Raw genomic sequence first — 72,089 nt, 5'->3', positions numbered from 1 at the left:
AATGACTCAGAGTCAGATTTAATAAACATAAGGGTATGTATGAGACATTTTTAGATAATTCACATGAGCTGGTTCAATCTGTCTCACTTCAACCCTTTCAAAGAGAGATTATATTTGTTACTCATTTTATCCTTGAGAAATTCAGTGATAGTCCCACAGTCATGTAAATAATGCCCTGACTCTAAGTCCAGTGCTCACCATGCCACTTGCTTGTTCCTTCAACTTCTATGTAGACCATGGCTGTTTTCATGGACTCTTCCATTCACAGACTGAAATGGACTTCAGATTTGCAGGGGCCTCCTGAGTACTAACCAATAGCCTGGCTTCACTCCTAACCAGTGTGCCCTTTGCTTTTCTGATTCTGAACAACTGATTGAGGGTCAGAATGTCCAATGACCCGTGACAGCATTTGTCATTGTGCCTTCAATCATGGGAGCAGTTTCTCAAGTTCTCCCAAGGCACATGGAGGGAGGTAGGGCTAGTATTAATATTCCAGAAATGGAGCCTAGAATAAAACCTGGGTATTTTGACTCCTGGTGAAATTTCTCTACAGTTTCCTGTCAAAGCATGGGAGGATGTTTTACCCCCATAATGAAAAGTAAAATTGATTGAGCACCTATATGTATCATGAGTTATGCTAGGCTTCTTCTGCACATTATCTGATTTGTTTTTCCTCCCAGCAGTCCTGTAAGGTAACTACTATTGTTAACCTCATTTTGCAGATAAGGCTCACAGAGTGGAAGGGTATATATAACTCAGCATAAGGCACAGAGTTAACAAGTGGCAAAGCAGGGACTGGAACCTAGACTGTCTGACTCCTAACCTGAATCTGTAATCTAGACTGCTTGCTTTGAAGAAAACAAGTAATTACCGCAAGACACAAAAATGAAACAAATGTGCAAATTTGTGTGATATAGGGTAGAGATGGCAAGCTATATATTAAAATTATTTACTGATAATTAAAAATTGGGATATTTCAGATAAAAATGCCTAGATTTTCAGGATAGATGGACAGAGTCAGCAGTGGATTCTTGGTCTAGCCCTGAGTCTATGCATTTCCATCTGCCAGTTGCCTACCAGTCTCTTTCCTTGTAGGTACGAGGAAATATATAATTCTTTTGTCAATTACTTCTTTAATAAAGTTGTAAAAAAATATTCCCAGCTGAGTTCAGTATTTCAGCTATCCCTGCCAAGGCACCTGACAGGAGGGAAGCCACCTTTGATTTTTTCCTCAGCTCTGCAGGCTCGTAAGGTATTTGTGACTCACTCCTTAAGCAGTGAATCAATGATTGGGATTTGGAGTCAGAGATGTGGGTTTAGATTGCAGTTTCAGTATTTTCTGTGAGTCTATGGCAGTGTTGAAACGTCTTTGTATGTCTTTTAACATGTCCTCCCAATTAGAGTTGGAGTTTTTGCTTTCTCCCTATAAGTTTATCTGAGCTTTAATTGTTTTGGCCAATAGAATCTGGGAGAATTAGCTATGTGACTTTCAAAGTTAGATTATAAATGTCATGTAGTTTCTGCCTTGTTCACTGGATCACTCTCTTTTGGAACTAACCTGAAACTTTCATGCTAGAGAGGTCATAGGTGGGCATTGTGGTCAAAAGTTCTCTTGATCTTGGTAATCATTCCACAATGTATAAGTATATAAAATCATCACATTGCACACTTTCAATATATAATTTTTTTGTCAATTACTTCTTTAATAAAGTTGTAAAAAAATATTCCCAGCTGAGTTCAGTATTTCAGCTATCCCTGCCAAGGCACCTGACAGGAGGGAAGCCATCTTTGATTTTTCAAACCAGCCATCTTCCAGGTGAATACCAGTGAGAGATCTCAGTGCTCTGTGGGAAGAAGCAAATTATACTACTGAGACCTGCTCAAAGACTTAAAACTGCAGAATTGTGAGATATAAGAAAATTGTTTCTGTTTTAAAATTTGGCAGTGGGGTTTTTCAGTGATAAATTAGACAAAGTACTTAAAGCTCTGTGCCCCAGTTTGATCGTGTATAAAATAGAATTCACGGTAGTCTCTCTATACAGATAAAAGTTGGAAAGGCAAATAAAACAATGGTTTTAACAATATGTTGTAAACTACCAAGTACTATATAAAAGGCTGATGGCTTTATGAAAATCTCCAAGCCTTCTTTCAAGGAAGATACAAAGACTGTAGCACACAAAGAGAGAGTGAACAGGTTAAATTCTTTATAAATGCTTGTGTAGGATTTTAATTAGTCACATGTCTTAGTAATATGCTCCTATAGTACCATGGCCTTTTCAGTATGCAGTATCCCCACCAAATGGCCTTTTTATGTCAGCAGTAATGGAGAACATAGTGACAGGACTCGAATGAAACTTCGCAAATTCCAGTTATGTTGAAATATTAAAATAACCAGAATAAGGGCCTTACGGAAAGTCAGCCAAGCAGATGGTACTAGACGATGAACTAGTGTTGGGAAGAGAAATCAAGTCACTTTGTAAGACTGTTTAGAAAACACTGGGCAGAAGGCTTTTAACCAATCAGCTGACCAAATGTTGAGACAATTGTTTTCTTTCCATTTTTATGCAACAAATTTCTAGAGAGCACTTTTGGCTGTGATAGGCAGCTCTAATATAGTGACAAGGTCTTGTTCAGGCATTTCCCATTGCTTCATTCTACCACTGGTGGCTTTTCCATAGGGTGCTATTTTGTTTAAGATATTCCTTAACTTTGCTGTCCAGTTAATTCTTTTTTTATGTTAATTTAAAAATTATTGAGTGACGTCACGGAAATGGCGCCGTGAGAAGCGCGTCCGACAGCTCTCCCCTAAATCACAACAAATTTATCAACTAGAAACAGAAAAATTTATCCTCGGAGCATTCCGGAGTTCCACACAAACTGAAAGCAAAAGGACTGTTATCACTTGAATCTGAGAGACGAGGGTGTGGAGGAAGCTACCGCAGCGATGCTCATTCAAGCCGCGAGGGAGTGCGCCTGCGGTGAGTCAGCCCATATACTTGGGAACCGCGAGCCGCCGCGAGCCCCCGCGAGCCGCCACCGCGAACCGCCACCGCGAGCGGCCGCCACGAGCCGCCGCCGCGAGCCGCCGCGCGCACACCGGGTCCGGTTGAGCACCGCTAACGTTCCCAGCGGCCCGCACACTGCGAGTGGGGGTCGCCGGCCACCGGTGCCCGGAGCGCCCCATTCGCGCGCGTGCCTTGGGCATTCCACGCGCCCAGGGCGCCCTGCTGGCCCGCACACCCAGGGGGCTCCATTATCCTGCGCCTGGTGCGGTCCAGCCGCCAGCGGCGGGGCGAGCGGGAGAGGCTTGGGAGATTCTCTCCATGGGCGGGGCACCTCACCCAGCCATTCAAGCTAACAATCAAGCGTTGGGGGAGGGGCGCACGCAGGCAGCCTAAAATACCTTCAGAAGCACAGCTGCGACACAATCACTGAAATTAGCTTAACCCATAAAATCTGCGCACCCTCGGTTCTAATTGATAAGATCTCTCTCAGTTCAGGATCCAAGACAAGAGGCGTGATATTTTTTAGTGCCTCTCGCTAAAGGGGTGGGGGCAACTTCTGATTGATAGAGCCTCCATATTCAGGGATAAACGCTAACAAGAAGGACTTGGCAGATAATAAGGTCTATACTACACTAGTCGTAAGCAGAGACTAGTGCCTCTTCTTCCCTGCAAAAACAGGCTACAAAGTGTGGAAAGCCTGGGTTGAGAGGTCCAACTAAATGATAGGCGCTGAACAGTCACCTTGACAACAATTGACTCCCACCCCCACCTGATTACACTGGAGGCCCTGACTGTCAGAGCCTTTCCCAAAGCCTTGCACTGAGTGGGGATAGAGTGGGGATTTCCCAGCTCTTTGAGCCTCTTACTCCCCAGGCAGAAGCAGTTGCAGCCTTATAGCTGGATCACCAGGCTGCTAATTCAGAAAGGGGGGACTAGGAGAGAGAATCCAGGAAAGCAAACTCTCTCATCGTTGGACCCTGCAAACGCCAACAAGCCTTTACTTCCAGCAAGACTAAAGCCAATTATATGACATTGCCATAGAATCCCATCAACTGCAAATCCCTAACTAAGAGTGACACAGGGGCAGAGCCTGGGGTACAGAGTCACTGACTAGGAAGAGGGAGAGAAAAGAAAAAGGAAGAAGTTAACCTCTCAAAATCAAGAAAAACCCACAGACTTTACAACTTGATCCACTAATTTTTTTTTTTTTGTTGTTGTTGTTGTTTCTTCTATCTTTTTGCCTTTATTTCCTCCACCTCGGTCCTTCTATTCGCTGCCCATCTTATGCTTCCCCTTTCTTGAACTACACTACCCATGAGTGTTGCATTTTATTTTTCTTCTTCATCCTCACCCTCCTTTAAGGTTATACTCCAAAACACTTAACTCTCACTCTCTCCTCTTTTGTTTTTTTTTTTTGTCTTGCTTTATTTTGTTTTTTTCTCCTCCTATTTTATTTCTTCCTTCGTTTTTCTCTTTTTCTTATTTTTTCCTTTCTATTCATTTTTTCTTTTCTCATTTTACTTTCCTCCCATATAATCCTCAATCACGAACAAATTAGTTAATTTGGGACTCAAGGCTTTTTTTTGGCTTTATTTCTCTTTTTTGCTTTTGTTTTTATTTTTTTTTCTCTTGTTTGTTTATTTTTTTGTGGCATTTTGGGTCCTCCCAACCCAAGGTCTCCATTGTATTTAGTCTTTGCTCCACTTAATACAACAGATTTTTACTTATTATTTTTATTTTTTCTTCTTTATTATTCTTTTTTGGTCCTTTTTTCTGATTCCCTCTTATCCCTCTCATTATATCTCTTAGTTGACCATCACTTACAAGCAAATCATCTTATGCTTGTCTAAGATTTTCTTCCTTTTTTTTTTTTTTTTTTGCATTTAGTAGGTCCCTACTCCCTTTTTTTTGCCCCTTGAACTCTTCACCCCAAATCAGGCCCTCCATTATAGGCATGATATTTCCCTGAGGAGGGGAGAGGAGGGAAAGAGAAGAGAGAAAAAAAGGGGGAAATAATAAATTATTACTGTTTTTTTTTTGTGGGGTGTTTTACCCTTTTTTTTTTTCTTTTTACTCTTTATTAATTCTAATTAGTGCTATCAATAAGACCACCCTCAGATGCCGATAAGAAAGAGGAAATCGAATATTATGGATACAAAAGAAAGAGAGGTAACACAAATAGATGTGGAAAAATCTATGGAGAAAAGACTTAACATATTGGAAGCCTTGGAGCTAAATGACAGAGAATTTAAAATAGAAATCTTAAAAATACTCAGAGATATACAAGAAAACACAGAAAGGCAATATAGGGAGATCAGAAAACAACTCAATGGACACAAAGAATATATTACCAAGGAAATTGAAACTATAAAAACAAATCAAACAGAAATGAAAAACTCAATTCACGAGCTGAAAAATGAGGTAACAAGCTTAGCTAACAGAACAGCCCAGATTGAAGATAGGATTAGTGAAATAGAAGACAAACAACTTGAGGCACAACAGAGAGAAGAAGAAAGAGACTCAAAAATAATAAAAAATGAGAAAGCCCTACAGGAATTGTCTGACTCCATCAGAAAGAATAACATAAGAATAATAGGTATATCAGAGGGAGAAGAGAAAGAAAATGGAATGGAGAATATACTCAAACAAATAATAGACGAGAACTTCCCAAGCCTGTGGAAGGAACTAAAGCCTCAAATTCAAGAAGCAAACAGAACACCAAGTTTTCTTAACCCCAACAAACCCACTCCAAGGCACATCATAATAAAGATGACACAAACCAATGACAAAGAAAAAATTCTCAAGGCAGCCAGGGAAAAGAAGAGTACAACATATAAAGGAAGGCCTATTAGATTATCATCAGATTTCTCAGCAGAAACTCTACAAGCTAGAAGAGAGTGGACCCCAATATTTAAAGCCCTGAAAGAGGAACTTTAAGCCAAGAATACTATACCCATCAAAGCTATCCTTCAAGTATGAAGGAGATATAAAAACATTCACAAATACAGAAAAGATGAGAGAATTTATCAACAGAAAGCCCCCACTCCAGGAAATACTAAGGGGGGTTTTCCAACCAGATTCAAAGAACAAAAGAAAACAACACCACAAGTAACAGCTCCACCAAGAACACAATAAAACCAAACTTAAACTGTGACAACAAAGGAAAAAAAGGGGGGAGAGGATGGAGATTAACAGTAGCAAAGGATGATGAAGTGCAGAAATACTTATAAGATAGGGTACTACAATGAATATGATAGGTACCCTTTTCATTACTTAATGGTAACCACCCTTAAAAAAAACACCACAAAAACACTTGACTTAAAAAAGGTAGCAACAGAGGAAAGAAGTATGGAACACAAACAAACAAAAACAAATGATAGAAAAACAAAAGAGAAGAATCAAACTAGATACAAAACTAACAGAAAGCAATTTATAAAATGACAGTAGGGAACCCACAAGTGTCAATAATTACACTAAATGTAAATGGATTAAACTTACCAATAAAAAGACACAGAGTAGCAGAATGGATTAAAAAAGAAAATCCAACTATATGCTGCCTACAAGAAACACATCTAAGCAACAAGGATAAAAACAAATTCAAAGTGAAAGGCTGGAAAACAATACTCCAAGCAAACAACACCCCAAAAAAAGCAGGTGTAGCAATACTCATATCTAATAATGCTGACTACAAGACAGAAAAAGTACTCAGAGACAAAAATGGTCATTTCATAATGATTAAGGGGAAGTTGAATCAAGAAGACATAACAATCCTTAATATATGTGCACCAAACCAAGGAGCACCAAAATATATAAGACAGCTACTTATTGACCTTAAAACAAAAACTAACAAAAATACAATCATACTTGGAGACCTCAATACACCGCTGACGGCTCTAGATCGGTCATCCAAACAGAGAATCAATAAAGATATAGTGGCCTTAAACGAAATACTAGAACACCTGGATATGATAGACATCTACAGGACACTTCATCCCAAAGCGACAGAGTATACATTTTTCTCTAGTGTACATGGAACATTCTCAAGAATTGACCATATGTTGGGCCACAAAGACAATATCAGCAAATTTAGAAAAATTGAAATTGTACCAAGCATATTTTCTGATCATAAAGCCTTGAAACTAGAATTCAACTGCAAAAAAGAGGGGGAAAAACCCACAAAAATGTGGAAACTAAACAACATACTTCTAAAAAATGAATGGGTCAAAGAAGAAATAAGCGCAGAAATCAAAAGATATATACAGACAAATGAAAATGAAAATACGACATATCAGAATCTCTGGGATGCAGCAAAAGCAGTAATAAGAGGAAAGTTCATATCACTTCAGGCCTATATGAACAAACAAGAGAGAGCCGAAGTAAACCACTTAACTTCACACCTTAAGGAACTAGAAAAAGAAGAACAAAGACAACCCAAAACCAGCCGAAGAAAGGAGATAATAAAAATCAGAGCAGAAATAAATGAAATAGAGAACAGAAAAAACTATAGAAAAAATCAACAAAACAAGGAGCTGGTTCTTTGAAAAGATCAACAAAATTGACAAACCCTTGGCAAGACTCACCAAGGAAAAAAGACACAGGACTCAAATAAATAAAATCCAAAATGAAAGAGGAGAGATCACCACAGACATCATAGAAATACAAAGAATTATTGTAGAATACTATGAAAAATTATATGCCACCAAATACAACAATCTAGAAGAAATGGATAAATTCCTAGAACAATACAACCTTCCTAGACTGAGTCATGAATAAGCAGAAAGCCTAAACAGACCAATCAGCAGGGAGGAAATAGAAAAAACTATTAAAAATCTCCCCAAAAATAAAAGTCCAGGCCCAGACGGTTATACTAGTGAATTCTATCAAACATTCAAAGAAGACTTGGTTCCTATTCTACTCAGTCTTCCAAAAAATTGAGGAAGAAGCAATACTTCCAAACACATTTTATGAGGCCAACATAACCCTCATACCAAAACCTGGCAAGGATGGCACAAAGAAAGAAAACTACAGACCAATATCTCTAATGAATACAGATGCTAAAATACTAAACAAAATACTGGCAAACCGAATACAACAACATATTAAAAAAATAATACATCATGATCAAGTGGGATTCATCCCAGAATCTCAAGGATGGTTCAACATACGCAAAACGGTTAATGTAATACACCATATCAACAAAACAAAGAACAAAAACCACATGATCTTATCAATAGATGCAGAAAAGGCTTTTGATAAAATACAACACAATTTTATGTTTAAGACTCTCAACAAAATGGGTATAGAAGGAAAATATCTCAACATGATAAAGGCCATATATGATAAACCATCAGCCAAAATCCTATTAAATGGCATAAAACTGAGGACTTTCTACCTTAAATCAGGAACAAGACAGGGTTGTCCACTCTCTCCACTCTTATTCAACGTGGTGCTAGAAGTTCTGGCCAGAGCAATCAGACAAGACAAAGAAATAAAAGGCATCCATATCGGAAAAGAAGAAGTAAAGCTATCACTTTTTGCTGATGATATGATCCTATACATCGAAAACCCGAAGGACTCCACAAAAAGATTATTAGAAACAATAAACCAATACAGTAAGGTCACAGGATACAAAATTAACATACAAAAGTCCATAGCCTTTCTATATGACAACAATGAAATATTAGAAAACGAACTCAAAAAAATAATCCCCTTCACGATTGCAACAAAAAAAATAAAATACCTAGGAATAAACATAACAAAGAACGTAAAGGACCTATATAATGAAAATTACAAAGCATTGTTAAGGGAAATCGAAAAAGATACAATGAGATGGAAAAATATTCCTTGTTCTTGGATAGGAAAAATAAATATAATCAAAATGGCCATATTACCCAAAGCAATATACAAATTTAATGCAATTCCCATCAAAATCCCTATGAGATTTTTTAAAGAAATGGAACAAAAAATCATCAGATTTATATGGAACTATAAAAAACCCCGAATAGCCAAAACAATCCTAAGGAAAAAGAATGAAGCTGGGGGCATTACAATACCTGACTTTAAACTATATTATAGGGCCACGATAATCAAAACAGCATGGTATTGGCAAAAAAATAGACACTCAGACCAATGGAACAGAATAGAAAGCCCAGAAATAAAACCACATATATATGGTCAAATAATCTTTGATAAAGGGGCCAACAACACACAATGGAGAAAAGAAAGCCTCTTCAACAAATGGTGTTGGGAAAACTGGAAAGCCACATGCAAAAGAATGAAACTCGACTACAGCCTGTCCCCGTGTACTAAAATTAATTCAAAATGGATCAAAGACCTAAATATAAGACCTGAAACAATAAAGTACATAGAAGAAGACATAGGTACTAAAATCATGGACCTGGGTTTTAAAGAACATTTTATGAACTTGACTCCAATGGCAAGAGAAGTGAAGGCAAAGATAAATGAATGGGACTACATCAGAATTAAAAGTTTTTGCTCAGCAAGAGAAACTGATATCAAAATAAACAGACAGCCAACTATATGGGAACTGATATTTTCAAACGACAGCTCAGATAAGGGCCTAATATCCAAAATTTACAAAGAACTCATAAAACTCAACAACAAACAAACAAACAATCCAATAAAAAAATGGGAAGAGGACATGAATAGACACTTCTCCCAGGAAGAGATACAAATGGCCAACAGATATATGAAAAGATGCTCAGCTTCATTAGTTATTAGAGAAATGCAAATCAAAACTACAATGAGATACCACCTCACTCCTGTTAGATTAGCTATTATCAACAAGACGGGTAATAGCAAATGTTGGAGAGGCTGTGGAGAAAAAGGAACCCTCATTCACTGTTGGTGGGACTGTAAAGTAGTACAACTATTATGGAGGAAAGTATGGTGGTTCCTCAAAAAACTGCAAATAGAACTACCTTATGACCCAGCAATCCCTCTACTGGGTATATACCCCAAAACCTCAGAAACATTGATACGTGAAGACACATGTAGCCCCATGTTCATTGCAGCACTGTTCACAGTGGCCAAGACATGGAAACAACCAAAAAGCCCTTCAATAGAAGACTGGATAAAGAAGATGTGGCACATATACACTATGGAATACTACTCAGCCATAAGAAATGATGACATCAGATCATTTACAGCAAAATGGTGGGATCTTGATAACATTATAAGGAGTGAAATAAGTAAATCAGAAAAAAACAAGAACTACATGATTCCATACATTGGTGGAACATAAAAATGAGACTAAGAGACATGGACAAGAGTGTGGTGGTTACCAAGGGTGGGGGGGAGGGAGGACATGGGAGGGAGGGAGGGAGGGAGAGAGTTAGGGGGAGGGGGAGGGGCACAGAGAACTAGATAGAGGGTGACGGAGGACAATCTGACTTTGGGCGAGGGGTTTGCAACATAATTTGATGACAAAATAACCTAGACATGTTTTCTTTGAATATATGTACCCTGATTTATTAATGTCATCCCATTACCATTAATAAAAATTTATTAAAAAAAAAAAACAAAAAAAAAATTATTGGGTTGACATTGCTCAATAAAATTATATAGGATTCAGGTGTACAATTCTATAATACACCATCTGTATATTGTATTGTGTGTTCACCACCCCAAGTCAAGTCTCATTCTGTCACTATTTATCCCCCTTAACCTCTTCTACCTCCTCCAAACCTCTTTTCCTCTCGTAATCACCATACTGTTTGTGCCCATGAGTTGTTTGTTTGTTTGTTGCTTAATCCCTTCACCTTTTTCACTGAACTCCCCATTCCCCTCCCCCCGACAGCTGTTATTCTGTTCTCTGTATCTATGGGTCTGTTTCTATTTTGTTAGTTTGTTCTGTTTATTAGATTCCACACATAAATTAAATCATATGGTATTTGTCTTTCTCTGACTGGCTTACTTCACTTAGCATAATACTCTGTAGGTCCATCCATGCTGTCACTAAAGGTATGATTTTCTTCTTTTTTATGGCCAAGTAGTATTCCACTGTGTAAATGTGCCAGAGCTTTTCATTCACTCATCTACTGATGGGCACTTGGGCTGCTTCCAAATCTTGGCTATTGTAAATGACGCTACAGTGAACATAGGGCGGCATATATTCATTTCAATTAGTGTTTCAGGTTTCTTGTGCACTGTCGGTGGGAGTGCCAATTGGTGTAGCCACTGTGGAAAGCAGAATGGAGTTACCTCAAAAAAAATAAAAAATGGAACTACCTTATTATGTCCCAGAGATTCCGCTTCTGGAAACATATCCCAGGTAACTCTGACTTTTTCTAATTTCAGTGCAAACACCACCTCCACAGCTTTACCTGATCCTACAAATTAGATGAGGTTTTTTTTGTCATAGATTACACAGCTGCCTATGTGTTTACCGTATTATATTTATTACAGTCACATCTGTATTCAGTGAGGGGGGGACATAGTTACTTCATTTTATATAATGGATCTGATCCTTCCAAGAAGTGGCAACTCTGTTAGCTTAGCAGAAATACCCTTTTGACTGATCACAATGTATTTGTTGCTACCAGTGTGAAGTATCTGGCCTTATTTAGCCACTACTGCTTTAAATGCTCAGTTGTTCCAAATGCCTCTGCCACTCCACATTCACAATGGTGTCCGAATGGTTGGAGGAGCAAGTTAGAGTAACTTTGTCACTTTGGGAAGAAGCGTGGTCTCTGGCTAAGAGCTTAGTCTTGGCTGGTCTATGTATATTGTGTCTTGCACACTGTGTGTTCTGTAAACTGTAAAGTATATTGTATAAACAATTAGGTTACATGTATACTTTTTTTTAGAATAGAAGAGTGGTCAAGAGCATTTGCTTTGGAATCAGATTTATTTTAATTCCAATCCCTACTCTGCCTATTACTAATAGTACTCTTTGACCAGGCGCTTCACAACCCAAAGTTTCAGTTTCCTTTTATTTATAATAGAGATAGCAATGGCTTTCATTGGCTTTGATTAAGTACTTTGCACAGTGCCAGGCACATAGTTTTCTTTCCTTTGCTTCTTTTTAATCTCTTTCTAGTGACAGTTTCTTCTTTTTCTGTCCTTGCATATTCTTAGACATGCTCTTAATCCCACCCTTTTCCCATTAAAATGTTACAATCCTGGGTTTCGTTTACTCAAGGTCCTTCTAAAAGGCATGCCTGAGTTGTGGAGAATGGCATGCTCATTCTTTCAAAAGCAACAAATTGCTATGAAATGAGCACAAGTCTTGAAACCAAGAATTTGGTACTTGTAGATTTTCATTAATGCCTCTTATATCCAGGCAACTTCAAATCAAGTCAGCATATTAGAACACTCTTCAAGAAAGGAGATGCAGTAGGATGGCAGTGGGAATGAGACAGTTTGCTGTCTGTGACTCTAAACCAAAGTAACTTGTTTAGCTGAGGAAAAGGATACTTCACTGATCATTTAATACACAGCTTCTGATGTGTATTCCAAAGTATCTGATGCTTGATGTTTTGGATTTTCTGGTTGTGCTGTGATTATTTGTTACCTTATCTAAGGTGCTCAGCCTTAGAGGCACAGAATTTGTTTCATTTCCTCTGAAAATAGTTCAGAAAAAATAACATTCAGTATTCATCTCCATATCTAACATGCCAAAGGGGCTTGTAATTTCTCTGCTTTCTATAGACAAAGAAGGGAGAGGCCTTTGAATGAAGATAATGTTGTGGTAAACACAAACTTGGTGAGAAACTTCTCTTCAGAGGGAAAACCACTTTTTCCAAGATTAGATTACTGATGGTCTGGTCCTTCAGTACTTACTTTCCTAGAGCCTGGGCAAGATCAAGGACACAAAGACCACAGAGAATGGTCGGGCCCTGTTAAATGGACCGTGGAGTTTTCTGGGGAGATTGCTGTGTAGTAACAATACTTGCTGTAGATTTCTCTGCAGTTGTTCTCAGTGTGTGTGGATTAAAAAGTACATTATGAAGTATAAGCTACAAAAAACACTTTGTTAGTGATACCTGTGAATGTACTGTATAGGTTGTTTTTTTGTTTTGGTTTTTGGTGTTTTTTTTTTTTTGTTTGTTTGTTTTTAGTTTGAAATGCTTTTCCCTTCACATTTAAAACCATATAAACCTCGATAACTCTCTTCCATCTTTAAAGGCCTAATTTTGCTCCCTCTGTGAAAAATTTTGCCTGAGCCATTTAAGAAAAAACAGTTATTCTACCTGTTGTTGTTCTTCTCTCTGTGGTAACTACGTTGATTGTAGGATGGCTGTATAGCATTTGTTTATACATTGGTCATCCCTCCCACATTGTGAGCTCTTTCTAGATAAATATCATGCTTGATTTGTCTATGATTTGGAGAAAGTACTTGATAGATAGTTGAATACATAATGATTTGCAAGGCTTTGGAGGAAAAAAGTTAAAGCACAGAAGGCTTAAAAGACTTTGGAGAAAAGAAGGGAAACCTAACTAGTGTTTATTGAATGCCTAATACATCTGTCACCTAATAGAATAATTTGTATTCCTCACAGCACCCTTTGAAAAAAGGTATTATTGTGCTCATTTGATGGCACAGGGACTGAAGCTCAGAAAGCCTAATAAATGTATCAAAATCACACAACTGGCCCTGGCTGGTTGGCTCAGGTAGAGCGTCAGCCTGGCGTGCGGGGGACCCGGGTTCGATTCCTGGCCAGGGCACATAGGAGAAGCGCCCATTTGCTTCTCCACCCCCCCCCACTCCTTCCTCTCTGTCTCTCTCTTCCCCTCCCGCAGCCAAGGCTCCATTGGAACAAAGATGGCCCGGGCGCTGGGGATGGCTCCTTGGCCTCTGCCCCAGGCGCTAGAGTGGCTCTGGTCGCGGCAGAGCAACGCCCCGCAGGGGCAGAGCATCGCCCCCTGGTGGGCAGAGCGTCGACCCTGGTGGGCGTGCCGGGTGGATCCCGGTCGGGCGCATATGGGAGTCTGTCTGACCGACTCTCCCCGTTTCCAGCTTCAGAGAAAAAAAAAAAAATCACACAACCAACAATTGGTGAATTCAGAGTTTGATTCAAAATCTGTATGATTACAAGACCATACTCTTTTATACAATTTTTTCCTGTTTCTCAGCGATACAGGAATTCATAGTTTGTGCTCCTAGTGACCAGCCTTTCTGGAAATCTGTTTGTTTGTTTGTTTGTTTGTTGGGAGAAAATACGTAGCTACTTTTCAAACATCAGGCCTATCTCTGCCCCATGACTTTCTGGCTACTTGTTTACTTCTAAGATGAAATACTGCCAGACTGATTCTGGAGAGCCCAAGGTCTTCATTGGGCTTTGGTTAGCAGTGGGTGAGGTCACTGTGCTTAAATTGCATAATTTTTTTTAGAGCTTCATTGAGGTATAGCTGATGGACAAAAGCCCACACATATTTGAAGTGTATGTTTTGGTAAATATCCATAAAAGAATTTTATATACATACGTGGAAAAAATGACCACAATCAAGATAATAAAGTATCCTCATGCCCTTGGATAGAACATCCAGAAAAAGTTGAAGAGAAGTGGTCCAGAGTGGTCCACATCTTGACTTGTTTCTCATGTTAGGGGAGGGAAAACACTCAATCTTTTATTATTAAGTATAATTTTAGCATTGGTTTTTTGGTTGTTTTGTAGACGTGGTCCATCAGGTTGAGGAAGTTCCCTTGTATGTAGAATATTTTGTGCTGAGAGTTTTCTCCCCCCTAAGTCAGAATTGGATGTCAGATATCATTAAATGATTTTTCTGAATCTATTGAAATAATTATGTATTTTTTCTTGTTAATCTGTTAATCTAATGATGAATTACACTCAAGATCCTTTACAACCTTTAGATTCTATGTTTCTTCACACCGTGCTAATGAATCACATAGACTTTTAAAAATTATGTTTTTACATAAAATTAATTTCTGACAGTACAAATCTGTTGGGTTTTGAGAAACACATAAAGTCATGTAAATACTCCTAAAATCATCATACAGATTCATCAGTCTCTTTTCACCAAAACCCTTTCCTGTAGATCCTGTCCAGGCAAGCCCGCACCCCCTCCCGCCTCGGCGACCGTGGATTTGTTCTCCGTCCCTAACGTTTCTCCTTTTCCTCAGTAGAGCACGTACATGCACACCCTCTTTCTGGAAGGGCTCCTTTCCTCTATAAAATAAATTTAAGATTCGTTGATGTTTCATGTTTCAATAGCTTGAGAGCACATTTCCCTATAAACTTTCTAAAAGGAAAAAAAGTAAAAGCTGTTGGGAATGTGGTATATTTATCAAGAAAAAATAAAGAAAAAAACCCAGATACATAGGTAGTGAAGTGGAGAGGCTACTATTTGCTTTGCTGTAGTACAAAAGTCACATTTTTTTTTTCAATAGGTAAAAAAACAAACTGTGAACTGTTTGGGTCAGCAGGTGATGCTATCCTTCCATCAGAGTCGGGGCAACCGTGTAGCAGGTGCAAGTCGTTGTCACTGTTGCTGGCAGTTATCTCTGCCTATTTTACATACCCAGTAGTAATTCATTAAATTCTTGCTTGGTGAACTGGGCTGGATTAGATAACATTGCTCTGTACATGTAACCTATATGGTATTGAGAGTGAAATAATGACATAGAGGAGGGGAGGTGGGGTCAGACTTAGTGAATGGATTTCTGTTGTTCTCCCCAGTGAGAGATACATTTCCAGCTCAGGACTCCACTGGTTGAATACTCTGACTGAGCAGGAAGTATGAGACAGGAGCGGTGTGAGTCCCAGAAAAAAAGTTTAAACAATAACAGGGACAAAGGATGGATATAATAGGTCTCACCCACTTAGACATTTCACTCTAAAGGTCTTCTCTAACCCTTTAGGGAAGTTGAATAGGACACAAGTCTCAGATTCCTATTGTATTATATTTACAAAAGAATGTAACATGTTTTTGTTAACTGTATTACAAACTGTATATGTTTAGTCTGTGAAGTAAGTTTGGCTCTCAACATCTTTCATGGATAGCTTTATAAGGACCTAAATAAAACAAACAAAACAAAATAAAGCATAAAAAAATAACCCTTTAAAGACTGGCCAGTGAATCTCAGAAGTCCTCACAATCAGTCATAATACAAGTCGTATCTGACCCAGAGCTTCGGGTCAGGCTAGTTGGTGTTGGTGGGAAGTAGTAAGTTGTTGGGGTGGGTTGAGAGATTGACATTGACACTTTGTAGGGCATCTTGGAAAGTAAAGCCCCCCACCCCCACCCAGTGGCAGGGAGCAAATTACTAGGCAAAAGAAGCCCAAACTTACAACAAAAGCTGTCAGGCACTCATTCACAGCAAATGTCAGACTCCAGACACCAACTGCTAATGTGTTAGAAAATGCTGATTAGGAATTACTGAGGCTGCCTATAAACTTTCTATTACCATTATTTAAGAATGTCTGAAATAAGTTGATGCTAATTCCATCAGCATTTTATGTTTTTCTTATAGGTTTCAAATCTGTGAATGTCAGCATTTACAGAATTTAGATGAGCATATACTCAAATAAATGTGTTATAAAAGATGCAGCCAGGTATTTAATGGATATACGCATCAACTTTAGAGCATATATACTGCATTAATTTTGAAATTGATTTGTATAATGTACATAAAAATTATATGCCTCTAAATGGAGTAAGTTTCATGAGGGTAGAATTTCAATTCTGTATTGTTAATTGATACACACCTATCTCCCAGAACAGTTTCTGCATACAATAGCTTTCAATAAATGTTGTTGAAGTAAAGTAAAGACTAGAAAGTACAATAAAAATATAAATATTCAAACTAAAGAATTTACAGAATTGCAGTGGTTGGACAAGAAATTTGACCCTGAAATTTCTAAAAGCTAAAGTGGAAATGAAATTATACTTGGTTATATAGCTTATATTGTCAAAGAGGAGAAAGGATACCAATTCATTAAGGGAAAAGTAAGCTTCCCGAGGGCTAAACTCTGTAAGACTTTCCAGTGTAGAAATTTATAAGAAGCAGTAATGAGTTTCTAGGGTGAGTTTTATAGCAATTGTCAGTAAAAGTTGTAAACATTAAGATGTTAAATCATGAACGGGTTTAGAAAAGGGCCCTTCTATAATAAGAGAGAAGGCAGCCCGGAGTGGTGGGTAAAGTTGTACAGGTAAGTAAAACCCTACTCTGGCTGAACGAATTTGGCTTCTCAGTAATGGAGATTATTTTCTATTTGTCTTTTTAAGCCATTTTTTCTGATTGCTCTTGTTTTAATTATTTTTCATTCAAAATCATTTATTAATCATTTTTACGCATCAGTTGCCATAATAAATACTGAAGATACCAGATAAATTCAACTTAGTCCTGTCCTTAGGGAGTTCTGACTCTGGTAAAGGAGAATAGCAAGTCAATTGGCTATTATGCAGCTTTGCTAGGAGTACAGGCCCCATCATGTGTGTGAGAACACAGAGGAGAGGCATCTAAAGTAATCTGCAGTCCAGGTAGGCTGTCCAGAAGAGGAGGCAGACTGTGGAGTTGATGTTTAAAGATATGTGTGGGTATTGGGATGAACAAAGAAAGAAAGCACCAGAGGTACAGGAGTGGCATGCAGACTGGGCAATGCCATTACTGGCTGGGGTGCAGAGCTGTAGAGTGAGTCAGGCTTCCAGGGATCAAGAGAAGAGGGCAAAAAGCATTGAAGGAAGGACCTTTTAAATTAAAGTAAGAACTTTGAACTTTATCCTAAAAGCTATGGGCAGCTGTATTCATTGGAAAATGAGATTCTAGTGATTACAAGGCTCTTTTTAATTATTATTCTTGGTCAAAGAAGGGTTTTAATACTGTCCCTTTGGTTCTGAGAGGCAGTCAGTAATAATTCCTTTCATGCCAGATACGCAGGGAATTCTTCCTCTTTGGTGCATCATGGGACTGGAACAGCACTCTGGCCCATCCTCAAAATTTTATAGAAAAGGCTCAAAGAGAGGAAGTGGTTTACCTAGTTACCAGATAGCAGAAGCAAGATCCCAACCTTACTGAGGAACCACTATAGTATGATGAAAAGAACAGAAATGTGTCAGGAGCTACGAGTTCACATTTCAACTCTGAAGCAAGTTTGTGATCTTCAGAAAGTCATGTAAACTTTCTAAGCTTCAGTGCCCTCATTATAAAATAAAGTTAGTGATGCTACCTTAAAATATAGCTTTTGTGTTGAAATAATGTAGATCTGTCCTAGCTTACAGTGGGTGCTCAAACAGTATCTTTTGATTCGGAAACATAAGCACTCTGACTTCTACATTGGAATTGTTTTCCTGCAGCCTTCTTTGGAGGGTAATGTCTATCTCAGCTCTTTCTTTTAGTCCACAGTATCCCTGTGTCTTTTGGACTCAAGCTCCAGTTTTATCTGAAAGGATCTTGCCGACTTGGGGCAACTTGGTTCTATAGAGAGTTCCTGAAAAGTTTCAGTGTAGCAGACCTTGTGAGTTACTGGAATTAGAGCAAGTGGCAGAAACACGTGGTTCTCAGTGAAACCTCTGGATAAGACCATTTCAAAGCTGACAGCCAGGATCTGCCAGTGCATCTGTGACCGAGACCTGAAATCACCAGGAACCTGGATGCTCCTCATTCATGCTGAAGGTGCTGAGAGAATGCTGTAGGGGTGGAGCAAGGGGGGCTGTGACTTAAATACAGACGAAGAGGCAGAGATGTATTTTTGAAATCAATGTTTCTTAAAATCAACCCCTCCACACTAAGTCATAATAAAGGTAACCAAGGATGACAGCTCTATCAATCAAATCTTTTGTCTTCACAGTTGAGTGAGATCTTTGACTTCCCTTTATAATAAAATCTGAGCAGGCAGTTTAATTTCCCAGTTAGAGGCAAAAGAGACTTTTCTTGACCTCTAGCTCTTCATATCCACTGAATAGCTCACCCCACTTTAATGTGATGCTTTACTACTCATATTATTTTTTTTGAAAATTATTCCCAGAGGAAGAAGAATATGATGAAAAGGTGTCAGACTTTTTATTTGAAGAACTAATCAGATTTTAGGAAGATACACTGGCACACTGTAGGGTTTCTGGGCAAGAAGCTGAAATGCTGTTTGTCCCCATGGTTAGGGAAGGACACGTTTAACAGAAAATGAGTTTCCTGAGCTATGGAAGGGGGGCTTACAGAAGGAGGTGGAAGACCCTATTGTGTAGCAGCAGGAGGGATACCAGGCTGCTGTTAAGAACATTCTCTTTCAAAAAATTGAAATATTATCCTAATATCTGCCGTGTATGAGTTCCTCAATCTTATTCTAGGAAGAAATGAAGTTATTGTGGAAGAGGTCAGCCTCAAATAGGATACCTGCATTGTAGTCATGATGGGCGGATTGTGGCTTATCAAAGCTCACAAAGCCCAAAGTATACAATAATAATAGGCTCCTAAAACCAAGTCAGACTCAGCCATGTGCTAGGATTTTACCTATAATGGTCAGAAAAATCGATAAGGAAGTGTGGGTTTTTCTAGCTAATATTGTTCTAAGTTCCAAAGTGTAGGTGAACTGAGCTTTCTGCAGAAGTACCTTTTCTTTAGGACTTGAGGGACTCCAAGTTAATCTAAGACCTTCATGTTAATACTGAAGGACCAGAGGCTAAAGTCAGTGTATAATCTGCTGAAAGTCACAGAGGTAGTTAAGGCCAGTGACAGACTGAGGGACCAGGTCTGAATCATGTTACCATCCTTTCTTATACTGCATTTGTGAGGAATTCCTTAACTAATATATCTTTATTAAGATTGTAAAATTGGCCCTGGCTGGTTAGCTCACTAGGTTAAGAGCATCGTCCAGAAAGGACAAGTTTACAGTTCGTTCCCTGGTCAGGCACACAAGTGAAGCAACCGAGGGATGCACAACTGAGTGTAACAACAAACGAATGCTTCCCTTTCCCTCCCCTCTCTCTCCCTTTCTCTCTCTGTCTCTCTAAAAATCACTAAATGCACAACTGGATAGCTCAGTTGGTTGAAGCGTTGTCGTGGAGTGCGAAGGCTTGCTGGTTTGATTCCCCGGTCAGGGCACATACAGGACCAGCTTGATGTTCCTGTCCCTCTCTCTCCTTGCCCCTCTCAATACAAACAAACAAACAAACAAACAAAATGTAAATTTAAGGAGTGGGATAGACAAGGAATCTACTATTTGTTAAACAGTTAATAGATACTTAGAGTGGTGCTTAAGGGCTCTTATATTTATTATCTCATTTAATCCACAATAATCCTGGGAAGTCAGTTTTATATTCACTCTACAGATGTAGAAAATGAGTCTGAGAGAAGCTGTCTTAGTCAAGGTCCCTAAGCTCGTGTATTGGAACTGAAATCAGCTACAAGATTGATTTGGTACTCACATTGCCACAAACCACTACTTAGCACTGAGGCATGAGGAATTTATGAGATCAAATATTCTCAGAGTTAGAATTAAATTAGAGGTAGCCAAGTTCTACCTTCAATTTCCTGCAATATTTATCCCTACAGAATTCTTGACAGATATTTATCAGTTTTGACTTAAGTACCTCCAGTCATTAAGAACTCAGTCTCTCACATGATATTTGACCCTTGCAGATATATAGTAAAAAATAATATTTCCCATATTTGATTTCTTAGTTTATCCTTATAACTCTTATTTCCTAGGTGGCCCTCTGATATTCCATTCTGCATGGTATACTCAATCATTCATTTGTTAATTTAAAAATATTTATTGAGTATATTATATGCCAGGCACTATGTTCTATTTGGAGAGTACAGTGATGAAACAAGCAAATATTCCCATCTTTATGACTTTTGCATTGTATAAGCAAGGACTTGGGTATAATTCATATTTAAGGAGCTGGCAGAGGAAAGTATTAATAACAGGGCACACAGAATTTAAAAAGAAAAAAAGATAAACCGAGCTCTAAAATATGGCTTGCTCAACCCTGTAATAAAATGTTTATATAGAAGTCAACTGACATGCCTTTGAGGATCACTTAGAAAATGAAATATGAGGAGAATATTTTTCTCTGAGAAAGCAATGGAAAAAATTTGCTTAGAGCATCTAAATGGTTCCTCAGAGATCTGGATGAGTTATGGCTGGTGACATAAAGGAATCCCTGGCCAATGGGCCTGGAGGTTTGTCTGCAGGCAAATTGTGCTACATGCAAATATTGACTTCAGAACTTGGTGTGAAGAGGGCCGTGGTCTGAGCTGAAGTAGCAGCTGCTTAGACTGGCTCTCAGAGGACTCTGGTGAAAATCCAATTTGATCATAACAGGAAGCAGACCTGGGGAGTGTTTGGAGGGAAGCTGTCACAGCAAAACTGAACAATTGCTAAGCACCTATTGCATGCCAGGGCCTTTACATAGTCATTTCAGGTCATCATCTCTGTTATAGGTGGAGTAGACCAAGTCTTCTGGAGGTTGAGTCCCCTATCCAAGTTTATAACCAGTAAGCAGAGGAGTTGGAACCCCAACCCCTGTGTATCTGATTCCCAGTTCTATATCTCTGGCATCACAACATACTGCTCTCTTCATGTTTTTGTGACTGTAACTGGCAGATTCCTTGAAACTCTTGAGTTGAGATTCAAGAAGTGACAGTTTAAAGCTAGAGAAGCTTAAATTTCAGGGTCCTACATTTGTGCAGGGCCCATTTAAGGTCTTAGCTATAAGGTCTCATATATTTTGCAACACTGAGATATTTGTACATACTTTTCCTAAAGAGAGCCTCTGAAATTATAAAAGTCTTTGGTGCCTGACCTGTGGTGGCGCAGTGGATAAAGCGTCGACCTGGAATGCTGAGGTCGCCGGTTCAAAACCCTGGGCTCGCCTGGTCAAGGCACATATGGGAGTTGATGCTTCCTGTTCTCTCTCTATCTCTCCCTCTCTCTCTCTCCTCTCTCTCTCTAATAAAAATGAATAAATAAAAAAAAAATCTAAAAAAAAAAAAGTGAGCAAACTAAAAAAATACATTAAAAAAAAATAAATAAATAAAAGTCTTTGGCTCCATAACCTGTGCTGAAACCCTATTTAGAGAACAGTCATTCATTCAAAAAATATTTCTTGAGTGCCTAATATATGCCAGGCAATGTACAAAGGGGATGGGAAGACAGCACTGGACAACCCAAAAGAAAGATCCCTGTCCTCATGGAACTGATAGTCTAGAGACCGTGTACTCTGGCAGGGTCCTGGCAAGAAAGGCATGCCTTACTTAAACTAGATAATTTGAAGAAAGTTTAATAAATAAGCTACTTGCCCAAGGTATTGTTGGGTTCATGTAAACAACAAAGAGTAGTGTAGTGTTTCCTGGTTAGTTACAGGAAAGCACTAGCTCAATGGGCAAGGGAAGGGAGTGGTTACTAATGTGAAAAGCCAATAGCTGGGTGAAGAGAAGTGCCGGATAGGGGATGAGACCTTTGGTTGATGGCAACTAACCAATCACAGTAGGAGGGAGTGGGGCAATACACACTCAGCTTTCTTTGCTCTTGCTCTTTGATGTCCTATTGGTATTCCTTATTTCTAAAACCCAAGTGGAATTTGAGAGCAGTTTAGCCCATTTATGTATTCATACAGATCAGCCACCTGAATCACATGGTGCAGAAGGGTGGAGCATAGTTCGAGAGGAGAAACGGATGATATGCAACATATTATATGTATTCAGTTCAATCCTTAGAACTTTGATGAGGATGTGGTTTGGGAAAAAGAGTTACAAGTAGAATGCCAATTCTTTAGTATTAATAGTACTCCTGAGAATCAGAGGTGGATTTAACAGTGAGCACACTGGGCATGCGCTCTGGGCCATGACTTCTGAAGGGCCCTGCAAACGCCAACTTTACACTTTTTTCTAATGACACCAAGTTTAGTTTCATATATGCAATTTGAGCATTAATAGTACATAATATTTTTTATTTATTTAAAAATATGGTTAACATGCATTTTTATTTTCCCTGTCTCTATTTTTAAGGGGCCCAATATTTTCTTCTGTGCCCAGGGCCTCAATTGACCTTAATCACCTCTGCAAGAATAATAAAAATAATAACAATAACAAAATAATAGTAATAAGAAGAGAAAATATTCATTGAAAGCATACTCTGTTGTAGACATGAGCTGAGAATTTGCAGCATCTGATATCACATACGCTCTCTCCTTCGAACAGTGTTCTAAAAGGGCTCTAGAAGTTGGTCTTTTGCCAACTTTGAAGAATTTTCCACCAATGTAAGAAGAGTTAAACTTCCTGAGGGACCCTTTTATGTCCATGTTTTATATATTAGTGTCTGTGAAAAATAAAAAAGGAACCTTTGGGTAACTGTATATGTGGAGAATTCACATTCAGTCAGCCATAGTGAGGATAATAAAAGATTGAAGAGCACTAATTACTGAATCCAAATGGGTACTCTTTTGTAAATGCCTTAGTAACCCCTTGATTCTCTCTCAGATTGGACACTTGCTAAAGGTCCATTGGACCTAGGAGGCAGAGTATGAAAGACACAAGGCATTGAATAGTTCCCATTTTCTTCTTAAAATATTCTAAAGCAGAAAGGCTATTCCCAAAGAGGACCAACATGGACCAACCCGTTTATGAAACCAAGTTGATAATATCCTACTCAGAGACATGTTTCAAATTATTCAGGCTACTGAGATTGGATATGCAAATGAGTTCTTCCAGACTTCTTCAAAAGTACTTAAAGTAAACTTGAAAAATTTTACAAATTTCAAAAAAGTTAGCAATGATTTTTTCTATGCCCATGACATCAGACATGCATTAACCATATGTAATATCCAGAAACTCTAATTTTTCTTGGAGTTAACAAAGTGTCTAAAAGTATCAGGGAATCTAGACTCCAACTACAATTTGAATAAAGAACCTTTAATTTGTAAAATGAGTTTACAAATTATTCATTGACAGATGAGAAAAATGAAAAGGAAAATGACTAGTTCAAGGTCATAATGTGAGTTAGTGGCAGAGCTGTAATCAAGGGCAGCCTTTGTGTCTTGTCTCCAGCCCTATGGGGTCCCTATAGTTAGGTCACACTGGTTTTCAGAGACAGAGACAGAGAGACTTAACAGTCTGAAGGTTACTCAGTCCATGGGAAAAATAATATCTATCACTTTTTCGATGATATGGAAGAAAAACTTCAGTTTTGTTTCCTCCATCCTCCAGTGTTAAAGAATCTAAATGGGGAAAAGTACAGGAGAGAAAAGTACTTCTAAAATAGTCTCCTCGGCCCTGGCCGGTTGGCTCTGTGGTAGAGCGTCGGCCTGGCGTGCAGGAGTCCCAGGTTCGATTCCTGGCCAGGGCACACAGGAGAAGCGCCCATCTGCTTCTCCACCCCTCCCCCTCTCCTTCTCTCAGTCTCTCTCTTCCCCTCCCGCAGCGAGGCTCCATTGGAGCAAAGATGGCCCGGGCGCTGAGGATGGCTCTGTGGCCTCTGCCTCAGGTGCTAGGATGGCTCTGGATGCAACAGAGCGACGTCCCAGAGGGGCAGAGCATTGCCCCCTGGTGGGCGTGCGGGTGGATCCTGGTCAGGCGCATGCGGGAGTCTGTCTAACTGCCTCCTGGTTTCCAGCTTCGGAAAAATGCAAAAAAAAACCTCCCCCCCCCCAAAAAAAAAAAATAGTCTCCTCTTTCTACACACAAGGAAGAACTTCTCAACCTGTGCAATTTTCTTTGATATCATCAGGTTGTTAGCTTCATGGAAAGTAGGCAGGAACAATATTTATTTCTGATACTACCTATAATTTGGGCAAATGATCTTATCTCAAAAAATATTAAAAAGTTAAATCAGCAGATCATGCTTTACAACACTAGATTAAATGAGAAATGAATAAATCTAGGCTATGACAATTGCTGGACTACTTAATGCTTCAAGGACAATTCACACATTGATGCTTTCTTTATTCCTCCTGAGCAGGCATGGAAAACTTGACAGACGTCTGTGTTCAGACTCCCAGCTTTTCCAAGACTTCACTATGTGAATTTAGTTTGGGATAAAACAAGAAAATTAAGCTCTGTTCCCTTTTAATTACCACCTTCCCATTTAACTGGATCTGGTCCCACTGAGTTTGCCTGAGCTGTGATTCAGTCACACCTTGCTTTCAAAGAAGCCTTTGACCCCACCTGCTTTGACCCACACTGACTCTTTAAATAAATAATATTTTGATTTTTGTATGTTTATATAATATTTATATTATTGCCATGTCATTGTAGTAGAAGAAGAAATTTATTTTGGGGGTAGAATTATATAAATTATATTGTGACTTTTAGTTCTTGATTTTTAAAATAATCACAAATATTTGGCCCTGGCCGGTTGGCTCAGCGGTGGAGCGTCGGCCTGGCGTGCGGGGGACCCGGGTTCGATTCCCGGCCAGGGCACATAGGAGAAGCGCCCATTTGCTTCCCCCCCCCTTCCTCTCTGTCTCTCTCTTCCCCTCCCGCAGCTAAGGCTCCATTGGAGCAAAAGATGGCCCGGGTGCTGGGGATGGCCCCTTGGCCTCTGCCCCAGGCGCTGGAGTGGCTCTGGTCCCGGCAGAGTGAGGCCCCGGAGGGGCAGAGCATCGCCCCCTGGTGGGCAGAGCGTTGCCCCTGGTGGGCGTGCCGGGTGGGTCCCGGTTGGGCACATGCGGGAGTCTGTCTGACTGTCTCTCCCCGTTTCCAGCTTCAGAAAAATGCAAAAAAAATAATAATAAAGTAAAATAAAATAAAATAAAATAATCACAAATATTTAAACATATTTTCATGGCAATCAGAAGAAAATTTCAAAGAATTCTCTATAGATTTCTATTGCCACTGGCTCTTTATTTCCCAAATCTCTCTGCATAATATTAATTACCTAGAATACCTTAGTTAAGAGTCAGTTTGATATATCTATTTTATTTCATGATTTATTACTGATTTATGCGAGTTCCAAACATTGGTCACTTTCTAGGTTGGACATTCTTGTAAACAGGATCTTGTGGCTCGTATTTGCTGTACAAGTCGATCTAGTGCAGTGGGGCAAACTAAGAGTAATGACAAATGAGAAATAGAAGGAAACCAGTCAGGTAATTCCACCTCATTTATCTTTTGGGGGATTTCTCTGAAATGAAATATTTCTCTGTAAACCTTCCAAAGAAGTTCCGCAGGTCAGGCAAACACATCTGACAACAAGTTACCGTAAGTCTTCTTGACTTATTGAGAACGAGTGACCAGTGTGATTACACTTCATTGCTTCTCATATTTCCTTGGCCCGTTTCTCCTTTTCTTTCTCACCTTCATATCTCTAGGCTTTATTTCTTCTGAATAAAGTATCACCACTTCAATCCTTGCCTCAGGCTCTGCTTCATAAAGACTTGGTTAAAACCAGAAGTAGTTCTAGAAAACAAGATTTTAAAATGGTATTACCCACTTGTCCAGTAGCAGTAAGACCCTTTGCTGCATACTGTAGTAAGATACTATGCATGGCAATCGCTTAAGTCCCCTCCCCCCCACCATGGATAGTGGGATAGTTCAGTTGGAGGGCAAGGCATTGGGAGACCAAGGAGTCATATACCTTAGTTGGTACAGGAACAAGATTTTTCTGTTTGTTTTGGTTCTTGTTTGCTTATAAGGCTATAAAGTGAGGTGGCTGCTTTTGATAGCACTAGAGATCTGGTAGAAAAGATGAAATACAAAGGAGAGTCAATTTCAACTTAGGGAAGAAGATGAAAACCAGAAGGCTTCTATCACAGCTTTAAATATCAGTTTTCTCTCTTGAAATCTTAGGATACAACTGTGATGAAAATCAGGCCCAGGAACTGATTGTGAAGGTGTCTGAGTTACAAAGGGGATACCTGCATAGTCTCAGTAAGTCTGCCATGCCAAAGTCAGGGCCTTGATAGAAAAAGAGTAGGACGTTGAGACCTGGGATGATGACATTTGAGTAAACAAATATGAGAATTTTGAACCCCCAATTCTCTTGAAACTTTCTGGCCAGGAAAGGCAGCATCTTCATCTTTTCCAGGGGAAAATAACCACCCCTTCCCTAGAGACCATGTTATTATATATTTCACTTGAAGCAGATGCCTCATAAGATGAATCTCAAGCCTCTCCCCTGCCACCCTTTATTCCCTCTTGGATGCGAATCAGAGCTTTGTCTCAGTGCAGCAGCCCCGTCCGAAAAGTACAAGCCTACCCCTGTGACCAGGAAGAACAGGAGTAATAGTCAGTCATTGAAATGTGCAGTTTTCTATATCATGCATTCACTGCCAACAAAAAGCACCTAATGCAGGAGGACAGAATGACCTATGTTTAGAATGCCAGCCATATTCCTTCTTCAGTGTCCCAGTGTTTGTGCAATTACTAGATAGGCCATGGTGGCAGATACATATGAAAGAGCTCAAAAACATAAGCTCTCCTTCACCAAGGCTGATCTAACAATTGTCACTGCCAATGCAAATCTGCCAGCAGCAAAGACCAAGGAGAAATTTCTCAAGGGTACCTACCAGGAAATCACTTACTAGCATCAGAATCTTTCTACTTTGGAGGAGGAAGTAATTTATCTTTAGTGCAATTGACACATACTCCAGATCAGGGGTCCCCAAACTTTTTACACAGGGGGCCAGTTCACTGTCCCTCAGACCGTTGGAGGGCTGGACTATAAAAAAACTATGAACAAATTCCTATGCACACTGCACATATCTTATTTTAAAGTAAAAAAAACAAAACGGGAACAAATACAATATTTAAAATAAAGAACAAGTAAATTTAAATCAACAAACTGACCAATATTTCAATGGGAACTATGCTCCTCTCACTGACCACCAATGAAAGAGGTACCCTTCCAGAAGTGCAGCAGGGGCCGGATAAATGGCCTCAGGGGGCCGCATGTGGCCCGCGGGCCGTAGTTTGGGGACCCCTGCTCCAGATATTGGTTTAGCCTCCCTTCTTATTGAGCCTATCCCATTAGCACCATCTGAAAGCTTACACAAAGTCTTATCCATTGGTGTGGGTCCAACACAACATTGCCTCTGATCAAGGGGCTCATTTCATAGCAAGGAAAGTGTGACAATTGGCTTGTGATTATGAGCGTCTGGTCTTACTATACATTCTATCACGTAGAATCAGCCAACCTGATATGAGAAGGGAATCACCTATGCAGACTCAGTTAAGGTGCTGACAGTGTGATGATACTTCACGATGTGGCTTATATCTTTAGTAGTATTTTGTCCTGTTTGACTAAAGTACATTGTTCTGGGAAATAAGAAATAAAAGTGGAAGTGGCCACCCCAACTCTCATGCCCAGGGATCCACTGTGGAATCTGTGCTTCCATTCCCTTAATCTTAGGCTCTGTCAGTCCACAGAACTCCATTCCGTGGTAGAGGCAAACTCTTTTCCAGGGAATAGAGTTCTACTAAACAGGATGCTATAACTACCATCAAAACCCTAAGGAATCCTCATATATCAGTAGACTAATGGGCTGAGAATAGTATTACTGTACTGACTATACTAATTTATCCTGTCACTATAAAACAAAAGGGTGACTACTACACTAAAGAGCTATATATAGAATCTAGACGAGTCACCGAGGTGTCTCTTTGTACTTCCATGCCTCGTTAAGACTATGGCCAATAATAGCAAACATACCTGAACAAAGGAGGAGCAACGAAGTATGCAGATCTCTTAGGGATTAGAGTCTGGGTCACTCTATTAGGCAAATAATTAAAACCAGATAGCATTCTAGACAAGGGTGGGAGGAATCTAGGATGGATAGTTGATGGAATTAATAAATATTAATTTTGCCTTCTAGAAAAACTACAGCAGTAAACTGTAGCTTGTTTCATAAACTCTTGCTTTAGTCTTTCAAGAGATCACAAGTGGCTATCATGTTGAATGACAGTCATTGAACTTGCACTTCTACTGTTAGAGAATTAGCAAGAACAACTCCATTTTAAAAAATGAGCTATATTATACTCTTGGAGTTTCTTATGACATGAGAGAATGAATGGATCTGAGTAGTACAAGAGGTTGTCAGTCTCAAAGTAAACCTTTTTAGTAGTTCAACAGTACCCTGGACTTAACAGTCCCTGGTTGAACATTCTCAATCCATTCCTGTTTTTCTTTGTGAATTTATCCCAGATGCTTGCAGCGAGCTCACACTATAACTGGTTGCAATGCAGACACATAACCTAAGAATCTTTTGTTAGCTTACTAATAATCAGTACCCTAATTCAACCTCTATCTCATAACTATATAACCTTGGTCTTAAAGGATGCTTAGAAATAAAGCGGCACAGCAGGAAAGATAACACAGAACACTGATTTGCTTGTGGTGCATCACTAGACATTTTATCAATCATTAAGTGCCAGACATTGAATGTTATAACAATATACAATAAGGACAATTTCTACACATAATAAGGCAAATCTTACAAAGGTGATAAGAATAATGGCAATATAAGCTCAAAAGATTCATACTCGGTTACAGACTGGAGAACAGAGTACTTCAGAATTTCTCAGGGTCTCAGAAAAGACTACAATGGAGAGCTATTTAAAAAAACTGACAGCTGTAAATATACATTTAATTATTGGAGTTTTGAAAGATGACATGGAGATCCTAAAGTAGGCAGAAAGTTCCTATTGGCTAAAATGTTTCATTAAGACATGCTGGTGTACTTTGGAGTGTTGTGAGATCCTTCTGATCTTTCAAGTAAGAACAGCTACTTTCTGTGTGCTCTCCAAGGGACATTTATTGACATCTCAGACAGATAAGTCCTCTCATCAAGTTGTGTGCTGTGATGGGTAGGGGGAAGCTGAGCCCAGTGGCTCTCTAGCTGGCAGAGCCCTTCATGTGAGCTGAAGAGACTCAGTTTTGAATCCTCATTAGCACCAGTTGCTGGTAGCCATTTCAGACCATTTCAGGTTTCATTGTTCCAGCTTGGAGCTTACGTAAAACTCAATACGAAGACAAACATTATAGGAGAAAGACTAGTACCAAATGTAACTTTCATAAAGATAAGGAAAGGACATTTGACTACTGTTTCTTAATATAGCTTTCTAATTTCTATTTAGACTTACAAATTTGTTTCAAAGTTTACTTTTATTTCTCCCACCACCTCCTTTTTCATCAACATGTACATTAGACAATTAATTGTTATTACTCTGTTTTATCTCACCTATCCAACTCTGAGAATAATGGAATTGGAGGAGACAAATAAAAAAAGGTAAAAATCTGTTCATGGTAGAGTTAGGAAGGGTATGAAGTACAAGAAAGTTACCAGGATGTTGGCTCCTGCTTTAAGGCCATGTGGCTGCCAGTTAAACACTAGCTCTCATTTCACATTTATCACATCTGTGGGACACAGTTCTAAGAATGACCCAATGATCCTCATCCTCGTATAATACCCTTTCCCTTGAAGGTGGGTAGAACCTGCGGCTATGATGAGCTATCACTTCCATGATTATACTATTTTTTTTTATGTGGCCAAAAGAAATGATCTGTGTGGGTCTAATATAATTATATGAGCCCTTTAAAAGTAGAGAGTTTTCTCTGACTGGTATCAGAAGAGGTCAGAGAGATTATAACCTGAGAAAGACTCGATGTACTGTTACTGGCTTGAGGGGCCCTATGATGAGAAATGTGGGCGGTTTCTAGAAACCGAGTAGAGCCCCAAGTGGCAGCCAGGGAGAAAATGGGACTTCAATCCTACAACTGCAAGAAATTGAATTCTACTAGGAATGAGGTTAACCTTGAAATAAGTTCCTGAGTTCCAATAAGAGAACATAACCGACTGATATTATTTCAGCCTGAGCAGAAAACCTGGCCATGCTATACTAGATTTCTTCCCTCTGAACTCTGAGATAATGAGAGGGTATTGTGTTAATCTCCTAAATATTATGTTTGGGTTTTTTTAGCAGTGGAAAATGAATGCAATGTCCAAGGGTGGAAATAGCTTGACTTACAGATGTACAGTCAAACGTGGGTTAGTCTGAGCATCATTTCTTACACGCTGGATGACTTTGGATTAACTTCTCTAAATATTTACTTCCATATCTGTAAAAGTGATAGAATACTGCTCACCTGATTCCTAGAATTGTTGCCACAATTAATTGAGATATAATTTATAGAATGCCTAGTACACAATAAATGTTATTTCCCATTCCCAATAAGACTGAACATGGCAATCAATTCAGGACTGATAGAAACAGACCATGATAAATATTATGACTTACAGGAATTGGAACCATAGACTTCTCTAAATGGGAAGCAGGAAGAGGCCCAGGAGAGGAACATTTGGGTTCAAAGTTGGAAAATCACATCATACTCCCCATGGTTTGGAACTGGTCTAGAACCCAAGAATTCTAGGGTCACTGCTGAAACTTAGTGACTCAAAGCCAGTTGTCATAGAGCCCCACATGTCATGGTCTAAATGTGACTGAGAAATCTACAGACTGGTAGTGGCTCCAGCTTGCTCCCCCCTGGGAAAAAGTTTATTTATTTATTTACTTATTCTTCAATTTACCAAATATTAATGGAGCACCTATATGGAGCATAGTGTGGTAACTGTTCAAGATACTGGATTACAGCAGTGAACAAAGCAGGTGAAATTATTTGCCCTCCTGAAGTTACACTTTAGTGAGGATAGGCAGGCAATAGACAAGATCTTTTGTCTCATGGTGATAAGTACTAAGGAGCAAAGTAAGTCCAGAAAGAGGAATAAGACATATAAGAGAAGAGTTCTCTTCATAACAATTGTAAATAAAGTAATTAATGTATGTGTTACAAAGCAGGGACCATGAGGCAAAGACCCAGGGAGTGAGCTAGATGAGTATTTGGGGGGAAAAGCCTTCTAAATAGAGGGCACCTGGTTCAAAAGGTTTGCATAATCTGATTTCTGCTAAGCAAAAAAGTAGTATCAGAACCATTCTTGTCACAGTGCCTGGACAAGCTTTACAGATCCATTGAAGTAGGTGTGTAAGCAACACCTCCTTACCCAAGTTTAAGTAGAGCAAAGGATTGGATTTGTAACATCTCCAAAGCCCATTCAGCTCAATATATCCTGTACCAGGCATTTATTACACTTGTTGTGTGACAGGCAGGGACATTAGTGCTGAGAACAACAGATAGGGTCAATTAAGGAGTAAACGAGACAGACATTTAAAAAAAATAACAAATTGTACTGATTCTGATGAAGACAGGAAACGAGAAAGAGCCTGGAATAGAGACTAGCAGGGCAAGGGACTGCTTTACACAGGAACTCTGAGACAATAAACTTGGAGCTGGTCCTGCAGCGAGGGAGTGGAGCTGGCAGCCAGTGCAATGAGGCCCTCGGGAAAAGTAGGGGGTTCTTATAGCCTTTCTCAAGACCTGACAAATAGCTTTGAGCAGATCTAAAATGATCTCTAAGCAGCACTAGTCATAATAACCAAGAGCTGGAAACAACCCAAATGTTTATCACCTGACGAATGAACAAACAAAATGTTGAATGTCCATTTGATGGAATATAATTCAGCTACATAAAGGAACGAAGCACTGAATCGTGTGCTACAGTGTGGATGAATATTGAAAACATGGTGCTGAGTGAAAGTCACCAGTCCTGAAAGACCAACTGTTGTATGATTCCATTTATACGAAGTGCTCAGACTAAGTAACTCTGTAGAGGCAGAGGAAAGATGAGTGATTTCTAGGGGCTGGGGACAGGGAGAAGTGGGAAGTGACTACTACTGGATATGGCGTTTCCACTTGGGGCGAAGAAAAGTGTCTGGAACTCGGTAGTGGTGATGGGTGCACAACATTGTAAATGTTATGCTGTTGAACTATTTAGCCTTCAAACTGTTGAAAATAGTTATGTATATTTTATCACAGTATAAGCATATTAAAGAAGTGATCTCAAAGGCAGTCCTGTCCATAACAACTGTTGAACTCTCCAGTTTCCCTGAATTCTTACACCTCAAGTCAGGCACTTGAGAGGCAGACAGCCACTGGCAGCGGAAGTGGGCAGACTACCTTTTCTGTCCCTTCCAAATCACTTCTTTCTTGACGTGAAACAAACTACAAAACTTTGAAACTAAAAAAAATGGTACAGTTTCCACCGCTTCGCTCATGAAAAAACGTGAGCAGGGCAACACTGCACCTCCCTAGAATTGTAACATAAAGAGTGAAAGCCGCCTGACCTGTGGTGGCGCAGTGGATAAAGCGTCGACCTGGAAATGCTGAGGTTGCCAGTTCAAAACCCTGGGCTTGCCTGGTCAAGGCACATATGGGAGTTGATGCTTCCAGCTCCTCCCCCCTTCCTCTCTCTCTCTTTCTCTCTGTCTCACTCTCTCTCCTCTCTAAAATGAATTAATAAATAAAAAAAAATTAAAAAAAAAAAAAAGAGTGAAAGCCAGAAAAAGTTTATCATTTACCAGTTGCTCATGCTTTATGTCTTCTGTGGGCATCTAGAAGCCTCTCCCAGGTCTTACAGGTTTTACTTTTATTGAACTGATTTTTTTTTAATGTTTGTGCCTCTAATTCTTAATTGGAAGGTCAACGTCTTTCCTGACTGGTACCATAAATGTTTAACCAGTATGAGTAAACTGTTTCTGGTTTTCTACTTTTATTTTCCAGCATGTGTCAGAAAGCATGCTGGCAGGAAATCAAACACCCAGGTTTAACGCTTTGAAGTTGATGTCATGGTAGATGTTGTAGAGGCAGAGACCCAATACCTTCTTGCAAGATGCTAAAACAGAAGAATGCAAGGATATTAACCCTATAGAGACTGGGCAGCCGTGTCTTCTTGATTCACATGTTCCAGGGCACCAGCTCTACCTTTTTCTGCATCAGAATGGGGCTGTGGAGTCAGACAGGTATTTTCTAATCCCAGTTCACTTACTCAGATAGCTGTTGGACAGTAGGCAAAAAACTAAATTTTCTTGAACAATTTCTTCCTTTATTATATGGAGAGGGTTGTTAAAAGAAGTAAACAGTTTGTATCAAAAGCAGCTAATATAGCATAATAACTTATAGAAAATACTCAATAAAAGGACTTAATAATTTTTTAAATTTATTTTTTAAATTTTTTATTAATTTTAATTTATTGGGTTAACATGGATTTAAATGTTCCACTCAATATAACACCCTCGTCCCCCACCAATGTGTCCCCCATTACATACCCTTAGATCCTCTCCTCCTAACTCCCTCCCACCTCCCATCTGGGATTTGCTGTCCTGTTATCTGTATTTATGTGTTATGTATATATAATTTCACTCATTCCTAAAAGGACTTAATATTGACCATAGAAATAATCAGGAACTTCTTTCCAGAGAAGAAAGTGAGTAGATGTTTGAAATGGTGAGTCACCAACGTAGAGCAAACAAGAACCAGTTCTAGCCAGACTCAATGTCCTTAATAGATGTAGGCCTATTCAGATTGTTTATTTCTTCTCATGTGATTTTGGAAAATGTATCTGTCAAGTTACTGGCCCATTTCATCTAAGTTATCAAATTTGTGGGCATAGAATTAATTGTTCATAGTGTTTTTGTATTTTTCTTTTAATGTCCATTGTCTCTATTGTGATATTCTCTCTTTCAAAGTGGACTGTTCATTTAAAGATTAAGAGAGAAGGGATATACGAGGGGAAAAGCAAACTCCAAGTTTTGGACTGGTTAAATCTGAAGTATAAACCCCCTCCCCCCAAAAACCAAAAAACAAATCTATCTAAATGGAGAAGTTGAGTAGAAGTTGAATAAATAAGTTGCCGTTTCGCGTGCCCTGTCAGCCGACTGTATTACGGAAGAGGGTGAGATGAACTACATCAAATACTGCTGGTAGAGCAATTAAGATGTGAATAAGATTTAATCTTTCAATTTACCATTTAATCTTTCAGTTTAACAATGTTGGAGTTAGGATGTTCTTGACAGGAACAGTTTCAGCGGAGTTCCGGCTTAAAAACTTGATTAGAATGGAGAGGAATTGGAGACTGAGAAAAGTAAACTCTTTAGAGAAGTGCATTATTAGTCCTCTGAGGAGCAAGCTTCATGATGAGATTAAATGTGCAAGAGTTTTATTATAGGGTATACCTGTGTTAGAAAAAAATGGAGAGCGAGCTTTAAAAGATTAAAATAGTCCTCTTACTGCCTTGTAAGTCTGATCCTGCATGTAGAATGGGACAGAGGTTGTATGGACACATCATAGACTGCTATACAGCTTAGGGACATTACCACAGGCTTTCAAAGAGTCCTTGAACCAAATTCAGGCATCAGAGGAATTCCATTTTAGTGAACGCAGTGCCCCCTGTTGTACTCAGCCATGAATTAAGAGTAGTTGGCGGGAAATACGGTCTTGGGGAAAATGTAGAGGTAGATTCAGAGCATAGCAAATGGGCTTTTGGTCAGTTATACTTCTTGTAGTTGGAGATCAGTACATGCTTTCTCATGGACCCCATCTCTTTTATTTTATTTTTTTGTAAAAGGGGAGAGAATAATACAGTACATGAAGGAAAGCCTGTCCTCTTTTTAAAATGGGAAAATTTGAATACCTATGTGATTATGAAAATTGATGATGTAGGAAATAAATGGAGAATTGCTGGAGCTGTGTCTTTGAGTAGTTGACAGGAAATGGGATCTGGTGTAAAGTGAAAGGGTTGTGGTCTAAACGGGGCATAAAGAGTTTATGTATCAAAACAGAAGCTAATGGAGAAATAAGTGAATATATTTTGTAATGTGAGCTTGTTAAAGGTATATTGTGATTGCTTCTTTCTCCTGAGAAAAATAGTAAGCAAGGTGTTAAGCTGAAAGGAATGTCGGAGTAGGTAGAGTGACTTGAAGAGGGACGAAAGGGTGTGGAATTGTCATATTTATGAGAGTATGAAAGTGAGTGAAATCAACATGATTACCAAGCAAACTTTTTAGAATTGTGCTTGAGTTTAATTTATCTTTCTACTAATAACTTCTCACTGTATTAGCCACATTGTGGTCAGAGGATATATCATCTTTTTGGTGACAATTCTTTGAAATTGGTTGAGATTGTTTTATGGCCTACACATAATTTTTCATAAAAGGTCCAAATATGCTTAAACAGAAGGTTTACTCTCTAATGTTGATGAAAGACTCTTTGTAAGTATGTTCTTTCAAGTTTGTTAGTTGTGCTTTTCAAAATTTTAAAATATTTACCCATTTTTGTGCTTAATTTTACACAGATACTTGTTAAAATATTTTAATAGGTCTTAGATTTACCCATTTCTTTCTAAAGTTTCACTTTTTTTTTCTTATGTATTTGAAGGTCATTTTCTGAAGTGCATCAGACAGAATCATTAAAATTACAAAGGAATTCAAACTTTTAATATTCTATAGTAGTCTTTTTTATTTTTGAAAATACTTTTGGCCTACATAATAAGTTTTTTTTTTAATTTTGATAAAGCTGACTTAAATTTTTATTAGATAGTATTTACCTAAGAAATTTTATTCCTTCCATTTCATTTTAACTTTTTAGTGTCCTATGCTTTACTTAAACTATTTTTTTAATTAAAAACTTTTTTTTTCCAGACTTGATTCATTTTAAAGAGGAGAGAGAGAAGGGGGGAGGAGCAGGAATCATCAACTTCCATTTGTGCCTTGACCAGGCAAGCCCAGGGTTTTGAACCTGCGATCTCAGCGTTCCAGGTTGACGCTTTATTCACTGTGCCACCACAGGCCAGGCTTTTTTTTTTTTTTTTCATTTATTGATTTTAGAGAGAGGAGAATGAGAGAGAGAAAGGCTGGGGTGGTAGGGAATGGGAAGTATCACCTTGCTTCCCTTATGTGCCTTGACTGGGCAAGCCCGGGGCCTTCAACCTGGGACCTCAGCATTCAGGTCGACGCTTTATCCACTGTGCCACCACAGATCACGCCACTTCAACTATTTATAAATAAGTTGTATTAGCATTTTTAAAAATCCAATCTGAAAAATTTTGCTTTTACTTAGAAATTTTATTTCAGCCACAATTTTAGTTATTGATATGTTTAGATATAGGTTTAGCAACTTTTTATGCTTTTTGTTAATTTTACTTTTTCTATGTATTTATGAAATTTAAATATGGTCACTTTGTGAAACTTAAATATGAATTTTAAAATCTAAATTATATTTAAATATTTATACTTGAAGTCTAAATTATAATTAATATGTTTATCCCCTGAATAATATAAGCATCTTAAAATATTCTAATGGTTTAACAACCAATTTACATGGTGTTTTTATAATATTTTAGCTTCAACTAATTTTATTTTAAACCTACAATTTGAAAATTATTGTTTCATAGAGTCAGTGTGTGCTTTTATTTTCCAAATGTTAACCATGTTCTTTGCTCAGTATTCCTTCTTATATCTTCAACTTTTTTGTAGGGCTAGTCTCCTTTTTTCCTGACATACCTCTTTTATAAGTCCGTTTATGGAGATTCTGTGGGTGATAAACTTAGTTTTGTTTACCTGAAAGCCTAATTTTTCCTTGATCTTGACAAATAGTTTCATTGGGTATACAGCTCTAAATTTCCAGTTATTTTCTCTTAGTCTTCTAGATATATTTTTCCCATTCTTTTTAGTTTTTGTAATGGTTTTTGAGAAGCTAAGTGTCAGTCTGATTACTGTTTCCTTGTAGATGAGTTAACTCTTCCCTTTATTTACTTTTTTTTTTTTTTCCGAAGCTGGAAACGGGGAGAGACAAACAGACTCTCGCATGCACCCGATGGGGATCCACCCGGCATGCCCACCAGGGGGCGATGCTCTGCCCCTCCGGGGCGTCGCTCTGCCGTGACCAGAGCCACTCTAGCGCCTGGGGCAGAGGCCAAGGAGCCAACCCCAGCGCCTGGGCCATCTTTGCTCCAATGGAGCCTTGGCTGCGAGAGGGAGACAGAGAGGAGGGAGGGGGGGGGTGGTTCTCCTATGTGCCCTGGCCGGGAATCGAACCCGGGTCCCCCGCACGCCAGGCCGACGCTCTACCGCTGAGCCAACCGGCAGGGCCCCTTTATTTACTTTTAAGATTGGTCTTTATCTTTAATGCTCTTTTCTGTTACTATGACAGTATAGGTATAGATTTGTTTTATTTATCCAGCTTCAGATCCACTGGACTTCCGTCATCAACGTTCAGAAATTTCTAGTGATTGTCTCTTCAACCATCCTCCCCTCTTTTATTAAAAAAATTATCTTTGACAGAAGTATAATTAGAAATATATTAGACCTCCTCATTTTATTCCCATGCTCTCATTTGTATTGTGCATATCTTAGTATGTATGTATTACATTGTGAGTAATTTCATTAGATGCTTCTCCAATTCATTCAGTCACTCTTCAGCTATCTTATCTGATACTTAATATATTAAGTTTTTACACTCACTTATTATATATTCAACATTTAGAATTAAAAAAAATATTTATTGAGCCTGAACTATGGTGGCACAGTGGGTAAAGCATTCAAACTGAAGTGTTGAGGTCACCAGTTAGAAACCCTGGGCTTGCCCAGTCAAGGCACATATGGGAAGCAACTACTATGAGTTAATGTTGCTCACTCCTCCCCATCCTCTTTTCTCTCTCTCTCTCTCTCTAAAAATAAATAAAAATATAATCTTTTAAAAATTTTATTGACTTTATTGGAGTAACATTTGTTAATAAAATTATACAGGTTTCAGGTGTACAGTTCTATAACACATCCTCTGTATACTGCATTGTGTATTCACCATCCCAAGTCAAGTTTCTCTTCATCACCATCTATCCGCCCTTCCCAGCTCCGCCTCCCCCTTTCCCTCCTGCCATCCCAACACTTGTCTGTATCCATGAGGTTGTTTTTCTCTTTCTTTGCTCATTTCCAAGCCTCCTGGTTCATTTCTTTCTTTCTTTTTTTATAAATTTTTATTAATGTTAATGGGATGACATTAATAAATCAGGGTACATATATTCAAAGAAAACATGTCTAGGTTATCTTGTCATTAAATTATGTTGCATACCCCTCACCCAGAGTCAGATTAATTCTTCTTTCATTTCTTTAACATATTGAAAATACTTATGTATGAGGTCTTTGAGGGTTATTTTTGCCGTGAGTGTTTTCTGCTGACTCTCACTCATATTGCTTTCGCTTTGTAATTTTTTGTGCTCTGTGTTATATGTAACTTAGGCATGTTTATTATGAACTTACATTTGTTGGGGTTTTACATTTGGGATTTCCATAGGACCTGGATAAAGATTGTTTTTTTTTTTTCAAGAGAGAAATTTTGTTTGCTTATTTTAAGTCCCTGAAAATACTCTTTATATAGCACAGCTTTAATTTAAATTCTTAAGTTTTGGTTTTGGGAATAATGATACTGTTGATATCCTTGAGAATGGAAACCACACAAAACTGGTGTTAAAATGAAAGGCAGAAACAGTCTTGGTACCTGATGACTGTGAGAAGTGACCATACTAATCCTGAATGCCTATATTATGATATATTTTATGTGAAAAATAAATTTCTATCAGTTATGCTGCTGATATGTCTATTCTGTGCTACCATTAGCCAGATACAGTTCCTAACTGATATATTCTGAATTCAGCATCATTTGCAGGAATGTAGGTAACTAAACCCCTTATAAATGCTTATGCCTAGAAATTACTATTGGGAAAATTCACAGAAATACCGAGAGAATTTTCCAGCTGGACCCCATTCCCAAGGTGGATCTCAAAGGCAGTTTTATACCAACCATGTAACCTGGAGGAATTCCAGATGCCTTTTAGAGAGAGAAAGTGGCTGCTGTTGCTGCTGATACGGCTGCAGTTTAGTGAAAACTGAAAGGCTGGAATGATGACCTTTCAAGAAGAACAAATGTTATTAAATAATGGATTTTGTCCCACCTCCTACAACAGTCAAGAGCAAAAGGATGAAAAGGGAATCCTATTCTTCTATTAATAACTTCTTAGTCAGTCTCATGCTGACAAAGCAGAAATCAACTGTAAAATTAGCAATTTTGTCTGCAAATTAGCCCCTTGCAAAGCCATAAAAAAGAAGAAAGGAATTAAGAAAAATTCTATTAATGGAGTCAAGGATGGAAAAACCACGAGTGATAGAGCATAAATACCCAGACAACTGATACTTATTTTAAGGAAGATATTACCCAGGTTTTAAATAGCTGCTTATAGCTGTGTAGGAGGAAAGTGTTAATTTATAGCCCTTGGATCAGTGGCCTTTCTTAATGGCTCCTTGGAGCAAATCTATCAGAATTTGAGGAGCACAAGGTTTAAGTTGATGTTAATAAAAACTACCCCATCCACTCCTCTCTGAGATATTGCTATCTCACTTTAGAAAGGCAGTGCAGTCAGTGGGAAGAGGTTAAACTTCAGAGGCAGGCAGAGTGAGGTTTGAATCTGGGTGGGCTCCCTCACTGGCCTTGGGAATGTCTTTTCCCCATTCTCGGCCTCTTATTTTGTCTTTCCTCAAAGCAGAGGGTGACTGTGCTTCATTGTGTTAGTAGCATGTGAAGAATTTGGTTCCTAATAGGTTGTTAGCAAATGTTACTCTCTTTCTTCTCTCCCTTCAAAATCAGAGGACCAGGAAGAAAAAACCTTCTTGCATACCCATGCAAAGCAGTTCCACTTAGCTCTGTGACATTCTCCTCATAAGAAGATCAATCCATAAGGAGGAACTAAACATGTTTTCATAATTTATGACTGGTCTTGGTCAATGGGCTCCCATTTGCAATTTTATGAAAATGATAAATCGATATCCAATAGTGGGAGCAGATAATCAAAAGAAAGAAACTGAGATCCTTTTACTACTGAAAAGGCAGGGGCCCCATTTCTAAGATGGGACATGTACTCACTCTGCTGGAGCCCCCTGGTCAAGGTAGATATGAGAAAGCAGTCAATGAACAGCTAAGGTGCCTCAACAAAGAATTAATGCTTCTCATCTCTCTCCTTTCCTGTCTGTCCCTATCTTTCTCTCTCCATCTGACTCTGACACGTGCGTGTGAACACACACACACACACACACACACAGAATGGCCCTATAAGGCTGGTGGCCATGGCCATGTAGGTTCCCATTGTATTAGGGCAGACAGTAAAGGAATTGTGGAACCATAGATGGTGGGCCATTCAGTTTATTAGAGTCTTGCAACAGAGGGCCAGCAAGTAGGCAATAAAAACTGTTTCTCTCTCTTTCTCAGGACTCACAAGCAAAACAGGAGGAGGGTGGGAGGGAACCCTTCTCCAGCAAACAATAGCAAACAATGGCCCCTCCCAATGGTGGCAGGTCATCTGCTGCCCTGAGAGCAGCCGTACATAGACTATACACACATGGTGCTGTCCAGTGCTCATGCACCAATCAGGCAAAGTGCAAGCGAGCAAGCCTGACACACTTTTTTGCCCAACAGGCCTTAAAGCGCAAGGGAAATGATGATGGCAATTTGGATATGTCAAAGAAAAGCCGTAAGTTCTTCCTATAAGTGAAAAAGTGAGTATAGTATGAGAAGATTTTGAGAGAGACCATGTTCACATAACTTTTATTATAGTATTCAGTATTGTTTTAATTGTTCTATTTTATTATTAATTGTTTTTAATCTCTTATTGTACCTAATTTATAAATTAAACTCTAACACAGGTATGTTTGTGTAGAAAACAATATATATATAAAATTTGGTACTATCCATGGTCTCAGGCATCCACTGAGGGTCTTAGAACATATCTCTGTGGTTAAAAGGGGACTACTATACCACAAACTAGGTGACATTAACAACAGAAGATAATTGTGTCACAGTTCTGAAGGCTAGATGTTGGAAATCAAGGTGTTGGCAGGACCGTGCTTCCTCTGAAACCTGTAGGGGAGAATATCCTTAGACAGCTTTTCCAACCCCCTTAGTGAGCAAGACCAGGACTTTCTGAGCATGTGTGTGTCAACATAAGAAACTTCCAAACCTATAAGAATTTTTTCTGAGTTTATTTGAACCAAACTGTCGACAGTTGCCAGGAAGCAAAGTCTCAATGGATTGAAAAAATGCTCCAGAAAATGGTGGTTTCACCACTTATTTTATACATGAGAATCAAAGGGAGAAAAAAAAAGTGGGGAAATCTCTGGGATTGGATAAAAAGTAAAAATGTACTGTATGGCCAGTGGCCGCCACCATCGTGGCCATTCACGTGCAGGTTCACATTGGATTTCGGCAGACGGTAAAGAAACAGTGGAGCCAAAAAAGGGTGGGCTATTCCTTTATTCTAGCCTTGAATGGGCTGATGAGTAAACACACACCCAGAGAAAACACTTCCCTTTCACTCAGAGCTCACAAAGCTACTGACACATCCAGTTTTCCTAGAATCCAAGGCCCCCACCAGTCTGTCACCTCTGGTTCTCCATCTGCACACCTTCTCCCTTCTCCTCTCTGTACAAACTGGCTTCTCCTTCAGCACCCTGCCATCCTGGCTTGCTTCTTCCTTCTCATTCTTCTTTTTTTCTTTTAAAAATTTTTTGGCATGAAAGCCCTCCTCCAGCAAACAGTAGCATAACAGTGGTCCTTCCCAAGTAAGAAGGTGATCCACAATTTGCAATCAACTACCCTGCTCTGAGGGCAAGCACACACATGGCTGCCCAGTGCCATTTTTAACAATAAAAGTGAGCAAACTCAAAAAACACAAATTTTAAAAACTTATTTGCCCAAGATGTATCCACTGAAACTATTTTTACACAGGCAGAAATAAGATAGTAGATAATTAATATGATAATAACAATGAGGAAGCATGTTGGTTCCTGCTCAGGTGTGATGCCAGCCCCGAGAAGGGCCGGAAAAGATTATTACCCTTATTTCAAAGGCATGTTTTCAGGTACCTTATTGTAGATGCAAAAGACAATAGACAGGCTCAATTAAGGTAAGCACTGACCTTTGTTTAGAGAAAAATACCTCCCTAGGACGTGACTACCCACCACAAACTGCTTTTAGTTAGAAAGTTTTCATTTCAGACCATCCTGTGTGGTTACTTTAGGTCTCTGAGTTTGCAAGGCCACCATGCAGGGCTCACCTGAGCTTGTCAGGATTAGTCTGTGGCCCTGTCTTTTTTTTTTTTTTTTTTTTTTTTTTTTTATCCACAATGGTGACAGTGCTGGGCATGGCCATGAAGCGGAAGGATGCCGTCAGTCAGAAAAAGGTGAAATAGATCCAAAAGTTCTTTTTTTTTTTTTTTTTTTTTTTTGTATTTTTCTGAAGCTGGAAACCGGGAGGCAGTCAGACAGACTCCCGCATGCGCCCGACCGGGATCCACCAGGCATGCCCACCAGGGGGCGATGCTCTGCCCATCTGAGGCGTTGCTCTGTTGTGACCAGAGCCAGTCAGTCTAGTGCCTGAGGCTGAGGCCATGGAGCCATCCCCAGCACCCGGCCCATTATTGCTCCAATGGAGCCTTGGCTGCAGGATGGGAAGAGAGAGACAGAGATGAAGGAGACGGGGAGGGGTGGAGAAGCAGATGGGTGCTTCTCCTGTGTGCCCTGGCCAGGAATCGAACCCGGGATTTCCGCCCGCCAGGCCAATGCTCTACCACTGAGCCAACCGGCCAGGGCCAAGATCCAAAAGATCTTGAGTGAACCCTTTAAAAAGTTTGGCAGTGTCTTCCCAAGCTTCAGTATGGCAATGAAACAGCCAAAGCAGGCCTTACAGGGCTGTAGGAGATTGAAGGCCAAGGTGGAGAAGTATAAGGAAAAGGAAAAGACAGAACCAGGGCTGGCTAAACTCCACCAGGCCCAAGATGAGCTTCAGCTTCTGCAGGATAACTTGGAAGCCAAGCTCAAGCAGCTCCTGGATGAGATGCTGTGTTTCTACAACAGCCAACTTGACTACTTTCAGTCCAGCTTTGAGTTCCTGATCCTAACACAGATAGTACACTATTCTAAAATGCCTGAGATCTTTGGAGACTTCACCCAACACCTTGACCAGCCTGACCACCCAGATAAGCAGCAGGATTGGGAGAATGTGATTAAACTGAGTGAGCCCAGAGCCCTCTTATTATGGCTAATGACTGAATGGCCTGTTACCCTGGGAAGACTCCTGGGACATAAATTAGTTTCTTTAGTCTTTTCAAGCTTAATTTCAGGCAGCCAAGCAAAAATGCCACCCCCAAGGGAAAGGATGGCAGCTGGAGGACTGGGGACAGAGGTGGCTCCTGCTCTAGCTCACCAGCTCTTTAGAATGAGCCCAGTACCAGGAACCCCAAGTAGGCTACTCTTTCTACACCCAATAGCAAAAGCCTGCTGACATAGGTAAGCTGTGTAGAAAATCCCCAGGGGCTTTCTTATTTCTTACTTCCCAAAATATCCATCCAAACTGCATCCTGGACCAGGGCCAAAGCTTCCAGCCTTTGAACGAATGGCATGGGCTTTGTCAGCTCACTTGAGGTCTTAACCTTGCTTGAATGGCTGGGATCACATCTATCTCCATAAGAGTGTTGTGGGGAGTCCACCCATTCTCATTTCCTTTTTCCACTTCAAAGGCCCTTTTTTTTTTTTTTTTTTCTTGGAGAGGCCTTGGATGCTACCCTGGGAAATGTGAGAAAACCTGGTCTTTCCATCTTAAAAGATTCAGCCTCCAAGGTCAACAAAGGTGGTTGAGCCCACTTCTATACCTTAGGTCGAGTATAGGGGAGAGCCCCAAGTCTTGCAGGTTTCTTAGGTAACCTGGAATTAACTCACATTAATGTCCTAGCACAGAAAATGTTACAGATTAATTTACAGGCCTCAAGATGAGAACAGTGAATTTGTGCTGGGCCAAATGGACAGAGTAATGCCCTGAGGCTGTTCTTCTGGGGAGGAACGGGCAGTGGTTGTTCCCTGGGAAGAATTCTAGATGCCAGGGAGCAGCCGGGGGCAACAGCTGCCCCCAGGATTTGCAATGGATGGGTGCTTCAGTGCCTCAGATTAGAATCCCAGAGAACCTTGCCAAAAGCCTGTGTTGCTCCTCCCTCCTTGGGGCTTTGGCCTGCTGTGCTCTGTTGATTAATGACAATGCAGGAGGGGTTCTAGCCTAAAGGCCAAGCAGCATCTTTGCAGTGACTGGCCTCACAAGGTCAAGACTGGGCTGACAACTTGCTCCATATTTTGGCCCCTAACCCCCACTTTAGGACCAACAGGAGAAAGTCAGATATGCTCTCCCTCGACAATTATGTTGTATGCCTCTTGTAGTCAGCCCACCGCCTGGCGAACCACCTTGCTTTAGAACGGACCTTCCTCCTTTGCCACTCAGAAGCTTTCTCACTCCTAGCCCACCTTCCATTTGAGTCTCAGCCAAATACAAATGCTAGTGGTCACCGATGCTCTTGCTGTCAATAAGTAACACTTGTGCTCATTGGGTGATCTTTGTTTAGCTCTGCAGAGGTTATTGGCTCAAGGAGCAAATAAAGCACTCAGAAAAATACCTCTACCCTCCAAATAGGAAAAAAAAACCCACCCCATCTAGGTAGGTTTTATTATACTATGATTATTGATAAAATAGTTCCATTTATGAACTTTTACATGCCAAAAAGTTTTGAATTCGACCAGGCTATCTATTAATTCATCTCTGAAAAAAGTTAGTGGCATTTAATTTTAGCTTCTATATCCTACAGTATTGAAAAGCTTATGTGTTAGGACCATTTCTGAGAATGTTGTTCTGTGCAGTGGCCTAAGGCAGGCGAAGTCAATCACCTGACCCAGATTCACAATGATAGGCCTCATTTGAGGGCTATTAGTGACAGAAGTACTCTCAGCCTGAGTTTCCTACCAGCAATGGGGAGTTATTGCTCTGAGATTTGGTTTTCTCTGTCACATTTTGTAGTACTCATGAAGACATGCTGCTGATTGTAACTTCGCATTAGAGCACCACATCTGTCTGATGGTGGTGGCAGCCATTATGATTATATCCAGGTAAATAAAGGCCTATTTATTAAAATGCCAATCTGAGGTACAAGCTATGGGTTTAACATACTCACCATTGAGTTTTGAGCAATCTGGTGTCCCGAATGCTCCCAGGCTCTATCGGTTGCCAGCCACTGTTGGCATTCCTTGGCCTCTATCCAGCCTTGGCCCCTGTCATCACATGGCCATCTTCTTCCTGTGTGTTTCTCTCCTCTTATTATAAGAATGCCAGTCATTGCGAAGGGCCCGCCCTATTATGACCTTATTTAAACTAATTACATATGTAATGACTTTATTTCCAAATAAGTTCACATTCTGAGGTACTTGGGTTTAGGACTTCAGAATGTCATATCGGGGATACAGTTTAATTTGCAAGAAGAGATAAAGATAATTAATGATTGGTTCTTGCTTTAGATAGCCCCTTATGCTTTAGTTTACAGACATGCTGGCTTAGAAGTTAGACAAACAAGGCTTTGGAGCTCAGCCAAACCTGCTTAGTAGCCATGTGACCTTAGCCAAGTTCCTAAAGCCACAGTTTTGTCTTCCAAAATATGGGACAGAATTTTGAGAAAATTAAATAAATCAAAGGCTAGAGAGTGTGTATCAAAGTGATTAGCAAAGGGAAGACACCGAATAAATGCTAATTTTTTCTTTCCCGATACCATAACTTTATCATCTGATCAGTTTATTCAACCATACTGACATTCTTTCAGCAAAGATTTATTTAGTACCCACTATATGCCAAGCACTAATATAGCATTTGTATAGTATAGAAAAAGACAGACAGGATCCCTTCTCTCACAATGATTTCCATTCAACTCTAACCTGGATTTTAGTTGAAAAGTTTATTTAGTAAAATACCAAAAAAAAATATATTCAAGATAATAAGAATGATCACTAACCCACAGCTTGAATATTGAAAAGTCAGAAAGGGAACAAGAATGAACATTTATTGAGTGTTTACCATGTAGCATACACTGTTACTAGATGAGTTATATATTATCTCATTGAATCCTAAGTCAACCTGGGGAAATAGTTGTTCAGTTTAGTAAACTGGGACTCAGGGAAGTGAAGAAACCTGCCTGTGAACACTCAGCTAGTAATTACCAAGAGCCTTTACTCCCATTGCTGCACCTAGGAGTCATGCTGTTGGTCAGACATTTTGTTGTCAACTCGAAAATGCAGGATGCGGAAGTGAGTGAGGACAAACAGTGGCTTAGTCTTCCTTTGCCAAAACCATTGACTCTATGCTTTTATATGGCAGTTTATCTTCAAGGAAACTCCCAGGCCATTTTTCTACTCAGTTCTGACTTCTTCTCTTTCCAGATTACATATGAAAGCAATGCAAGCAAAGCTTAAATTGTGCCAAACTCTGTTTACTTTACACTGAGTGGATTTGGAGAGGTCCACCCGCACGCTGTAACTACTGTCTCTGGAAATCAGAGTGGCAAGCGATGCAGTCAGTGATCACAAATCAGGACCCTTTGCAAGATGTTGTTTGCCTTAATTCTGTGTTCTAAGAAACCAGACACCTATGCATTAGCTGAAAGTGATTCCTCCAGCTTTACAGTCTTCCCCACTGACTGCCAGCATCTTCCCAAGGCCCTGCCTTGCTACCTAAAGCCTCATAAACACTAGTGCCAGGTAACAAGCTCTCCATATGGTTTGTCATTTCAGAGAAATCCTAGGAGATCAGCAGCTTGGAAGACCACGAAAGCCATAGAGTTGACGTCTGTTTCTACATTCTTTTCCTTCATTTTATTGTCTGTGTGGTTTGTATATTCTCCTGGACGCCAGCAGGAATTTTAAAAGCCTTTCAAAAATAATATATTCCTTCTGTTCCTTGGGGTAATCTACTTCAAAACTCTTACAGGTATTTTATTCTGAATTTGCTGAGGTTTAACATGTAGGTTTTACTTGATTCATTTGTCCACATGTGGTGGTGAATCAAAGTCTATTCAATATTGAAAAGGAAGACTTCTTATTGGCCCTGTCAATGAGGATCTGCATTCAGAAACTAAGCAGCAGGAACCCTCTACAGCAGTGGATCCTAACCAAGGGCAATTTTGCCATGCCCATCCATGGGACATTTGGCAATGTTGGAAGATATTTTTGGTTGTCATAACTGGTATGCATATGGGTGCTATTGGTATCTATTGGGTAGAGGAAAAGGATGCTGCTAAACATTCTGCAACAGGACACTCTTCCATAAGGAAGAGTTATCTGGTCCCAATATCAATAATACAACACTGAGAAACCCTGACCTAGAGGAATATTTTTTCTCCTACAGTCTTTAGGAATCACCTTGAAAACTCTATGACCTGTTCTCCAGGCTCAGATCAACTATTTATAATTATTTTAATATGGCCAAATGGCTTGATACTTTTGGACATCAGCTTGCTTGTATGTAAAATGAGGGAAGTGGCTTTGGGGAAATAAACTGGAACAAGTTGAGCCACTAACTGTATTTTATGGCCAAAGGAAAACAAATGTTTAATATTTATGGATGTTCATTGAAGAATTATTTGTCATAGTTAGTATTATAAAACAGCTCTATTTAAATGAGAGCTCATTTATTTCATAAAACATTGTGAGGACCATACCAAAAACGAAATAAACCCCACAAAGACCAGTTCTCATAATATGGAAAATGCCTTTACTGTAATGTTAAGAAAAACAGAAATGGGATTCAAATTTGTATGTAAAGTAGAGTAGAGAGAGATTTGTTACTTCTTTTGCTGAGCTGCCTCTACCCATGTTTCTTACTCTTGCATTCATCACCACGTCTGCGATCCACTTGTTTATGTGTGTGTCTCCACGACCAGACTGTATACTCTTGAGTGGAGGCTAGTGAGGTCTTCATCACCTCTGTTTCCCCAGTGTCCTGTGCATAACTGACTGCATGGTGTCTTGTGAGACAGGTAAGTGCTTCATGCTTTGGTCTTCTCATCTGAAAAAAGCAGACAAAATTTTGTATACCTCAGAGTTGATGAGAACAACAAATGAAGCAATACTTATAAAGATCATAACATACTATATCTGATACATAATAGCCATTCACTAAAATTAGTTCTCCTCATTACCTGTATACCAGCTCTGCCAGTAACAACATATGTAACCTTGGCAAAGTAAATTCAGATCTTGTCTTGTCTTTTTTGTTTTCTGACCCCCAACCTTGTAAGTGTTGACCTGTACTAGACTTTCTCAATTCTCTTTTCCAGAGTCTAGATTCTTATATTCTTTGATTCTAAGTATTAAAGGTTTCAGGAGCCTTGATGGAAGTCTATTCCTGTGAAGACTTGATAGAGCTTAAAATGGTTCCATTAACCATGGTCCAAGGAGGCTTTGAGGCTGGAGCAAGTCATCAGGAGAGAGAATGGCAGCAGGTGAGTGGGACAGTGTGGTGCAGGGGGAAGAACACTGGGTTAGGTGTCAGAGAACTGGGATCTAACTCAGGTATTGTGTGGCTGCATATATCATTTCTCCACTGTAACTTCCAAATTTCTCACCAGTGATACCAGCACAAAACATACAGCAAAGTCAAGGACTCTCCCAGCTTTTACCTTGTCTGATTTTGCCATATTCATGTCCTGCCAGTCATGTTATTCTGAATTTGTTCTTATGAGTAGTGGTTTTCCCCCAACCCACCATGTGGTTGCCCTTCTCCCACAATCTGTGTCTCTAGATTTTTAAGACAACTTGTGTTGTCTTCTTGTTCAGACGCTAGCTTATTAACTACTCTTGTCTGCTGCATAGAAATCCCAGACTATGACATGGTATTGGCCTGAATGTCTTAGGGTGCTTCCTTTCTGCATCAGAATGACTATAATGAGGCTCAAAGGACTAACTTAAAGAAAAACCATCTGATTCTGAGAAATCAAAGCAGTGGGAAAATCCTTCACGGGAACCAGAGATGTTAAAGAAATAACAGATCAGAAGCCCCCTGGAAACTGATTAATAATAATGAATAAATCATTAAGTCTTTGACTTATCTAGTCTTACTCCTTAAAGAACAACAAATTGATGAAGGCAAATGTAGACTCAGTGTTTGAGTCAAATTTATAACAACTGTCATTGTATAAAACAATGAAACCAACTACCCTTCATGTAGGGAGACTCAGGCTAGAGAGTAGCAAGTTTTAATGCTGGAGAAGATTCTTGCTTCTGATGAGAGAAAAGATTTGTCTCCAGAGCCTTTTTTTTTTTTAGCTCTGAAACAGTGGTTTTGTCCCTGAATGTAGCAATGCTCAGAGAGGACAGATCTACCATGGAACAGCCTTGATGTCAGGTGCCAGACAGGATGCTAGAAGAAACCTTGACATTTTTACAATGACTCTAAAAAAGGGGCCTTAACAATTCCATTTTTGCAGGCAAGAAAATTATGGCTCAGACAGGGCGACTAAGTGTTTTTCCCAAGTGTGTCCGAGTTGCAGTAGGGCAAAGAATCCTTAAGAAGCCAGAAATCAGCAGCTCTCACGGTTTTGACTGCACTGGTTTGGGCTCCTGGACTTCTCATAGGCGCCCCAATTAAACGGCAGATTGTTAGCTCCTTTGCACATAGAGGAGGGAAGAATAAGTTTATTTCTTGACAATGAGGAAGAAGGAGGATTTCTGAGGTGAAATGTCTGTCTGGGAGCTCCTGCCACCTGAAGCGACTCATTTCAGCCCCTTGGAAGCTGGACTTTGGGCCCCGTGCCTGCCTGCCAGTACAGAATCTGGCTAGCAGAGCACTCAGGCTCTCAGACACAAGAGCCGGCCCATAGGTTACCCTGCGAGATGGGGGGCCCAGGAGCAGAGAGCAATGGCCAATCCCAGCAGTCAGCAGGGGAAAGAGGAAAAGGAAGGGAGGACTGAAATCTGTACCTTGTGTCTACCTTGCGCTAAGCACTGAGTTGTGCTCAGCACTTTTTAAATATTTCCTCTTTTAATTCCTCTCCACAGTCCTATTAAGTAGGCATTATGTTCTTCATTTTTCTAAAGGAAGATGTTAAGACCAAAGCAGTTTAAGTAAATTGTCTTACATTATTTGGTAGGCCTTGGGGTTTAATCCAATTTTATTTGACTCCAAATTCCACGTTTTCTAACAAATTATGGCCTATCAAATTCTATTCGTGGCTGTTTCCTTTCATGTTTCACCATGTCTATATATCATTTATTCTTATATTTAACACTTTCCTGTATATCAACTGCTCTCCTTAAATTTTATTTACATACATGCATTTCACACACAAAAAAGATGTATAATGTCATCATAAATGGGAAGCAATTTTACTTGCCATAAATTATGATAATAACAAAAATATATAAATGAAAACAAAATAGTGTTATTAAATTCTTGCAATAGAGTCTATGTCTGGAAGTCTCTGTGCCTAAGTTATACTTTCTTTGTGAAAAATAAAAGTTAGCACAGTGTTAGAGAGGCACTAAAAATAGGGAGCACTGATCTCATGTTGTCCCCTTTGGTATGATTGCATGGCTTGAAAGATAAACAAAATTCATATCACGTGTTTCAGAGCTACTTTTGTTAACCCACCCTACACCATCTTGAGGACCATCAGTCCGTATTTCATGTGCACACTTTGGGAAGCTCATCATGATTGTAGTGATAATATCAGCTTCTGTTCCGATATCAAGCAAGTGCTCACTTTGAATACCATCTCCTGGAGTGAAACCACACAGATTATTAGATAGGAAGCAAAGGATGCAGAAAATAAAAAGATTTGGATTGTTGCAGTAATTGCCTAAATTGTTTCCTTACCCCAAGTCTTCCATCCAGTGTATTACAATTAAAGATCATGACAATTTTCTAGGCAGAAACGTGAGATGCTTTGTTGTTGCAAATATGAGAAATTCTCAAGCCCTTAGCTTGGAATTTCAGCTTTGCAGAGTTCTGTTACACCCCCATCACTAGCACTGTAGTTAGGGCAGAGCGAGCCAAAACGAACCACTCATCATTTCTCTTATGTGTCCTCAAAATGTCCAATCTCCATATTATTACTAATCTGTTCTTATCTTTAGAGAACCTCTCCCTATTCCTACATTGTACAAAATACCTATGTGTGCAAAGGTTTTGGACAGAGATAAAGAAGCCTTTAAGAGTAAGAACAGTGTAGTGTGTGAAGGTCTGAAAGATTACTGTTGGCATTTGTTAGTATCGAATTTCTGAGAAACTGTTGCTGGGATTGTGTATGATGGGGATGTTGGTGGACGGAGGCGTAGATGGAAGCTGAGTCACTGGAGACAGCAGGAGCATGTGACTGAGACCAAAGATAAAAAATGAAGTGCTGGAGGAACACAGGAGAGCCTAGAGTAGGTTTCGAGGTTTCAATTTGGCTCCTTTTTGGAGGAGGCAAAAAGTTGGAGAGGAAGGAGCTAAGATCTCAACTTAGAGAACTGGGGAGGGAACAGAATCAAAAGAAAATGTGAAGGGCTGGGCCTTGTCCTCGAGGAAGGACACTCGGTGAAGCTCACAGCGCAGAGATGACTCTCTATAAATGAAGTGGAGTTAGCACAGTGAATTTGTAATGTACACTTACCACCAAGTAGCCGGAGAGTCAGGCTCTCTCTGGATTGCTGCCATTCAATACATAATATTAGGAGAGTCAGCCTGCTAATACTCACGTGCACTCACAGGACACTGAAGGGGGAAGGAAGTCCCGTCCTTGACCTTGTGCTTGGATCTGCGTCACAGAGAGGAAGCTACTCTCTGAGCTTCAGTGTCAGGAGGTTCATTTCTGTACGAAACATTCCATTTTCAGAACGCCTTAAGTAGCTGAAAGTCCTCCTCCTAAATAAAAGCAATGTCGATCTCCCTGTCAAATGGTGCCAGTTTTGCTCTCAAAAAACCCCCCAGGACTTGACTTCCTCCTCAAATGTTTCCCCTTAAACTAAAAGATTAGGTTATTCATCCCTTTTCCATATAAAATGATTTCAAAACCATTCACTGTCTCACGAATTCTTTTTTTGGATATACCAAGATCTGTTTAAGTTGTAATGTCAAAAATTAAAAATATCATCCCAGCTATGGTTTGATCAGGAAAAAATAGTGAAGTGTTCATTGTAGGCACAAGATTTCATTAAGCCCAGCCAAGTCACTGCTTGAGATTTATGGAGTACTTATCACATGCAGGCAATTTCTTAAGAGTTTTAATGCATCATCTTATTTAATCTTTTCAATAACCCTATGAGATAGAAACTATTAATATTCTATTTTAGGAATTGATCATTGGAAGCCAAGATGGGCTAAATAATTTTCTCAGTGTCACTAACCCAGCAAGTAGCTAGGTTGGGATTTGAACTCAAGTTTGCTTGACTTGACTACATTATGATCTCCTCATGTATTGGTGCATTTTTATTCATTCCCCTTCCATGTATAGGTTTTGTGAACCAAGTGCTTAGCAAAGAATATGGCATACTGAAACTCTTATTAAATGTGGGTTGAATCTTTATGGTGTAGATGTTACTAGATCCCATTTTGCCAGTGAGAAAATTGAGGCTCAGATTAATAACAAATACTTACTGAGAGCCTGCTAAGTACCAGACACAACACTGCTGACAACAGTATGACAAAAGTAAGCCAAGAGTTGTACTGAAAGAAACAGTCCTACCTCTAGACTTCAAAGTCCACAGTATTTCCATAACACCACAGCTTAGCATCCCACAAAATTGCTCAGAATCAGTCTAAAAGAATGGAGTTTTCCCTCTTTGTGGAAAAAATTAAATAAAGAAACAACAGAAAAACTGTTCAGAAAAATGAGTATGTTTTTAGAGAGAGAAAAGGGACTCTAATAAGGGAAACACAATAATGGATATGTCAAGGGGTAGAGGCTCTCTTTACCCTCTCCCCACAAATCTAAGTTTTTTAATAATGCCCTCCCCCCCACCAGCAAATGTGGTATTCTTTTAAGTATGCACTGAAAGTGTAAATCAGAGTAAAGACCATATTTCATGCCAAGTGGCTTGTATATCTATCAGGTATTTATGGCACTGATGTTAGCCAACTCCTCCATCTGGGATGTCTTGAGCCATCTTTCATCTGGTACACCTATTAGAAGAACTCCAGAGCCATCCATAACAAAGGGGCTCATCTTTTAGAACTCCTTTGGCAGGAAGGAGAAAACCAAAGTTTTCCCATAAAGGCTGTGTTTCACATTGTGTTTAAAGCAATAGTTTGATATGATAATGTCTTTAGGGGAAAAGTTGGCCCTGCCTCTCAAGTATAATAGAACATGATTATTTTATTCTGTTGTGTCTAATGAGGAAACATCTATTAAAAGCACAAGGGTTTGTCTAATATACAAATTATGAAGAGATTGCCGATCTTCTCTGCATTCCTCCTCCCTAACCCAACAAAGCTAAAGCTTTGGCCAAAAAATAAATAAATAAGAGAAAAGGTTTTTTTAATCCATTCTAAATGAATTAATGAATACCTGCTCTGACCTGAAGCTAGTTTAAAAAAGAACAGAAGAGAAAAGATTTAATGGACTCTCCCATTAAATATGATCAAATATTCCTGGAACCAAGTTGTTTCCCATATACTTTCCACTTTGAGTCTGTTCAAGTAAAGTTGAAATCTGAAATCTAAACAAGAGTGCTTTTGTTTTTTTTTATTTTTTATTTTAATAATCATTTTGAAAGAGTGATTCCTATGCATCACTGGGGAAAAAAAAACCCCAACAGCTTTAATTGTCACTTTGAACACTACAACGCCATCTCATTAATCCCTTAGTGGAATGCCTCATTATTAAAATAATATGTGGGGAGTTTATAGTCCAAAAAAGCCAGGAGACAAATCCACTGCTAAAATGTTCCAGAATGTCTCAGAGAGAAATAAAACTACCAGAACTTTTATCCTGTTCCAAACATAGACACAATATCCATGAGGAACTGTAATTCATTTTGACATGACTACTCAGATGGTTCCAAACACACAAAGTCGTGGTGGAAACCGCTCTGACTGTTCCCACCTTCAGCCTGGATGCAGAGACACAGGGCTGCAAGTGTCTCTTATCAATTAGACGTTCAGAACACAGAAGGGCTGGCTAAATGCATGGGGTCGAGGAAGCTGCAGGGTTTTATGCCTTATTAATTGGACTTTGCTATTTAAACTCTCGATGACTCCAAATGGCTTTGGCATACAGTCAGAACCATAAAATAAATGGTCTTAAGAAGTGAAAAGGAATACTCTGAGCGAGGCCATTTCCTGTTCCTCCCTAGAATCCTAAACTGTAGCTGGTACCAGAATTTCAAGCTCAAATCTCAGCTGAGCACTCAGCCATCCATTAAATACTGCTGCAACTGTAATCGAGACTTTTCTTCCTCTACTTTTAGTTCTGGCCTCTTCAAGAGATGGTGAAATGAATAAATAACCACCTCGATTTATAACAGGTCAACAGGTACGCATATGTTGAAAGCATTTGCTCAGCAAAATAAAACCTCACTCCCCCCCCCCCTTTTTGTGGCTAGTATTTTTGTCAAGCAATAGTGCTTCTTCTGCCTATCATATCAGTATTTTGGAGTAAATCACCCCAGAAAGAAGGTTACCTCTGACCTGAGAAAAATTCTGTTTTGGGAAATAAGGTGATGGGAGAGATCAGCGTATGTTTCCTTCTGTCGTTGCCTCCTTGAGAATCAAGACAGTCTCCTGAGACTAGATCGCTTTATTACACGAAAATGAGCAGGAGTCAGGACACAAAGCAGACACCTCTGTCATTAGCATCACCCCTATCACTGCCCCTCTTCGTGCTTGTGCAGCACATTATGTTTCACACCTGGTCCGTGTATGGTGGGCTAACAGAGACCTGAGAGTAAAAATGGGGAAGCCACATTATAGGTTGATGGCATGCTACTTAGAATATCAAGAGATAAATTGACTGGAACCACTAGGAAACGTTAGAGGTAAGAACACTGCACCACTAAGTCCAGTTCAGGGGATCCTCAGTAGAGGCTCTGCTAAGGAAGATTAGAGAGGGAAGAAATAAACAACCTTTCTTACACACCTGCTGTATACCAGCAGGTCCCTTAAGAGCTTCACAGACATTGTCACATTTTAAAAATAAATAAATAAATAATTTGTTTATTTAATTTAGGTGAGAGAAGGGGAGATAGTGAGACAGACTACTGCATGTGCCCCAACTGGGATTCACCCAGCAACCCAGTCTTGAGCCCATGCTTACAACTGAGCTATTTTTAGTGCTTGAGGCTGATGCACTCAAACCAACCAAGCTATCTTCAGCACCCGAGGCCAATGTTCGAACCAGTCAAGCCACTAGCTACAGGAGAGGAAGAGAGAGAGAGAAGAGAATGAGAAGCATGTGGTCACTTCTTCTGTGTGCCCTGACTAGGAATCAGACCAGGGGTGTCCATACACCAGACCAATACTCTATTCACTGAGCCACTGTCCAGGGCCATTGTTATATTTAAACCTCACAACAGCATTTTGAGAGAGGCATGTCTGTCTCCATTTTATAGATGAGGAAACTGAGGCTTAGACATTTTAAATGATGTGCTCAAGGTGCACGATGTGGACCTTAAGGTTGAAAAATAGGTCTGTGTATCCCCCAAATCCTGGCAGTTACCTCCTCAGGCTCTTTGTGCCACGTCCTGTGGACACCAGCGCACGCAACCCCATGCTTCCCACTTTCCCTGGTATTTGTCTTCACCAGGTCTCTTCTCAGTGCTTCATACTGGGGTCTGCTTGGTGTCTCAGACCACCAGGCCTTGGCTCTTTGTCTTAGTGTTGGTAACCAAAATTCTTTTCCCTCCAAATGAAACTTCACATCGGCCCCAACATTCTGCTTCCCTGCACTGTGTTGGCACACTGTGAGCATGAATCAGCCCAGGCAACAGGCAGGAAAGTGTTCTGTAGTTTCCAACCTACCTCTAAATACTTTTATTAACTTACAGTATAGTTGTCTATTAAGACCATGGGCTTTGGGTTTACTCAGAACTGGGTTCAAATTCTGAAATCATTTCTCATTAGGTAGGTCACCTTGAACAAGTGTCTATGTCCATTAGCCTCAGTATTCTCATCCACAAATTGGGGATGGAAATGAATTTCTCACAGATTTATTAAATTATGTGAGACAATATCTAAAAACACTAAGTTTATTGTAGAGTGCTTAGTGACTACTTAATAAACGGAAGTAATTATTTAGGGTAGACATTTAAAGTTAAATGGTCTCCATATTTATTTTAGAGTTGATAAATAATGCTAACATTCCAGGGAATGAATGAGACAATACGATTAGAAAATACTGACCCACCCTCCCTTTAGATGCTGCAGTGGCAATAATTCCTTGCACTGCATTTTTTCACGTCTTGCAAGGTGCAATCAATACAATTGATTTAATGATTAATTGATTGTGTTTCTTGGTAAAAGCCCTGCATTGACTTCTTAAAATGGAATCTTATTGCATTTCAGACAAACAAAACTAATTGGCAGTAATCATTTAAAGGGGAAGAACAAAGTGTTCTAAATACACATAAACAAAACCAATAATGAAAAAAAAAAGAAGCCTTGTACTATTTTGAGAATGCAAAAGTGGAGAGATGAGTTAGAGTGTCATAGTAGTTTCTGAGCTGCTGAGCCACCAAGAAAGCTCACGGGGGCCAGAGATGCTGCTCTGTGCACTGACATTATTCATGACCTTCATGTCTTGCCTCCTCAGTGAGATTGTCAGGGTGGGGTTTTTTTCTGGCTGTTAGTATTAGGAATAGTTGTGTTCCTCTTTGACTTACGGTTTGTTTGTATCTCGTAGACTAACCAGTGAGGCCTCCATCCTTCCACTGGCTTGTAGAAGAACCTGAGACAAATATGTGTCCTTTCCATATTCCGGGATGGCATTTTGCAGTTATGCATCTTGTACACGTGTCATTGCTGGATCTGTGCTTCCATGTCTCCCACTGTCTACTTCGCTTCATCTTGCCCGCCCAATTATAAAATGGATAACCAAACTGAAGGTCCATGTGTCTTTTTAAGTGGCCTATAAGTATATTTGGAATAAGGTAAAAGATATATAAACTGGTGCATAAACAAAACAGAAATTAGCTGGGGTTGGAGGGGATTAATTTCCTGTTCACCCTTGTCACAAACCTTGTCATCAGTTGCAGCAATATTTACCTTCTGAAGAGAACAAAGTGGACTCTACCAGCAGCTATCCTAACCCAGGTATTGGTTCCATCTGCTCAGGGGTGAGTGCCCCCCTTCTGAAAGTCTGAGAGGGCTGGTGGGCTCCCCACCTGAGGCGGTGGGAGAGGGGATGGGGATGTCCCAGGGAGGGCTCACTTGGCCGCAGGGTGTCAGTGTTGCGGCACTGGAGAGAGGCGGCTGGACCTCGTCTTTGGCAGCAGAAAATGCTTCCTGCTTTTCTCACACAGCTAAGTCTTAGGTGAACCAGGATAAAATAGCATACATTCGATTTTTATCCCGCTCCAGATAAGAAATCTCTTTGATATATGCTTTCCCAACTGCTGTGAGTGTTAAGTTTAAGGCAATGGAAGAGTCAGTGATTTTTAAAATTATTATTTTTTCACCAGGAGGCTATCTTGATGGGATTGTCTATCCAGCCCCACACTGACAGAGCCTGCTGAGACAGCCAAGTGCCTTAGCCAAATCCTATACTTAGGAGCCTGGCAGGCTTGGGTTTGCATTGGGTATTCTTACCTCCACACACACTGGTACCCGTACTAGCAGTGTGGCCATAAACAATTTGAAACGTTCTGTGCCTCAGTTTCCTCGTCTCCAAAATGTAATGAATCATACCTATTTCAGAGGAATTTTATAAGAATTAAATTGGGTAGGCATATAGAACAAAGGCTCATAATTGGTATTCAGTAAATTAGGCTATTATTGATAAAATGTGAGCTATTTGGTAACTCAAATATTTTTCCGTGTCCACAGACACTAGGCAGATGGTGTGTGTGTATATGTGTGTGTGTGTGGAGAGAGAGAGAGAGAGAGAGAGGATTGAAGAGAGAGGAGAGAGAGAGTGGCTTTCAAATACAGTGATTAAATAATTAAACACAGTTTCCCTAAAGGTAAGAATCAGGTATATTAAACCTATGCTGGACATCCTATATACTCATCTGGTCTTGGCCAAAATTTCCTAATGCAATTATGTGATATGAGCCCTTTGGGATGCTTAGTTAGAAAAAAAAAGTTTTGGAAAAATGGAATGTACTCTCTCCCTTAAAGGCTTGCAATAAAAATCGGCATATTAAAAGCTCTAGTTCTAAACAAATCTACTCAAACTTTGTATGTAGTTCAACTCCATATCTCCAAGTCATAACTGACCATGAAATAAAAAAAAAATCTTTCTTCCCATAGAACAAGTGTTTTATGAATTTTACTTCAAATTTCAGACACAAACACTGTTCTGGATACTTTCTTGGTTTTCATCTTTGATCTTTGCCACCAGCCAGTGACATAGACATTATTTAAAATCATTTTATGATAAGAAAACTAGGACTAGGAAAGATAAGGGAATTTTTTCAGACTCACTGAGTCAATATGCCTTACTTTTCACTTTATGTTTTTAATTTTTCATATATCCGCTGTAAGTCCTTCTTCTGTACCTTCATTCACAGTGTTCCCACCTGGAATTCGGTTCTCGCCATTCCTGCCTGGGATATCTTCCTCATCGCTTCAGATCTAGGTCAGCAATCACCCCCGTTGGGCCAAGGGTTTCTCCTCTCTGCTCTCATGTCACTGTTTTTACTTCTATCTGAATATTGCCAACTTTATTTTGAGGGTGTTTATTTATGTACCTCCTCTTCCCAAAAAGTTATGAGTTCTGTAAGAGCAGGTGTATGTCTTCATTTTTCCTTGTATAACTACTCACAAACTTAGTGTTATCATGTAGTGAGCTCACATTTATTAATACTCCTGGCATAGAGGTTTAATGTCTTTCTGTTGCACTGAATTGAACTGAACTGAACTGAACTGAAGCCAGTTTTCTCATCTTCAAAGCCTTAAACATTTCCCATTATACCTCACTGCCTCCCATTCTAGCTGTAAAAGTTCTACTATGTTTTGGCCCAAATAAACAATGGACCAGTTTTGCTCCCATGCTAGTTGGTAATACTGTGGAGAATTATAAGGAGCAAATTTGGAAAGAGACTTGCCACCTAAACTCAAATTTGTATTACATCAAAGATTGCAATAGGAGGCTATATATAAATCTCTTAGTGCAAGGCTAAGAACAAAAAAAAGCTCTCAGTAAATATTAGCTCTTATTTCAACTAATACAGTTTCAGAGAATGGGTTCTGTCATTGTCAATAATATATATATTTTTTTCATGCCTTGAGTTAAAGATTACAGGGTAAAAGGGGTCAAATACAAGGTGACAGAAGAAGACGAGACTTCGGGTGGTAAGCACACAATAGAGTATACAGATGTTGTATTATAAAGTTGTTCACCTGAAATTTACATAATGTTATTAACCAATGCTACCCCAATAAATGTAATGTAAAAGATTAGATTACAGCATTTGTTGTTGATGAAATCCTTGGTTGGGTAGATTCAATCTGAAAGTTAAGATTCTAGTAGTGCTCAGAGTGAATACAAATGAATCAGAAGCCAATGGTGGGGCTTCTGATACAAGCAGGTTTATTCTCTCTGATTGGGCCATCAACTAACACTGGGCACTATAGTATGCAATGGACCGGACAGAGGGTTCCACATGGAAGTCAAGTTCAATCTCCCTCTCTGTCTGCCTTGCCACACACTTGCCCATCAGGAGAACAGGAGTCTGAAGCTTAAGCTCGTCCATATTTTTTTGCAATATTGCCAGAATAATTCTTTAATAATAGATTTATAGAATTTTACTGTTTGCATATTTATGCATCCCTTTCCTTTTCACTGAAGGCTTTGATTCACATACTCTTCTCTCTCTGCTTCTTCTCTCCCTATATCTGACACTAAACCATGAGATTATTCATAAATAGCCCCCACTCCTGGTCTCTGACTTGATCATAGTCTTATCTTATATTTTCTGAAAAATGGATAGAAGCTCTTGACTTTTCTTCCTGCCCTTGATTATATTACAATAAATCATGCCATTTATAAGACGATTAGTGACATTGAGTATCTTTTTATATGTCTATTGGCCATTTGTTTGTCCTCTTTAGAAAAATGTCTATTTAGGTCCTTTGCCCATTTTTTAATTGGATTGGTTTTTTTTTTTTTTTTTTTTTTTTTTTGGTATTGAGTTTTTTAGTTCTATATATATTTTGGATAAAACCTCTTATCATATGTATTGGTGAATACGTTCTCCCATTCTGTGGGTTGTCTTTCCATTTTGTTGATGATTTTCTTTGCTGGGCCAAAATTTTCTAGTTTGATGTGGTACCATTTGTTTATTTCTTTATTTTAGTTTGTTTCCCTTGTCCAGTGTGATATATCAAAAAAATATCGCTACAAGAAATGTCTGAGATTTTACTGTCTATGTTTTATTCTAGGATTTTATATGGTTTCAAGTCTAATATTTAAGTCTTTAATCCATTTTGAGTTTATTCTTGTATATGGTATAAGAAAGTAGTCTAGTTTCATTTTTTGCATGTATCTGTCCAATTTCCCCAACACTATTTACTGAATAGACTATCTTTACCATATTGTATCTTTTTCCCTCCTTTGTCGAATATTAGGTGACCATAAAGGTGTGAGTTTATTTCTAGGCTCTCTATTCTGTTCCATTGATCTATATATCTGTTTTTACTCCAGTACCATGCTGTTTTGATTACTATGGCCTTGTAATATAGTTAGGGGTAGTGTGATTCCTCAAACCTTATTTTTTCTCAAGATTACTGTGGCCATTTGTGGTCTTTTGTAGTTCCATATAAATTTTTAGAGTATTTTTTCTAGTTCTGTGAAATATGCCTTTGGTATCTTGATAGGAGTCGTATTGAGTCTATAGATTATTTTGGGCAGTATAAACATTTTAATGATGTTAAGTCTTTTGATCCATGAAGATGGTATATGCTTCAACTTATTTGTATCTTCTTCAGTTTTTTTCTAAGTACAAGTCTTTTACATACTTGGTTAATTTTATTCCTAGGTACTTTATTCTTTTTTTTTTTTTTTTTGTATTTTTTTTTTCTGAAGCTGGAAACGGGGAGAGACAGTCAGACAGACTCCCGCATGCGCCCGACTGGGATCCACCCAGCACGCCCACCAGGGGCGACGCTCTGCCCACCAGGGGGCGATGCTCTGCCCCTCTGGGGCGTCACTCTGCCATGACCAGAGCCACTCTAGTGCCTGGGGCAGAGGCCAAGGAGCCATCCCCAGCGCCCAGGCCATCTTTGCTCCAATGGAGCCTTGGCTGCTGGAGGGGAAGAGAGAGACAGAGAGGAAGGAGGGGGGTGGAGAAGCAAATGGGCGCTTCTCCTATGTGCCCTGGCCGGGAATCGAACCCGGGGACCCTGCACGCCAGGCCGATGCTCTACTGCTGAGCCAACTGGCCAGGTCCCCTAGGTACTTTATTCTTTTTGAAGAAATTATGATTGTTTTCTTGGTTTTTCTTTCTGATAGTTTATTATCGGGGTATAAAAATGCAACTGATTCTGGATATTTATTTTGTATTCTGCTACTTTACTGAATTCATTTATCAGTTCTAGTAGTTTTTTGGTAGAATCTCTAGGGTTTTTTATATACAGTATCATGCCATCTACAAATAATGACAATTTTACTTCTTTCCAATTTTGATGCCTTTTATTACTTTTTTCTGACTGATTGCTGCAGATAGGACTTCTAGTACTATGATGAATAAGAGTGGTGAAAGCAGACATTTCTATCTTGTTGCTGATAATAAAGGAAATGCTTTGACTTTTTGCTCATTGAGTATGATGTTGGCTGTGGGTTTGTCATATATGGCCTTTATTACATTGAAGTATATTGCCTCTATTGCCATTTTGCTGGGTGTTTTAAACATAAATGGGTGCTGGATTTTATCAAATGCTTTTTCTGCATTTATTGATTTGATTATGTGGTTTTTATTTTTCATTTTATTTATATGGTATATCATGTTTATTGATTTGTGGATATTGTACCAACCTTGAATCCCGGGATAAATCCCACTTGATCATGGTGTATGACTCTTTTAATGTATTGCTGAATCTGGTTTGCAAATATTTTTTGTTTTGGTTTGGTTTGGTGTACTAGGTATTTTGTTGAGGATTTTAGCATCTGTGTTAATCAGGGATATTGGCCTATAATTTTCTTTCTTTGTAGTATCTTCACAAAGCTGAATTCACCTCACAAGGTTGGTGTCTTTCAAGTTCTCCCTTTGGATATGCTGCTTGTGAAGCATATTGGATCCTACTCTGTTGTTTCGAAATCTGGCCACTGGGTATGTTATTTCTGGGACTCTTGAGAAGAACTTCAGTGTTGGCCAATATCAGACACTGCTTGTACCTGGTACTCGGTAACCTGTTTGAAGCTATAAGCAATCCACAGTTTGTGGCTGCCTTTGCTGGCCTTGGGTTCATGTTAGAGAGATCAAGCTGTGCATCAACACCTGCTTTTATCAGCATTAGACCTGGGGGCAGGTCTGCAAAAGTCCCAAGGCACACCAAGATTTGCATTCAGCTGCTTTCACCAGGAGACTGCCTGTAAGACTCAGTCACAGAAAAAGCCTCTGGATTTGGAGGATGGTGCTTGTGGATTTTCAATTATTAGGAGTTGTTCATCTGACTCCAGTGAAGGTGGTGGGTGTAGCCTCTGCCTCAGAGTCACAGGACTCAGTCTATCCCAGATTTTTCCTCCAACCTCATCAGGGCAGGGCCACTAGGAGTTGGAAAGGTGAAGCCTCTGAAGCCCAGAGTATTGGTCTTTGGGAAGCCAGGAAGGTGGTTATAACAGATCTCTTATGAGGGGGGAAATGCCAGTCAGATTTATGGGAAAGTGGGGGGGAATTGCCCTTGTCTTGAAGCCAGACAACTCTGTCACCAACACCCCCCTGAGGCGGCCCATCCCTTTATGTCCTGGCCAAGGCAGCTGTCTCCTCAGCAAGGCTCTACAGGGTGGGATAAGAGGGAGCACAGAGTGTGGAGCACTTGCTTTCCCTCTGGCTGATGCCACATAGAAGGGAAATAGCATCTGTGATATTGAATAATGACTCAGCACAGGGACCCTGTGGCTGTCCCCCAAGGTTTCTCCTCAGAGCCACAAACCCAAGACTCTCCTCATACAACTCTAGTGGGTTCCGCCCTTCCTTCACCAAAGACCAGGTGAGTGGCTACGAAGTAAATTTTTTGTGTTGCCCTTTAAAGAGGGTGCTTATGTCTTCAGCAGTCTCCCTCTTCCTGGCTCTGGTGCTCTAGACTGGGAAGCCCAGCTTAAGGTTTAGGTCCTGCACTTCTCAGGGGGAACCTCTTGCTCTGTGGGATCTCAGCTGCCACCTGTAGGAGCAACACCAGCCCTTTTCACATTTCCGTCCTTCCTACCAGTCTCAATATGGCTTCTTCTGAGAATCCTTGGTTATAAGATTCCTTTTCAGCTAGTCTTCAGTTGGTTATTCAGTATGACTGCTCTTTAATTTGTAATTCCAGTTTGGTCCTGGGAGAAGGTGACTGTAGCAAGATGGCTGCCTACTTTGCCACTATCTTGACTGGGACAGCAACATTATACTTTCTCCCAACATTTCTATTTCCAGATCTCTTCTCACTTGCCTCCTTCTCCCTATCTAGGTACCTAGGTACACATTGAATTTTTTATTATTTCTTATTCTGTGCATCTAAACATTCCTGACAGTAGAATTCTCTTCTTTACTGTAAGTCTGGCATTTCCTACTTGTCCCTCAAATACTCCTCATCTGTGCAGCATCTCCTTAGAGGCAGTGTGCATTGCTGTTGCTCTGGGCTTCTAGAGAGACCTCTGCACCTAGAGTCCTCTCCTCTTTTTAATTAGAAGGAGAGTTCTGGTGATGTATGAAGAACCTTCCATTGGTGGAAAAGAGAGGACAAAATGATTACTTGCCATGTGACACTCTCTCTCCTCTTCTGTGGCTGAAATGTAAAAATTAGGCTGAGAAAGCCTTTTTGCTAGGGAGTTTCTAAAACTCAGAGGGCAAGATGGGACCATCTGGCTACCATGAGAGATTGAAAAAGAAGAAACTAGTTACTTAGATTGATTCTGGGCTCTGTCTTAGAGTTACCCCTCAAGTTTACTTTTGATTCTCTTATTCCACATAGGATTTATCCCAGATATCTAGAGTAGTCAGGGATTAGGACAAAAACCATGTCAAAGAATAACCAGGGCACACATGGTTGGTATTGTTCATGTTATATTTTCTCAGGAGGATTAAGTGAGCAGGGATTTGGGATCCTGGCTCTCTTGCAACCACACATTATAACATCCAGCATATTGAGTGATATTTGTTTCTGTGTCTTTCTTCCCTATTAGACTATGACCTCATCGTGTGTAGGGTTTGAAGCATAATTGCCATCATTCTAGTCTTATCCTGGGCTCTGAAGCTATCTCAGCAAAAAAAGAACAGAGCAAGGCTGATGGCTAACAGTGTGGACTTTGGAGGGATAGCTGAGATTTGATTCTCAGTTGTACCATTAATGAGATGTACATCAAACAGGTTATATAAGTTTTCTGTGCCTCAATCTCTTCATGCATTTAGTGAGAATAATAATAGTCTTCCCATATTATTGTTGAGATGATCCAATGAACTGCACAGAAAATTTGTGCCTACCACAAAGCAGACATTGAATAGATGCTAGTTATACATAATTTTATTCTTCCAGGGCATAATATCTTATCAGCATATAGTAGACATTTCATAAATGTAAACAAATAATAGAACATTAGATGGAAAGAGTTTCAAGGCACTGTGTAAATTGGTGTGAGGCAAGGTGGTGTTCTCTAAAGAACATGGTTTGGCCTGACCAGGCAGTACGCAGTGGATAGAGCAGGGGTCCCCAAACTACGGCCCGCGGGCCGCATGCAGCCCCCTGAGGCCATTTATCCGGCCCCCACCGCACTTCCAGAAGGGGCACCTCTTTCATTGGTGGTCAGCGAGAGGAGCATAGTTCCCATTGAAATACTGGTCAGTTTGTTGATTTAAATTTACTTGTTCTTTATTTTAAATATTGTATTTGTTCCCGTTTTTTTTTTTTTTACTTTAAAATAAGATATGTGCAGTGTGCATAGGGATTTGTTCATAGTTTTTTTTATAGTCTGGTCCTCCAACGGTCTGAGGGACAGTGAACTGGCCCCCTGTGAAAAAAGTTTGGGGACCCCTGGGATAAAGTATCGGACTGGGACACAGAGGACCCTGGTTCGAAACCCCGAGGTCACAGGCTTGAGTGCAGGCTCATCTGGTTTGAGCAAGGCTCACCAGCTTGAGCCTAAGGTTGCTGGCTTGAGCAAGGGGTCACTTGGTCTGCTGTATCCCAATGGTCAAGACATATATGAGAAAACAATCAATGAACAACTAAGGTGCTGCAATGAAGAATTGATGCTTCTCATCTCTGTCCCTATCTGTTCCTCTCTCTGTCTCTCTCTGTCCATGTCACAAAACAAAACAAAAATAAAAAAAAACATGATTTGGAAGTCAGAATGATGAGTTTGAATTATAGCTCTGCCTTCTTCTACCTTTTTTATGAACAAGTCATGCAGTCTGTCTTAGCCTGTAGAATCCATTATTTAATCTTAGAGGTAGGTGTTATTTTTACCTTCTATTTTATTTGTGTCTCTGCACACTGTCTGGTGCCCCGTTCTCCAGACAGAAAGCCACTTCCTTATAAACTGGGGCTTTTGTGACAGGGCTTAAAGAGCAGGGAGCAGAGTGAGGCCAGTGCACATTTCCAGTGACCAGGAGATGCCAGGACTCCTAAATTCTACCTTCAGATACACTTTGTGTAACCATGCCCCATTAAAACAAAATTGGACAATGGTCTTAGTAAAATAGTAAACAGATAAAGTTTATGCATCTTACTTATCTCTGCCACTGCAGGTATTAGAGGTACCATTTACCAAAATTGTTCATTTTAACATATTTTAGAAAAGGGCCTTTTGATTTTGTTAAAACCTCTGAGAATTTTAAAAAAAAATGCAGTTATTGTAATTTTATCTTTATCCAGTAATTTTAACAATCCCAAATAGAGATTTTGGAAACTATTTTGGTGAAGAGATGAAACAGTTAAAACTAATTGGAGCCTGGGGGTGGGGCCAGGCGGTGGCTGGGTGTTAAGGCATTAAAGTTTATTGAGTGCTTATTTTATGCCAAGTCTTTTCATTATCTGTCATCCTAATGACCGCCCTGTTACGCATTATTAGGTCCATTTTATAGTTTAGGAAACTGGCATAAAATCACAGACTCAAACAGTAACAGTTTCAAAATTTAAAACCCGATTCATGCCTTTGGACTTGACCACATTGGTTTATGAAGCAGCAACTATGACTCTCCAACAGGACTGGCACATAGGAGGGGTTCCGTAAATACTTCTGGCATGATGGGTGAGTGGATTTGTGGATGGGTGGATGGATGGATGGATGGGTGGATGGATGGGTGGATGGATACCTGGATGGATACTCCCAAAATTCCCAGCAAGGTAAAATGTGTTAAAAGTCACAAGAAGAACAAAGAGATTTAGAGAGGCAGAAAATGTTTCAGCCTCTAGGTTAAGTACCAAGTAACTGAGAGAAGGATGCTCCCCAATTCAACAAGTGTAGACTGAACCCCCAGACATCTGTGAGGAAAGGAGCAAGCATTTTAGATGCCTCCCCTCCAGCCCCCTTTGCTTAGTTGACAAGTTAATTACTCAGCTATCAGGAGATAACTTGGTAGTAGTAACACGTGTAAGTGTGTAATTATCAAGGGTTCCAGTAGTCACTGTGTAATTATCAAGTAGTTTTCATGAAACAACATGTGTTTGCTTGTAAATATACAATTAAGTGGTGTTGCCACAGTTAACTATAAAACGAAACCAGCATCTGGCACTTAAGGTACCAGCTGTGGGTCCCTACAATTAAACTTACCTTTAAATAGGACTAACTTTTTAAAAGGCGCCAAATCCCCAAAATTCACAGAAGCACATTGGATACCACCATTCTGTTTCTTTTGCCTGACATGATACTTTCTATTTTCCTTTCATACTTTAAAAAATATGATCTGTTCTTAAGGTCAAGCTTAAATGCTCACTCTTTTCCTTGTATTTTGAAGATTTTTTTTTAAACAAGATGTAATTTCTGCTTTCCTAAAGTCGCTAAATGTCTTTGTACCTCTTATGACTTTTAATACATTCTACCTAGCTGGGAATTGTGAGCATAGCCATCTATCAATCAGGTCACAAATATTCATTGCTCCCATTTATGTGGCAGGCCCTGGGCTAGGTAATGGAAATAGAATCATAGATATGGCCTTTGTCACCACAAACTTTATAGTATAGGAGGAAAGACATGTATCAAATAATTACCAGTGTGATAAATCTTGGAAAAGATGAAGCAAGGTCTAGTGCTATGGATGTTCATTCTCATTTAGCCTAAGTTACTTGAGGGTAATGGTTCCAGGTTCCATTACCTCACTTGTTTAATAATTACTTATTTAGCACATACTTTCTGCTATTTGCCATGTTATATGCAAAGGACCTCATAATATATAAGATAAGTATTACCTCTGCTTATACGTCTAAACTCCCAAGTTATCTACCTCAGAAACTGGAGCATATCAAGTACTCAGTGTATACTTGCTCTTGCTTCTGAACAAATATAATCTAACAACCCTAATATAAAATAATTAGCATCATGTTGACCAAGAGAATCTGGTGACATGTATTGTGAATATTTGTATTATTAATACTTATAAATCAGTATATAGAGTATACCTTGTATTATTGGTCATATGCTATATTGACCTAGAACTAAAAACTTAGATTTATAATTTGATAATATATTTTCTTAAAATTCCCCTCCTTATTATAAAAGTCAAGACTTGAAAAATATACAAAAATAAAAAATGATCACACAAAATTCTTTCATTCAGAGAGGGCTGTTAAGATTCATTTCCTCCCTGTTTTTAACTCATATTTTATTACAAAGGTGAAGATTTCGTGTCTTTTTTTTTACTTAGCACTAGAGTATTATCATTTCTTCATATTATTAAATATTATTTCCATTTTTATTAACTTTTTTGAATTCTATCATAGATATGCCATTGTTTTTTAACATTTTCTTGATGCCTGAATATATCATTCATTCATTCGACTTTATTTAGTGACATTGTCAGCTCTGTTCTCGGCACTGGAACTATAGTAAAAATTAACACTGAAAAGAACCCATAAGGCATTTATATTCTAGAAGATGGATCATAAACAAAACAGCAACTACATACTGTGGCGGATGATGTAAAGAAAGGTAGAGTATATTGGGGAGGTGCTGTTTTCCATTGAGTGGTGAGAAAAGTGTCACTGATTAGGGGATATTTGAGTGAGACCTGGAGGAGATGTAGTTCACATGCAGGAGTTGGGGCAACAGAGGGAAAAGCAAGTGTCAAGGGCCCATGGTGGGAGTATGCTAGGCTTGTTCCAGGTTCAGCAAGGAGATCAGCATGTCTGAAGCAGAATCAGCTAAGAGAAGAGTAGTAAATGGTAGTGATGGTGTATGGGCCTTGTAGGCCACTGAGATCTTTATGTCAAAAGGGGAGCTAAAATGCTTACGTTTTAACAGGTCATTCTAGTTGTCATGTTGAGACTAGATTGTAGGAAAGAAGAGTGGCACAGGACGTACAGTTAGAAGACTATACCGAAGATGCAAAACTATTTCTCTTGCCTTTGAAATAGAAGTAACCTTTAAAATATTTGAGTAGAGCAAATAAAGACCTTTTTAAAAAAAGCTTAAAAATGACACTAAAAACTTGAATCACACAGGAAATCAAAAACCAACTAAAATAACAAGCTCTCCACCATCACCTCCTAACATTCTTCCCTTCAGCAAAACAAAGGGTATAAAGTGAGGGTGCAGAGAATGCTTATTCAAGTACTACTGGAAGGTAAGCAAACGGACTCTATGTAGCGGGACCTTTGGAATTATATTCCCTGTGATAGGAACTCACTCCACCCTTTTGGTGTTCCTTCCAGCATTATTTAGATTGCATAAAAATTGGACCATCGTTGGTGCCCAACTTCTTTGAGGTACTTTTACTTAGTGTTGAATCACATCCATGAATATGAATTACAGTCTTCCTGATGTTCTATGATTCATCGATACTAGATCTGTCTTCCAGTCAGTCCCATCTCATGCATATAGTGGTACCTTCCCTGGAGCAAGTTGACTGTTTAATACTTGTCTAGATCTGCCAAACCTCTATTTGGAAATTGCAATTTGATTTCTGGTTCCTCATCTTGATCCCCAAATGTCATCAATCAGCAGGTAATCTCTTGTCAGATTTAAAGCAGATAGTCATTGGGTGATGTGTATATTTTCCCTGAGACCTAGCATTCCAGTGTTCAGAATCCATCTAGTCAGAAAGCCACAAATCTTGGTACTTCTTGGGGCCCCCCTCCCATATCTAATCCATTAACAATTCCTATTAAGTTTACCACTAAAATTTTTCCAATCTGCTTACTTCTCTTTACCATTACCTAACTCTATTCGATCATCACTTTTTTCTCTAGATTACCTTCTAACTGGGTCTGTCTACTTGCACACATGTATTTCTTCAATCCATTCTCCATATGGCACCAGGAAAAATATCTTTAAATGCAAATCCAAAAATGTTCCTCCCCTGCTCAAAACCATTTAGTGTCCTCCCATTGATCTTGGATAAAAGTCATGGTCTTAAGCCAATGTATGACCTGCCTTCACCTGCCTCCCACCCCAGTCCAGCCCGCCCCATCCCACCCCATCCCTTACCATGCCATGCCATGCCACGCCACACCACACCATGCCACGCCATGCCATACCAATCTATCTTGTATTCTTGGCCAGCTCCAACCACTGTGCCTTTCCTTCAGTTCCTCATCCTGGCATCGTTCCCGTCTACCAGAGGAGCTATGTATATATTGGAACACTTTGCCCCCATCTAGTGTAAAGGACAATGCTAGTCTTACCCCTACTTCCTAGTAACGATTTCTGTCACTTCTTTGCACCTTCTCCTTCTGTGTGCTTTCACACCACACAGCACCTTCATCTCCTGTGGAGGATTGCCCTCTGGTTACTGTGGCTACTTTGCTGGCAGGAAGTACCTGTGAGTTTAAGCCCCCTTTTACAGGGGCCTTTAATCAATGCCTCTAAGTGAGAATTTGAAAGACCCATAACCTTTTCATAGATTGGGACAACTCTGAGGCAAGACTTAAAATCAGAGCCCCTGAAGAGTCTGGCTGAAGATGTTCTCTGCACAGCTGTGCCTAAGATCACACTAGTCAGACTTTCTCTCGTTCTCTGTCCTCCTCCTCCTGCCCTTGTCGTCTCTCTGTGATGAATCTTTAGCAGGAACCTGTGTCTCTGGGCCTGCTGGTAGGGAGTCCCTTCTAAGACACCTAACAGCTTGTACTCATTCTTTAGATCTCAGGTCAAGTGTCACTTCTTAGGAATTCCTGACTATCTCATGTTCTCCCTCCATCCACTCTAACTGATGAAAGTCTCTCCTTCACAGCACATCCCAATAAATGTTTTATATGTATTGGTGAGAGTCTTTGATCATAAGCCACATAAGGCAAGGACTATGTGTCTTTGGCTTATCCTTGCGTCCTCAGTGCTTGGCATAGTAGCTCAAGAACAATCAATAAAGATTTATTCAATAAATAAATAAAAGTTGACACACTATAAGTGATGAATGTTATAGTAACAGATAAAAATGTTGCATTATTCAAACTATTTTTACTGAGTGGCTGTTATATGCCAGGCACTGAAGTGTTAAATACAAGTTTTCATATTTTCTTATTCATAGTAGGCACTCAGTAAATATTTGCGAAAAGAACAAATGAATACATAATGTATAAATGAGTCATATAACAAAAAATTATAATGTAGTTGAAAAACATAAAAACATAGTTATGGAAAAATTTTTTTAAAGCTCAGGATTTGTTAACATATCCCTGAGGTTGTTTAGTTGGTCTTAAAGGTACTTTAATAAGGGAAGAGTTTATTCTCTTTGAATGTCAGCCAAATGGGCTATTGCCAGTGTTATTTGAACATATGTAGCTGAATAAGGTGGCTAAGAAGGTAAGGCTTATTATGGCCCACGATTCTGTTCCTTTACCCTTACTTCTGAGGCTTTCCTTGGCAGAATCTCCCTTTACAACCGCTTGGAATTGAAAACAGTTGAAGTTTCATAAATTTATGGTTAGTTGTTTTTAAAGAGTATAGGTAAATTTG

General features: G+C 39.5%; 1 protein-coding gene across 1 annotated transcript; it reads left to right on the top strand.

Moving 5' to 3' along the window:
- Positions 1-41,291: 41,291 nt before the first annotated feature.
- Positions 41,292-49,688, top strand: LOC136330020 (bridging integrator 3-like). Its single transcript, XM_066266546.1, has 6 exons — positions 41,292-41,327; positions 41,720-41,781; positions 42,977-43,039; positions 43,444-44,093; positions 49,021-49,154; positions 49,587-49,688. Exons 1-6 carry the CDS (start codon positions 41,292-41,294, stop codon positions 49,686-49,688), a joined length of 1,047 nt encoding a protein of 348 aa, XP_066122643.1.
- The last annotated feature ends 22,401 nt before the right edge of the window (positions 49,689-72,089 follow it).

Source organism: Saccopteryx bilineata, chromosome 3 (assembly GCF_036850765.1).
Source record: "Saccopteryx bilineata isolate mSacBil1 chromosome 3, mSacBil1_pri_phased_curated, whole genome shotgun sequence".
NCBI lineage: Eukaryota > Metazoa > Chordata > Mammalia > Chiroptera > Emballonuridae > Saccopteryx > Saccopteryx bilineata.
Note: the sequence above shows the minus strand (reverse complement) of the source record. Positions and strands in the feature narration are given on the sequence as shown.

Excerpts from the sequence above, each read along its gene's own strand:
- LOC136330020 (XM_066266546.1), top strand. The coding sequence starts at position 41,292 with ATGATGATGGCAATTTGGATATGTCAAAGAAAAGCC. Across the intron at positions 41,328-41,719 it reads GGATATGTCAAAGAAAAGCC|GGGAGAATATCCTTAGACAG; the intron begins GTAAGTTCTTCC and ends TGAAACCTGTAG. Across the intron at positions 43,040-43,443 it reads GTCAGTCAGAAAAAGGTGAA|CAAGATCCAAAAGATCTTGA; the intron begins ATAGATCCAAAA and ends ACCGGCCAGGGC.